At 45.4% G+C, this 60,948-nt stretch overlaps 1 protein-coding gene and 1 non-coding gene across 2 annotated transcripts; both read right to left on the reverse strand.

Moving 5' to 3' along the window:
• Positions 1 to 9,148: 9,148 nt before the first annotated feature.
• Positions 9,149 to 9,220, reverse strand: TRNAC-GCA (transfer RNA cysteine (anticodon GCA)). Its single transcript has one exon. It is a non-coding gene; the product is annotated as a tRNA-Cys (tRNA).
• Positions 9,221 to 18,232: 9,012 nt separating this feature from the next.
• Positions 18,233 to 60,519, reverse strand: ZNF783 (zinc finger protein 783). The gene is made up of 7 exons (XM_064289567.1): positions 60,480 to 60,519; positions 57,762 to 58,160; positions 57,546 to 57,672; positions 57,288 to 57,407; positions 24,908 to 25,036; positions 23,799 to 23,909; positions 18,233 to 20,257 (listed from the first exon to the last, which is right to left on the reverse strand). The coding sequence occupies exons 1-7, from the start codon at positions 60,501 to 60,503 to the stop codon at positions 19,389 to 19,391; spliced, it is 1,779 nt and encodes a 592-aa protein (XP_064145637.1). The 5' UTR covers positions 60,504 to 60,519; the 3' UTR covers positions 18,233 to 19,388.
• Positions 60,520 to 60,948: the final 429 nt, after the last annotated feature.

The following is a 60,948-nucleotide window of genomic DNA, read 5'->3' on the forward strand; positions in this document are numbered from 1 at the left end:
TTATCCTATCAATGACAGAGTTGTACTTCAGGACAGATCTTGAAATGTTCTTTTTGATGATGAACGTAACACCATTCCTCTTCAATTTGTCATTCCCGGCGTAGTAAACCATATGATTGTCTGATTCAAAATGGCCAATACCAGTCCATTTCAGCTCAGTAACACCCAGGATATTGATCTTTATGTGTTTCATTTCATTTTTTATTATTTATTTTAAATTGTTTTCTTGATTTCTTATTATTGTAATGTGTTTCTAGTACTGAGAAATGCCTAATAAATAAAAAATAAAAATTTGAAAATATGATTACCACCGGCAATGTCCTTAGAGGAAATTTTAAAGTAGGAAAAGTTACTTTTATGAGTCTCCACTTCAACTCGCATAAACTCTGAAGGAACAATTTTTACTTTTTTTAATTTCATTTTTGATGGCTTCCAATTTTCCTAGATGGATACTTTGTAGATTCCACATTCCAATTATTAATGGATGTTTGCAGCTGTTTCTTTCGTTGAGTTGTGCCACATCAGGAAATGAAGGTCCCAAAAACTTGACACCATCCACGTCGTTAAGATCCACTCTATTTTAAGGAGGCAGCTCTTCCCCAGTCATATTTTGAGTACCTTCCAACCTGAGGGGCTCATTTTCCCATACTATATCAATGTTCCACAACTATTCACAACATTTCCACTGGTCATTTTTTTCAGAAGTAGATTGTCAGGTCCTTCTTTCTAGCCTGTCTTAGTCTGGGAGCTCCCCTGAAACCTGTTCACCAAGGGTGACCCTGCTGGTATTTGAAATACTTGTGGCAAAGTTTTCCAGTATCACAGCAACACACAAGTCACCACAGTACAACAAGCTGAAACACATGGTGGAATGAAAAAGTAGATTTACCCAAAGTTATGTTTTTCTTTTTATGGTTTTGCCAAGCATAACAGAGTAAGGGAATGGAGGGTATATGCAAGGGTATGGTTATAATAATGTATCATGGAATATTGACAAATAAAGAAGGAGTGAGGGACAGTGAAAATTCATTAGGATTGATGGATGGAAAGTCCTTCGGGAAAATAGAGAAAGGACTGTTGTGTGCATGGTAATGGAGAGTGCTTTGGAAAGGTTGAAGATGTTTCACAGATGGAAGCTGACAGAGTCCCATGCAACTGTAATAATACCTTGCTTTCCTAGACATCCTTAACTTCATCAGTAGAAGTGACAGAGGAGCCTGAGATCCTAAGTAGTGGTCTGAAAGTGAAACATGCGAAATTTAGATTATGGAGAGGTTGTAGTTATTGGTAGTGACAGAGTCTAAAGAATTACCTACCATAGAAGGGATGACTGAAGTAAAGGATCACTGGAGGAGAGGAGTTTGAGAACCAATAGGCTGGGTCGGAAGGAGTGAAATTGTGTCATAAGCCAAGATCATCAAGAAATGGGGGGAAGTGACTGCCGGCTGGTGGTGGTGTTAGGTGCGGTCTAATCAGTTCTGACTAATAAAGAACTTAGGTACAACAGAAACACTGCCCGGTCCTGTGCTGTCCTCAAAATCATTGTTATGCTTGACTCTATTGGTGCAGCCACTGTGTCAATCCACCTTGCTGAGGGTCTTCCTCTTTTTTGTTGACCCTCTACTTTATCAAGCATGATATTCTTCTACATGGATTGGTCCTTCCTGATAACATGTCCAAAGTACATGAGACAAAATCTCTCCATCCTTGCTTCTAAGGGGCATCCTGGCTGAAATTGTTCCAAGACAGATTTGTTCATTCTTCTCGCGGTTCATGGTACATTCAATACTATTCACCAAAACTGTAATACAAAGGCGTGAATTCTTCAGTCTTATTCATTGTCCAGCTTTCACAGCATATGAGGTGACTGAAAATGCCTTATTCATTCATTGTCCAGCTTTCACAGCATATGAGGTGACTGAAAATGCCATGGTTTGGGTCAGGCACACCTTAGTCCTCAAAGTGACACCTTTGCTTTTTAACACTTCAAAGAGGTCTTCTGCAGGAGGTTAGCCCAATGTAATACATCCTTTGATTTCTTGACTGCTGCTTCCATGGGAGTTGATTGTGGATCCAAGTATAATGAAGCTCTTGACAACTGCAATCTTTTCTCTCTTTATCATGATGTTGCTTATTGGTCCAGTTGTGATGATTTTTGTTTTCTTTATGTTGAGGTACAATCCATCCTGAAGGCTGTAGTCTTTGATCTTCATCAGTAAGTGCTTCAAGCCCTCTTCACTTATGGCAAGCAAGGTTGTGTTATTTGCATAATGCAGATTGTTAATGAGTCTTCCTTCAATCCCAGTGCCCCATTCTTCTTCATACAGTACAGCTACTCGGATTATTTTTTCAGCATACAGATTGAACAATTATGGTGCAAGGATACAACCCTGACACACTCTTTTCCTTGTTTTAAACCACGAAGTATCCCCTTGTTTTGTTTGAATGACTGCCTCTTGGTTTATGTACAGGTTCTGCAGGAGCACAATTAAGTATTCTGGAATTCCCATTCTTTGCAATGTTATCCATAATTTGTTATGATCCACACAGTCAATGCCTTTTCATAGTCAATAAAACACAGGTAAACATCTTTCTGGTATTTTCTGCTTTCAGCCATGATCCATCTGTCACGAGCAATATATCCCCAATTCCACATCCTCTTCTGAATCAGGTTTGAATTCTGGCAGTTCCCTGATGATGTACTGCTGCAACCGCTTTTGAATGATCTCTAGCAAAATTTTACTTGCATGTGATATTAATAATATTATTTGATAATTTCTGCATCCTGTTGGATCACCTTTCTTTGGAATGGGCACAAATATGGATCTCCTCCAGTCAGTTGGCCAGGTAGCTGTCTTCCAAATTTCTTGACATAGATGAGTGAGCACCTCCACTGCTGCATCCGTTTGTTGAAACATCTCAATTAGTATTCTGTCAATTCCTGGAGCATTGTTTTTCTTCAATGCCTTCAGTGCAGCTTGGACCTCTTCCTTCAGTACCATCAATTCTTTATCACATATTACATCCTGAAATGGTTGAATGTCGACCAATTCTTTTCGGTACGGTGACTCTGTATTTTCTTTCCAACTTCTTTTAATACTTCCTGCATCATTCAATATTTTCCCCATAGAACCCTTCAGTATTGCAACTTGAGACTTGAATTTTTTCTTCAGTTCATTCAGCTTGAAAAATGTTCTTCGCTTTTGGTTTTCTAACCCCAGGTCTTCGTACATTTCATTATAATACTTAACTTTGTCTTCTTGAGCCACCCTTTGAAAGCTTCTGTTCAGCTCTTTTACTTCATTTCTTCCCTTTGCTTTAGCAAGGGAAGAGAAAGTTTCAAAGTCTCTTCTGACATCCATTTTTATCTTTTCTTTCTTTCCTGTCTTTTTAATGACCTTTTGTTTCTTCATGTATGATGCCCTTGATGTCCTTCCACAACTCCTCTGGTCTTCAGTCGTTAGTGTTCAACACATCATATCTATTCTCGAGATGGGCTCCAAATTGCAGTGGGATATACTCAAGGTTATATTTTGGCACTTGTGGACTTGCTCTAATTTTCTTCAGCTTCAACTTAAACTCGAATATGAGCAATTGATGATCTTTTCCTCAATTGGCCCTGGCCTTTTTCTGACTAATGATATTGAGCTTCTCCTTCATCTCTTTCCACAGATGTAGTTGGTTTGTATTCCATCTGGTGAGGTCTACATGAATAGTCGCCATTTATGTTGTTGAAAAAAAACTATTTGCTATGAATAAGTCATTAGTCTTATAAAATTCTGCCATGCAATCTCCGGTATCATTTCTGTCACCAAGGCCGTATTTTCCAACTACTGATCCTTCTTTGTTTCCAACTTTTACATTCTAATCACTAGTAATTATGAATGTGCTTGATTGCATGTTTGATCAATTTCAAACTGCAGATGTTGGTAAAAATCTTCAATTTCTTCATCTTTGACCTTAGCGGTTGGTGCATAAATTTGAATAATAGCCGTATTAACTGGTCTTCCTTGTAGGCAAATGGATATTATATCCTATCACTGACAATGTTGTAGTTCAGGATAGATCTCGAAATGGTCTTTTTAACAACGAGTGCAACATCATTCCTCTTGAGAGTGGGGCTGAGGAAATGAGACATTCAGAGAGAGAAAGTGAAGTCCTTACATGACCACCAAGGGCAAGATCACCAGGTACAGAGTGGGCTAGGTTAACTTAATGGGCCTCTTTACTGAGATATAACCCTAGTAGCTTTTATCTGGATAACTGTAGGGGTGCTCCTTGGTGGTGGTCTTGATCTAGACCCTAAGTTTTTACCACAGACAAAACACATTACTTTGATGGCCAAATGTAGGGAGAAGAAGCAGAAATTCCAGCATCTGCTTTAGTGATTTAAAAGGTTGACTAAGTAGGCGGCACTCACATTTGCCACGACTCATCTGTCAGTACCATCAAGGCTCCAGGGATGGATGGAATACCAGTTGAGATGTTTCAAAAAAATGGATACAATGCTGGAAGCACTCACTTATCAATGCCAAGAAATTTGGAAGACCGTTAACTGGCCAACCAATTGAAAGATATCCATATTTGTGCCCATTCCAAAGAAAAATGATCCAACAGAATTTGGAAATTATCAAACAATATCATGCAAGTAAAATTTTGCCAAAGATAATTTAAAAATGTTGCAGCAGTACATCGACAAAGAACTGCCAGAAATTCAGGCCAGATTCAGAAGAGGGCATGGAACGGGAGATATCATTGCTGATGTCCCATGTCCACCCTGGCTGAAAGCAGAGGACACCAGGAAGACATTTACCTGTGTTTTATTGACTATGCAAAGGCAATGGACTGTGTGGATCATAGCAAACTATGGATAACATTGGAAAGAATGGGTATAATTGTGTTAATGTGGAACCTGTACATAGACCAAGGGCACTTGTTCGAACAGAACAAGGGGATACAGTGTGGTTGAAAGTCAGGAAAGGTGTACTTCAGGGTTGTATCCTTTCACCATACTTATTTAGTCTGTATGCTGAGCAAATGATCCGAGAAGCTGGACTATATGAAGAATGGGGCATCAAGATTCGAAGAAGGCTCATTAACAAGCTGTGATATGTAGATGACACAACCTTGTTTGCCAAAAGTGAAGAGAACTTGAAGCACTTACTGATGAAGAGCAAAGACAACAGCCTTCAGTATGGATTGTACCTCAACATAAAGAAAACAAAATCCTCACAACTGGACCAATAAGCAACATCACGATAAACAGAGAAAAGGTTGAAGTTGGAAAGGATTTCATTTTACTGGGATCCATAACCAACACGCATCGAAGCAGCAGTCAAGAAATCAGAGGACGCATTGCACTGGGCAAATCTGCCGCCAAAGACCTCTTAAAAGCAAAGATGTCATTTTGCCCCTGACCTAAGCCATGGTATTTTTAATTGTCTCATATGCATGTGAAAGCTGGACAATGAATAAGGGAAACGGAAGAATTGATGCCTTTGAATTATGCTGTCGGTGAAAAATATTGACTATACCATGGACTGCTGGAAGAATGAACAAGTCTGTCTTGGAGAAAGTACAGCCAGAATCCTCCTTAGAAGCAAGGATGGCCAGACTTCTTCACACATACTTTGGACATGTTATCAGGAGGGAGAAGTCCCTGGAAAGGAAAGGACATCATGCTTGGTAATGTAGAGGGTCAGTGAAGAAGAAGAAGACTCTGAAGGAGATGGATTGACGTAGTGGCTGCAACAATGGACCCCAGCATAGCAACAATTGTGAGGATGGTGCAGGACTGGGCAGTGTTTTTTCCTTTGTAAATACGGTTGCTATGAGTTGGAACTTAACAGCAACAACTGGGTTTAAACTGGGGACCTCTTGACCTGCAGTCAAATGCTCAATCCCTTAGCTACAGCCCGCATACAAATGTCCTCTCATTAACACCCTTTCACCCAAAGCACTGTACCAGGATATCTACATATCTGTACTGTTTTTCTCCATATCCCTGGAGCTGGCAAATCGTCTCCACTGTAGCTAGCTCACCTTTCTTCCCCTCTCCAGCCTTCTACCCTCCTCTTCCTCAGGTCGTGATAAGGGCACCAGCCTCGCTAGTGGAAAGGACATTAGAGTCTCTGCTACCGCACTCCCTGAGCCTAGCAGACAGTTGTCAGGACAGGAGCTGTTAGTCCTGGGTCTTCAGTGCACACACAGCCCAGGGAGTTTCCTCTGCCCCTCTCCACGGCCTCCGGAGTTGCTCATCCTTCCCCTTGCTCATTCATTCACTGACTCCTCAAACATTTGTGGTGCATGTGTTGTGTGCCAGGCCTGTTCCTCAAAGAGTCTTTTTTTTTTTTTTTTTAAGATGCTGTAGCAGTTTAATTTTTTAAAATAATGTTTTATTGTGTTTTTGGTGAGATTTTACACAGAAAATTAGGTTATTAGATTCGCACTGAACAATTTCTATACATATTGTTCAGTGTCATTTGTTACATTTTTCACAATGTGTCAACATTCTCATTATTCCTATTCTGTTTGTTTTATTTCCAATAATCTAGCTTCCCTACCCCCCTCCTCTTACCTTCTCATCTTTGCTTTAGGGTAAATGTTGGCCATTTGTTCTTATACAGGTTTGCTTTTTTTTTTTTTTTTAAGAGCACAGTGATATTGTTTATTTTATGAACTAATCTGTTATTTAGCTGAAAGGTGACTTCCAGGAATGGTTTCAATTCCAGGGTTAAAGGGTGTCTCTGGGAGACAGTGTCAGGGGTTTATCTGGTCTCCATTGGTTCAGTAAGTCTGGCCTTTTTTAAGAAGTTGAGTTTTGTTCTACGTTTTTCTCCCATTCTGTCCAGGACCCTCTATTGTGTCCCTGGTCAGAATGGTTGGTAGTGGTAGCCGGGCATCGTCTAGTTCTTATTGTCTCAGGATAGATGAGGCCATGGGCTATTAGTCCTTCAGAGTAGATTATTCTTTGAGTCTTTGGTTTCCTTCTTTCTCTTTTGCCCCAGATGAGCAGAGATCAATAGCTGTATCTTAAATGGCTGCTTTTCAGACTCCAGATGCTACTCACCAGACTAGGATGTAGAACATAAACTTTATGAACAATGTTATGCCAATTGACCAAGTTGTCCCACAAGGCTATGGTCCTAAGCCTTCAAACCAATACCGCATGGCATTTGCCTATGTCTAGGAAGTATCAGTAACTATGACCCCTATGTGCTTTATAATATATATAAATATACATGCAGAACAGAAAACATATATACAGCTATGCCTACAGATACACCTTTATGTGCACACATACCTTCCTATACACGTATATACATACTTATCTACGTATGTAGCTAAATATATATATTTTTGGTTGATATTGCTGTTGTTGCAAAATTGCATATGTTACAGGATTTACCAAAAATGTCCCTTATTCTTGTGTACTTTTCAGTGTCATCATTTACCTTAGTCAAGTTGTGCGGACTTCACCTGCATTTGGTATTTCCTTTCCCATCACCAAAAATAAAAATTGTCTATTGTTTTAGAGAAGCAAAACCAGGATAGCATATAAATATATATAGAGAGGGATTTATATTAAGGAAATGGCTCATGAGGTTGTAGAGGCTGGAACGTCCCAAGTCCGTGGGTCAGGCTGGAGGCTTCTCCCGATTCACGTAGCCGCAGGGGCTGGCGAACTCAAGATCAGCATGTCAGCTGCTAGCTCAAGTCCCAAGAACCAGAGGTCAGATGAACAGGAGCCAGCTGCAGGATCCAGAGCAAGCAGAAGTCTGCGAACTTTGCCAGAAAGTCCACCTATATTGGATGCAGGCCACGCCCCCAAGGAAACTCCCTTTCAATTGATTGGCCACTCACAGTATATTCCATCATGGAGGTGGTCACATTATATCAAATCTCATCATGGTGGTGATCACATCATTATATGACTGATACACTACATCATAACTGCCAAACGACTGAGAATCATGGATCAGCCAAGTTGACACACAATCTTAATGATCACATTTACTGTCTAGAAAGTGATTCCCCCTCCCTTTCTCTCCCATCCCTGGCAACCACCAATGAACATTGTTTTCTGTATGTATGCCTATTTTTTTCTTTTTATAAAAGTGAGATCGTACAATATTTGTCTTTTGTGATTGACTTATCTTCACTCAGCATAATGTCCTCCAGATTCATCCATGTTATACTTTGTTTCTAGAGCTCATCATAATTCTTTGTAGATGCATAGTATTCCATTGTATGTACCACAATTTGTTTATTCATTCCCTTGTTGATGGGCACTTAGGTTGTTTTCATCTTTTTGCTATTGTGAATAATGCTGCAGCGAACATAGGTGTGCATATGTCTATCCATGCCACTGCTATTAGATCTCCAGGGCCTATATCTAGGAGTGGAATTGGTGGATCATAAGATATTTCTATTTCTAACTTTTTGAGGAAGCACCGTACCATTTTTCATAGTGATTATACCATTTTACACCTCAAAGAGTTTTAGTCCAAAGGGGAGCCCAACCCTCAAGCCAAAATATTTCCACAGAAGTGACAGGAGCCTAAGCAGAGAGCTGTGGGATCAGAGAAAAGGGGCTGCCTGGTGAGGGCACTCCTAGAGGACATGGGAAGGAGAAGTTTGCCAGACAAAGGAGCTGGGGGTAGGCCTTCAGGCCATGGGAAGAATAAGAGCAAAGACCAAAAATGGGTCAGGTATATCTGGAGCTCAGTGACAGCAAAAGTGAGCTCATCAATCCAGGAAATGGCTGGATTTCCCACAGCCATTGTCACTGGGGGAAAGCCTGTGACACACTGCATGACCAGGCATGACCTGAATGAATCCTCACAACCACCCGCTGTTGTCTAATTATAGAAAAAAAGATGAGGAAAAAGGCTGCAGAATAGAAGCCAGTCCCAGACAGACTGGAGCTGGGGTGTGACCCAGACAGCAAACTGTGCCCAGCACTGCCCACCCTGCAGGATGGGGGGAGGGGCAGTGGGGTGACAGGGGCGGGGCAGTGGGGTGACAGGGTGATGGAGAGTGACTGGGTGAGGGACAGTGAGGAACTAGCGGGAGGGACAGTGGGGATGTTGGAGGGAGGTCAGTTAACACTTCAGAGTTTTACTCTCTGGAATGTAAGAGTGTAGCGAGGGGGCATCCGGATTTGAACCGGGGACCTCTTGATCTGCAGTCAAATGCTCTACCCCTGAGCTATACCCCCAGACATGCCTTTTAAATCTGAACTGTGCAGCCAGCTCCTGGTCCTGGACTCAATCAAGCTCCCAGGAGCTGGCAGCCTTCCTCGGCCCCCATCCTTGGCAGCCCGGCCGTCAGTGCTTTGACGCACTAAAGGTTCACTTGTGGATTTAACTGCCTCACCCAAAAACTTCTGTTGAAGTCCTCACCCCTGTACCTGTAAATATGACCCTGAGAAGTAGGGTTTTCGTTTGCTATGTAAACGAGGCCCTATCAGAGTAGGGCGGGTCTTAAACTTAATTACTTCTGAGTTATAAAAAGAGCAGAACAGACACAGAGACAATGGGGGAGGATGCCACGTGAACACAGACCTACCGGGCGGATGCACCTACAAGACAAGGTACGCTGAGGATTGACGGAAGCTACTGGAAACTGAAAGAGACAAAGAAGGACCTCCCCCTAGAGCCATGCCCTGAATTTGGACCTCTAGCCCACAAACATGTGAGGAAATAAAATTCTGTTCTTTAAAGCCCCCACTTGTCGTAGGGCAGCACTAGAACACTAACACAGCCTGTAAACCCTTCTGAGGTCCTCCGCCAGCCAGGCACAGCCTCCTCCTCCTCTTCCCACTCTCCTCCCTTCCTCCCTCTGCGCGCCTCTTCGCCCGTCGCCCGCCCCCCGCCCCCCGCCCCCGTCCCCGCCCCCACCAGCCCCGCCCCACCCCGCCCACCCTGCAGTGGGACCACTGGCTTTGCTCCCTCCTCGCTGTGCACAGACCTACATCCAGAGACACGAGATGACCCCCTTTCTCTCTTCCCACCACGTGCTTCATTCAGTGCCCTACAACCCACCAAATGCACTGGAGAACTTAGGTGAATCTGCTCCAGAGTCCCTCTGCTTTTGGGGAAACACCGTGATAAAGAACAAGAGCCAGGACTTCATCCAGAGAGCAACAAGAATGGGGACGCAGCCAGGAGAGGGCAGTGCACGCCACCTCGGAATGAAGGCACTGGGAGGATACAGTCAAGACATCTCCTGCATGGGCGGAGACGCAGAAAGGGCTTTGGGGTGCAGGGTGGCCCCTCCTTGCCTTCCCAACGCCCCACTCTCCTCCCCATAAAAGCAGCCTCCAATAAGTCTATGGATTTCACAAGGGCTTTGGGCAAGTGACTATTTTGTCCAGAAATCCTGCGGGGGGCGGGTTCTAGGCTCTCTGGGCGGGCTGTGCCCAGTTTACCTAGCCCCCTGGGAGTGACTTCGTCCTTACTGTTCTTTCCTCTGTTCCACAGCCACTGGTGTGTGCCAGTGTTGACCGGAGCCTCCCCTGACTGGCCCCAGGGGGTGATACTTTTAGTTCCAGCTGACTGTAGGGGAAGGAGCTGGAACTGGCCCCAGAGCTGAGGGTCTGGGCCCCAATCTGCCCAGATGGAGCCTCTGCCTCTCAGCCAGAACCCAGTCAGCCCAGCCCTGGGACACCTTCCCCTGACAGACGCCCTACAGGGGGGCCTCTGGCTGCCTCCTGCAGCACCCTCGACCTCCTTCCTCGTCTCCATGAATCCACCCCACACAACACAGGCCGAATGATCTGGGTCCCATCTGGTAGTAAATGGGGCTGGGGGGCTGTTCTGAGTTGAATTGTGACCCTGAAAAGGATAAATTAAAGTCCTAACACCCAGTACCTGTGAAGGTGACCTTGTTTGGAAACAGGGTCTTTGCAGGTGTGATCAGTTAGGTTAACATGAGGTCCTACCTGAGTGCTGTCCTTTTTTATAAAAGAGAACAAACATACAGAGAGAGATCGAGGACAGATGGCCGTGTGAAGATGCACCTAAAGGAATACCTGGAGCTACCAGAAGCTGAGTAAGACAAGGAAGGACCATCCGGTAGAACCATTGCAGAGATCATGGCCCTGCCAACATCCTGAATGAGACCCCCAGCCTCCACAACTGTGGAAGAATACATTCCTGTTCTTATAAGCCACCCACTTTGTGGTATGTTGTTACGGCAGCCCCAGGACACTAACGCAGGGGCTGAAAGTAGACCAGGGTGTGTCCAGGCTCTGAAAGGTAGTATGTACAATATACAGACATAGAGTATGGAGAATATATGTCATATAGTACACAGAACATATAGCACATACAGTATGTAGAATATATACCACGTACAGCATGCAGAACATCATACAATATATAGGATGTACAGTATATACAATATGTAAAATATATATCACATACAGTATGTGGAATATACCTACAGTATGTAGAACATGTGTGGAAACGCTGGTGGCGTAGTGGTCAAGTGCTACAGCTGCTAACCAAAAGGAGAGCAGTTCGAACTCACCACGCACTCCTTGGAAACTCTATGGGGCACTTCTGTTCTGCCCTGTAGAGTCACTATGAGTTGGAATCAACTCGACTGCAACAGGCTTGTTTTTTCTTGTTGTTGTTTATGCAGAACATACATTACATATAGTATGTAGAACATATAGTACATATACTGTGTAGAACATATAGCACACTCAATATGTAGAATATATAGCACATACAGTATGTAGAGCATATAGCGCATACAGTATGTAGAACATACAGCACTTACAGTGTGTAGAATATACAGCACACACAGTATGTAGAACATATAGCACATACGGTATGTAGAACACATAGCACTTACGGTATGTAGACATACAGCACATACAGTGTGTAGAACATATAGCACATAGTGTGTAGAACATATAGCATTTACAGTATGTAGACATATACCACATAAGTAAGTAGAACATACAGCACATACAGTATGTAGAACATATAGCACATAAGTATGTCGAACATATAGCGCATGCAGTGTGTAGAACATATGGCACATACAGTCTGTAGAACATACAGCAATACAGTATGTAGAACATACAGCACATACAGTATGTAGAATATATGTTATGCAGTGTGTAGAACATCTAGCATATACAGTATACAGAATATATACCACATACAGTATGCAGAACATATAGCACTTACAGTACGTAGACATACAGCACATGCAGTATGCAGAACATATATATAGTACCTAAGATATATACTATGCACAGTATATAGAATATATGTTATGCAGTGTGTAGAACATCTAGCATATACACTATGTAGAATATACATCATATAGGATATATACGAGTGAGCACCTCCAGCGCTGCATCTATTTGTTAAAACATTTCAAGTGCTATTCCATCAATTCCTGGAGCCTTGTTTTTCGCCAATGCCTTCAGAGCAGCTTGGACTTCTTCCCTCAGTACCATCGGTTCTTGATCATATGCCACCTCTTGAAATGGTTGAATATCGACTAATTCTTTTTGGTATAATGACTCTGTGTATTCCTTCCATCTTCTTTTGATGCTTCCTGCATCATTTAATGTTTTCCCCGTGGAATCCTTCACTATTGCAACTCGAGGCTTGAATTTTTTCTTCAGTTCTTTCAGCTTGAGAAACGCCCAGCATGTTCTTCCCTTTTGGTTTTCCATCTCCAGCTCTTTGCACATGTCATTACAACGCTTTACTTTGTCTTCTCCAGATGCCCTTTGAAATCTTCTTTTCAGTTCTTTTACTTCATCAATTCTTCCTTTTGCTTTAGCTGCTCGATGCTCAAGAGCAAGTTTCAGAGTCTCCTCTGACATCCACCTTGATCTTTTCTTTCTTTCCTGTCTTTTCAGTGACCTCTTGCTTTCTTCATGGATCATGTCCTTGATGTCATTCCACAACTCGTCTGGTCTTCGGTCACTAGTGTTAAATGCGTCAAATCTATTCTTGAGGTGGTCTCTAAATTCAGGTGGGATATACCCAAGGTCATATTTTGACTCTTGTGGACTTGCTCTGATTTTCTTCAGTTTCAGCTTGGACTTGCATATGAGCAATTGATGGTCTGTTCCACAGTCAGCCCCTGGCCTTGTTCTGACTGATGACATTGAGCTTTGCCATCGTCTCTTCCCACAGATGTAGTCAATTTCATTTCTGTGTGTTCCATCTGGTAAGGTCCACGTGTATAGTCACTGTTTATGTTGGTGAAAGAAGGTATTTGCGATGAAGAAGTCGCTGGTCTTGCAAAATTCTATCATTCAGTCTCCGGCACTGTTTCTATCACCAAGGCCATATTTTCCAGGAATTGATGGAGTATCAATTGAGATGTTTCAACAAACAGATGCAGCACTGGAGATGCTCACTCATCTATGCCAAGAAATATGGAAGACAGCTTCCTGGCCAACTGATTGGAAGAGATCCATATTTATGCCTATTCCCAAGAAAGGAGATCCAACCAAATGTGGAAATTATAGAACAATATCATTAATATCACACGCAAGCAAAATTCTGCTGAAGATCATTCAAAAACGGCTGCAGCAGTATATCAACAGGGAACTGCCAGAAATTCTGGCTGGTTTCAGAAGAGGATGTGGAACTAGGGATATCATTGCTGACGTCAGATGGATTCTGGCTGAAAGCAGAGAATACCAGAAGGATGTTTACCTGTGTTTTATTGACTACGCAAAGGCATTTGACTGTGTGGATCATAGCAAACTATGGATAAAGCTGCGAAGAATGGGAATTCCAGAACACTTAATTGTGCTCATGAGGAACCGTCACACAGATCAAGAGGCAGTTGATTGGACAAAACAAGGGGATACTGACTGGTTTAAAGTCAAGAAAGGTGTGCGGCAGGGTTGTATTCTTTCACCATACCTATTTAATCTGTATGCTGAACAAATAATACGAGAACTTGGACTATATGAAGAAGAACGGGGCATCAAGTTTGGAGGAAGACTCATTAACGATCTGCAGATGCAGATGACACAACCTTGCTTGCTGAAAGTGAAGAGGACTTGAAACACTTACTAATGAAGATCAAAGATCACAGATCACAGCCTTCAGAATGGATTACACCTAAACATAAAGAAAACAAAAATCCTCACAACTGGACCAATGAGCAATATCATAATAAATGGAGAAAAGATTGAAGTTGTCAAGCGTTTCATTTTACTTGGATCCACAATCAACAGCAATGGAAGCAGCAGTCAAGAAATCAAAAGACGCATTGCGACTGGAAGGGCCGACTCATTAGGGGGAGAGTAAGTGGGAGTATGGAGTAAGGTGTATATGAGCTTATATGTGACAGACTGACTTGATTTGTAAACGTTCACTTAAAGCTCAATAAAAATTATTAAAACAAAACAAACAAACAAAAAGATGCATTGCATTGGGCAAATCTGCTGCAAAGGACCTCTTCAAAGTGTTGAAGAGCAAAGATGTCACCCTGAAGACTAAGGTGCACCTGACCCAAGCCATGGTATTTTCAATCGCATCATAGGCATGTGAAAGCTGGACAATGAATAAGGAAGACCGAAGAAGAATTGACGCCTTTGAATTGTGCTGTTGGCGAAGAATATTGAATATACGATGGACTGCCAAAAGAACGAACAAATCTGTCTTAGAAGAAGTACAACCAGAATGCTCCTTAGAAGCAAGGATGGTGAGACTGCATCTTACATACTTTGGACAAGTTATCAGGAGGTATCAGTCCCTGGAGAAGGACATCACGCTTGGCAGAATACCGGGTCAGCGAAAAAGAGGAAGACCCTCAACGAGGTGGATTGACACAGTGGCTGCAAACAAAGAGCTCAAGCATAACAACGATTGTAAGGATGACGCAGGACCGGGCAGTGTTTCGTTTTGTTGTGCACAGGGTCGCTATGAGTCGAACAGACTCGACAGCACCTAACAACAACAGCAGGATATATACAATACACAGTGTAGACAGGGAAGAGACGTGTCCTGTAGTCCTCAGTGTAGAATCTGGCATAGCATTGATCTCTTTGCATAGTTAGCTACTGGATGTTGGTGGCTTGGAATGTTCGCTACACTCTTATCTCTTTAACAAAGAAAGTGCCTACCCTGTACCAAGACCCGGACAGGAAGGAGGAGCAGTCATTATTCCCTCCTCTTAAGATGAGTCTTAGAGATGAGTGCAGATTGGTGAGGACACTTACTCCTGGTCACTGTATTATGTTGGATGCAAGTTTGGTTGCTGTAACAGAGACTAAGAAAAAACCCATAGCTTAGATAAGAGTGGCTTGTTTCTCCCACCACAGGACTTGTCCAGCCACTCAAGTATTGGAGGCCCAGCTCCTTCCTCTTGTTGGTCCACCTTGCCTAGGTATGACCTCGTTGCCATGGTATAGGATAGTCACTGCAGCCATGAAGAAGGAAGCAAGAAGAGGGGATGCCTTTTCCTTTTAGAGGAACACATTAATTTTTATTTAATAAACACCTATTTAGTATTTATCATGCACCTTGCAAATATTCATACATACACTTCGTTGTTACATGATCCTTTTGTTTCCTCATGCTATAAACAAACCGAGGCACAGAGAGCTTAAATAAATAGTCAACTGTCACATAGCGGTAAGAGGCAGAATCCCTCAGGTCTCACTGGTCAGCGCCCCACTCTTCAGAACCCACCGCGTGGCCACACTTACAGCGGAAGCCCGCGAGTGTGGCCTTTACTCGAGGAAGCCTCGTGTTCAGCAGAAACGCAAGTGTTCTGTTGCTGTTGAAGGTGGTGGATGGTGTTGGGGACCCCGCCTGGAAACCTGTCCACTCATCCTCAGAAATCCTGCTGCCCTGCCTCTGCTGCGGCCCACTCTGCTGGGAGTCTTTGGGGTGTCTGGTCTCAGGCTGAGATAGGGAGAGAAGTCTTCCTGGGGCTTAGGTGCCCTCAGGGCCTCCTCCTCTCTGCCTTAGGAACAGTCCAGCTTGTGCCTCCCCAGCAAGTTCTGCTCCGGATCAAGCAGCGGGCGGTGTGGGGGAGCCAGCAGGACCCACAGGAAAGGCACCTGAACACCTACGCTCAGGTAAGGATCGGATGACAGGGCTGCAGACTGAGTCCCCTGTGCATTGGCAGACCTGGGACCCCTGGAAAGGAGTGAGGGAGCAGCAGGCTGTGCCCCTGAGACCTTCAGCTCTGTGGGGAGCTGGTCTCTGGAATTAGGGTGTCCAGCCCCATCTCCACCTACAGTAAGAGCCCTCTGTCCAGATCCCAGGGTTGGAGGAGCCCGAATCTGCTCAGGCCCAGCCTCCCATTCGGCAGATAGGGATGGGCGGATTGGGACAGGTGGACAGGGACAGGCAGATAGGGACAGGCAGATAGGGACGGGCAGATAGGGACAGGCAGATAGGGACCTGCGGATAGGGACAGGCAGATAGGGCCGGGCTGATAGGGACAGGCAGATAGGGACGGGCTGATAGGGACAGGCAGATAGGGACGGGCAGATAAGGACGTGCGGATAGGGACGGGCAGATAGGGCCCTGCGGATAGGGACGGGCAGACAGGGACAGGCAGGTAGGGACGGGCCGGCAGGGACGGGCAGACCGGGACGGGCCGGCAGGGACGGGCAGACAGGGACGGGCCGGCAGGGACGGGCAGACAGGCACGGGCCGGCAGGGACGGGCAGACAGGCACGGGCCGGCAGGGACGGGCAGACAGGGACAGGCAGATAGGCACGGGCTGACAGGGACAGGCAGACAGAGACGGGCTGACAGGGACAGGCAGATAGGCACGGGCTGACAGGGACAGGCAGACAGGGACGGGCTGGCAGGGACAGGCAGACAGGGACGGGCTGGCAGGGACAGGCAGATAGGCACGGACTGACAGGGACAGGCAGACAGAGACGGGCTGACAGGGACAGGCAGATAGGCACGGACTGACAGGGACAGGCAGGTAGGGACGGGCTGGCAGGGACAGGCAGACAGGGACGGGCTGGCAGGGACAGGCAGATAGGCACGGACTGACAGGGACGGGCTGACAGGGACAGGCAGACAGAGACGGGCTGACAGGGACAGGCAGATAGGGACGGGCAGACAGGGACAGGCAGGTAGGGACGGGCTGGCAGGGACAGGCAGACGGACGGGCTGGCAGGGACAGGCAGACAGGGACGGGCTGGCAGGGACAGGCAGATAGGCACGGACTGACAGGGACAGGCAGACAGAGACGGGCTGACAGGGACAGGCAGATAGGCACGGACTGACAGGGACAGGCAGGTAGGGACGGGCTGGCAGGGACAGGCAGACGGACGGGCTGGCAGGGACAGGCAGATAGGCACGGACTGACAGGGACGGGCTGACAGGGACAGGCAGATAGGCACGGGCTGACAGGGACAGGCAGATAGGGACGGGCTGACAGGGACCAGCAGCTAGGAACCGGCGGACACGGACTTGCAGGAGGGGAGGAGGGGCTTCGTCTGTGGTCTGACGCAGGCCCCGCCCCTTCCGCCGGCTTCCTGCGCCCCCGGCACCGCCCCGCGCTAGGACCCAGCTCCCCAGGGGGAAAGCCCCGCCTCCGGCCCGCGGCCCTGCCCCCGGAGGAGTATCCCCATCGGCGGCCTGGAAAGCTCTCCGCTGCCCTCGGCCGCCCCCCACGCCCTCGCCCCCGGGCCCCTAGCAACGCCCCCACGGCCCCGAGCCCGGCTCCCCATTAGCGGCCCTGGAGGCCCCGCCCCTCATGGCCTGCCGTGCGCGCACGCGCCGACTGCCCCAGGTTTATGGAGTCCGTGCGTCTCCCTGGAGGCTGCCGAGGCCACGTGGTCCGGGCCCCGCCCCTTACGGGCTGCCGTGCACGCACGCGCAGACTGCTCCACGTTTACTTCCCGGGTCCGTCTCACTGGAGGCCGCCGAGGCCACGTGCTACGGGCCTCGCTCCTTACGGGCTGCCGTGCACGCACGCGCAGACTCCCCCACGTTTACTTCCGGGGTCCGTCTCCCTGGAGGCCGCCGAGGCCACGTGGTCCGAGCCCCCCCCCCGTCCGGAGCTGGCTCCGCGAAGAAGCGCTGCGGACGCCCCGCCGGGCGGTGGGAATGGGGGCCCGAGGGCGCAGCGTCGGCGCCCCAGGAGAGCCTGAGCGCCGTCGACAGATGGCCGGCCACCCGCAGCCCCCCGGTCGGGTGACTTAGGCAGCAGCGCTGTCCTCGAGGCTCCGGTGCAGCCGGCGCTCCTGAAGTCCCACGGCTTTGGTAAGATTGTGACCCAGGGAAATACCGGTGGGAAGGCCTCCCCTCACTCCCGAAGACCGTCTTCCCGAGGGTCTCTAACTGAGGGCCTCACTTTGTGCGCACACCCCAAGCCCACTGTGTCCCTGACCACCCTGAGAAAACCCTGAGGGGAGGTAGGAATCACTGGGACGCTTTTCCCTCGGACAGGTGAGGGGAGGCGGGGGTGAGTCGAAGATCCACGGAGATCTCCCAGCCCTAACTCCACCCAGAGCCCTCTGCCGGCAAGTTGGCCCAGAGCTGGAGCAGACACCTCCCACCACACACGCAGACACACACAGAGATACACACGGATACACACAGATACACCTGCAGACACACAGACACACACAGATACACACGCACACACAGACACGTGCACACACACAGACACACGAGACAAGGCGCACGCACACACAGACACACACACACACACCCCAGAGCCCGGTCGATTGACTAGCCTCTCCCGACCACCGGCTTCCATTCCTGGACTCCCTCCACACCCCCACTAAGGTGAGTTACCGGGTGCAGTGGACGGACTGCATTCACCCGTTAACACTGAGATCCCTGGGAGGGTCATTCATTCTGGGCTTTAGCCCCCGTCCCAACTGACAACCAGACAAACAGTGGATGGGAACACTCTTTGGGGAAAGGACTAGGATCCCCGAGAAGCGCCTTGTTTCCAGGGCCGGGCTGAGGACCCACCAGCTGTCCAGACTTGCTCCTCTCTCAGCTCCTGCCCCTCGGAGCTCCTGGGCCCCTTTGCTATACACACAGCACTTACAAAAGCACAAGAAAAGTTTTATTAAGAGGAAATAAAGTTTCCAAATAACGAAGTAGAAAAATTCAATCTCAGTGCCTTCTCTCCGGCCGTCTGTCCACTTACAGCTTCTCACGTTGGCTCATGTGCAAGACCTTTGTGCACAAAATCAAAACCGCAGGCCCCAGTGTCTCTGCCTCACGCCGGGGAGCCTCAATCTGGCCCTGGTGACCGACTGTGGTGCCTGAGCGCCCACCAAAAACCGGCCTCTCTTAAGCCTTGGGACCCTTATGCGTCAGGAATGTGGGAAGAGCAACAAAGCGTGACCAACCTAGGAAACCGAGGCATCTGGTCATACTCGCCCAGAAAAAACACTCTCACTCTCCCGAGGCCCAGGCGTCAGGCGGGGAAGGCACTGCCCTCTGCTCCTGGGGCGGGGGGCGGCCCTCCTCCCGGCGCCTGGGCCTGGGGCGGGGCGGGCCCGCCTGGTCCCGGGCGTGCGTCTGCAAGTGCACGGCCAGGTGGTGATTGCGGTTGAACGTGCGGCCGCACTGCGGGCACCGGTAGGGCCGCTCGCCCGTGTGGATGCGCTGGTGGCGGAAGAGGTCGGAGGGCCGGCGGAAGGCCTTACCGCAGTAGGAGCAGGCGGGCCAGCCCTGGCTGTCGCCCGTGTGCAGGCGCTGGTGCAGCAGCAGGCTCTTCCGCTGCTGGAAGGAGCGCAGGCACTCGCTGCAGTGGTACACCTTGGCCGCCGCGGCGCCCAGCCTCCGTCTCCCCAGGGCCCGGTCCGCCGCGTCGCGCGCCGCGGGCTCGCCGGGCAGCCAGCGGATGACCGGGCCGGGCACCACCACCTCGCCCGGCTCCAGCGCGGGCTGGGCGTCCCCCCAGCCAGGGGGCAGGCCGCCGTGGGGGACGCCGGGGTCCTCCTCCGAGTGGGTCCGCTGGTGGATGGTCAGGTTGATCTTCAAGCGGAAGCTCTGCCCGCAGTCCGGGCAGGGGAAAGCCCGCTGCTGGCGGCGAGGGAGGATGCGCAGTGGCTCCCCAGAGGCCCCAGGAGGGCCAAAGGTCCCTGGCCTCACCCTTGGCACACCCCTGCTGTGATGCCGGCTGGGGCCCCCGGCTCTGTCTCTGGGCCCTTTGGGGGCCCCACACTCGGCCTGGCCCGATGACTCGCCCAGGAAGAGCCGCTCTTGGGTCAGCTTATCCTCGGATTGGGCTTCGGTCTTGATGACTGCGCGGCCCCCACCTGGTGAAAAATGGCCACTGAGCCCACATGTATGCTGGGACCCCACCGGGCCGCCTGATCGCCTGCACCAGGCTCTCGGGGCACCCGCTCCTACTCCTGCCTCTAACTTCCTGGGGATCCCCTCCTCCAAATGCCCACTGCTCAGGGGTTGGGTCTTCCTCCTCCAAGTGCCCACGCACACGGGGTGGGGTGGGGGGGCCTGCCAACTAGGCACCAGGCCCTCTGCTGTCACCTAATCCTGCTTGTTATCCCACGGACTAACAGGCCATTCAGATGGTCTGTTCCTGAAGGCCAAGCTACAGACACTGGAGGGAGAGCAAGCTGCAAGGCCAGGAACTAGGGAGCTAAGGCCAGGTTCAGACAGCAGGAGCAGACAGAGGTGGGGGGTCATGAAAGGGGACAGAGAGGCTCAAAGGGGCCCTGGACAATGAGACACTGGCCAGCTTGATGGTTAGCTGTGATCTATGAACAGCTGTAAGCTCTGGGGGCCAGAAGCCATCCAGACTACAGAACCTCGTGGTGTGGGGACCTGCTCCACTCAAATACCTGTTGAGTACCCACTTTCTTGTGGTGGGGTGGGCCTGGGCCAGGAGAAGGCAGGCAGAGGTGGCCGGGGTGCTCACCCGAGGCCTCGGCACACAGCCACCAAGGTCCCTAAAACAAGGAAGGAAGGTCCCACCCCTGGTCCTATTTGGAATACTGGATATTCTCCCAAATCCCCAAACTGTTCTCTGGGCGTCTCCTGAAAGCCTTTCGGAGCATGTCGGCCCCTGCACCCTCCTCTCTGGTTTCCTGGCAACCCTGCACGCTCCTCCCTGCTCTCCGGGTACCCCAGCATCCTCCTCCCTGCTCTCCGGGTACCCCAGCATCCTCCTCCTCACTCTCCTGGTACCCTGCATCCTCCTCCCCGCTCTCCTGGTACCCCAGCACCCTCCTCCCTGCTCTCCTGGTACCCCAGCACCCTCCTCCCTGCTCTCCTGGTACCCCAGCACCCTCCCTGCTCTCCTGGTACCCCAGCACCCTCCTCTCTGCTTTCCTGGTACCCCAGCACCCTCCTCCCTGCACTCCTGGTACCCAAGCATCCTCCTTCCTGCTCTCTGGTACCATGCACCTTCCTCCCTGCTCTCCTGGTATGCTGAACCCTCCTCCCTGCTCTCCTGGTAACCTGCACCCTCCTCCCTGTTCTCCTGGTACCCCAGCACCCTCCTCCCTGCTCTCCTGGTAACCTGCACCCTCCTCCCTGCTCTCTTGGTACCCTGCACCTTCCTCCCTGCTCTCTGGTACCCTGAACCCTCCTCCCTGCTCTCTGGTACCCTGCACCTTCCTCTCCGCTCTCCTGGTACCTTGCACCCTCCTCTCTGCTCTCCTGGTACCCTGCACCCTCCTCCCTGCCCTCCTGGTACCCTGCACCCTCCTCTCTGCTCTCCTGGTACCCTGCACCCTCCTTCCTGCTCTCCTGGTACCCTGCACCCTCTTCTCTGCTCTCCTGGTACCCTGCACCCTCCTCCCTGCTCTCCTGGTACCCTGCACCCTCCTCCCTGCTCTCCTGGTACCCTGCACCTTCCTCCCTGCTCTCTGGTACCCTGAACCCTCCTCCCTGCTCTCTGGTACCCTGCACCCTCCTCCCTGCTCTCCTGGTACCCTGCACCCTCCTCCCTGCTCTCCTGGTACCCTGCACCCTCCTCTCTGCTCTCCTGGTACCCTGCACCCTCCTCCCTGCTCTCCTGGTACCCTGCACCCTCCTCCCTGCTCTCCTGGTACCCTGCACCCTCCTCCCTGCTCTCCTGGTAACCTGCACCCTCCTCCCTGCTCTCTTGGTACCCTGCACCTTCCTCCCTGCTCTCTGGTACCCTGAACCCTCCTCCCTGCTCTCTGGTACCCTGCACCCTCCTCCCTGCTCTCCTGGTACCCTGCACCCTCCTCCCTGCTCTCCTGGTACCCTGCACCCTCCTCCCTGCTCTCCTGGTACCCTGCACCCTCCTCCCTGCTCTCCTGGTACCCTGCACCCTCCTCCCTGCTCTCCTGGTACCCTGCACCCTCCTCCCTGCTCTCCTGGTAACCTGCACCCTCCTCCCTGCTCTCTTGGTACCCTGCACCTTCCTCCCTGCTCTCTGGTACCCTGAACCCTCCTCCCTACTCTCTGGTACCCTGCACCCTCCTCCCTGCTCTCCTGGTACTCTGCACCCTCCTCTCTGCTCTCCTGGTACTCTGCACCCTCCTCTCTGCTCTCCTGGCACCCCCACAGTCATAGATTGAATTGTGTGCCCAAAAATATCTGTCAGCTTAGCTAGGTCATGATTCCCAGTGTTGTATGATTCTCTACCATTCTGTAATCTGATGCGATTTTCCTGTGTTGTAAATCCCATCACTATGATAAGATGGATTAACAGCAGTTCTACTGATGAGATCTACAAGATTAGATAATGTCTTAAGCCAATCTCTTTTGAGATATAAAAGAGAGAAGTGAGCAGAGAGACAAGGGGACCTCATACCACCAAGAAAGCAGCGTCAGGAGCAGAGCGCGTCCTTTGGACCTGAGGTTCCTGCGCTGAGATGCTCCCAGATCAAGGGAAGACTGATGACAAGGACCTTCCTCCAGAGCTGACAGAGAGAGAAAGCCTTCCCCTGGAGCCAGCGCCCTGAATTCGGACTTCTAACCTACTAGACTGTGAGAAAATAAATTTCTCTTTGTTAAAGCCATCGACTTGTGGTATTTCTGTTACAGCAGCACTAGATAACTAAGACACCCACTTCGGCTGTTGCCCTGTGGTCTGCTCTGCAGCCAACCCCTGCCCCTTGCCCCCTGCCCTCTGCACATTTCTGATGGAATTCTCTAGCCCTCTGGGAGCAACTTCCAAGGCCCAAGCCCATGTAACTACCATCCTGCTGAAGGAGGAAGTTAAATCAGGGCCAGGGCTGCTGTGAGGAGGAGCCACTGAACTGCTGACACCCCCCACCCCTGGGCAGGTCTCCACCGCCCAGCGCCTTGGTTCTCTGATGTCTACCACTGACCCAGTGACCCTCATGCACAACTCATGATAAGAACTTCATTTCTGTTAGAAATGGCCTGACCATTTTTTAACTTATCTTGTAGCTCCAGAACCATTTGGATCTACGGGGGGTCACCTACACTTCTCGGTAACAACTGACTGCATTTCAGTGGATATAGTGGTATTCTTGAACTTTGGGGTGTATCTGAGCCCCAGACTCACCTGCCTCCACCACCCACCAAGCCCAGACAGGTAGCAGGACAGAACTAGGGTGGAAGCCCTGTCCTAAGGCCAGAATGGCAGTGATGGCTCCCTGTTCCCTGCTGATCAGGGGTGAGCCTGGTACTACCAGGGGAGCACAGGCCCCAGCCTACCACACTCGAGCTGTGAGATGCAGGGGCCTGAGACGAGGCTGGCAGCAGAGAGGGTGGGTCAATGCTGAGCCCCATCTCAGCCATCCCTACCCCCAGGCCAGTTCTGGGATCTGCCCCACCCGCCAGAGGGCTCCCAGAGCCTATGTGGCTCTGCTATGGGGCTGCCTCTCCACTCACCTGGCCCCATGTCAGGCAAGGTCTCGCTAGGAGAGGAGGTGCGCGACTCCTCACCAGAAGAGTTTTCCTCTTGTTTAATCGAGGACAAGACGTGGGTGCTGGCTGGAGGCTCTGTGGGAGAGAGTGCTGTTGGGCCTTTCCCTAGCCCTGGATAGTGCGGGGGATGGGGGTAGCACCTGCCCCTCCCTAGCAAGCCCTGGACACATGCAGGCACCTGCCAGGGAAAAACATCCCAGGGCCTGTCTAGGGGCTGCAGTGCCCACTCAGCAGCCTCCACTCAGTGGGAAGAAGGAGCTGTGAAGGCCTCACCCCACTCTGATGAAGGCAGTGTGACCATGGGCCCTCAGCACCCGACTGTCATGCTCACGGTCCCCCAGAGACAGAGGGCTGGGAGGCCTGGCTGGGCACAGTGACAAGGTCCAGAGATGGGACAGGAATGCTGCCTTCCTTCTAAGAAGGTCCCAGCACTCCTGCTCCAGGGGCATGGCCCAAACCTACACCCTGGCTGGGGAAGGAGAACCCTGTGAAGGGGGTCATATCTCCTCCACCTTAGGGAGCTCATAAACAAGTAGAGGAGGACCAGCCATGGGAAGCAGGGGACATCCGGCCAGCAGGGGACGTCAGCCGGGGACAGCAGCAGAGGCTGGGCCAGCAGGGCACGCAGGCTTGAGACAGAAAACAGACTCTTCAAACTATGTGCCCAGTGTTACGTGAAATGCCCTCTGGGCTAGGTCCCATTTTTGTAACAGAAATTGTCTTCAAATTAAGACAGAAAATACTGGAAGGAGGACGAAAGCCACAAAGTCTCTGGTAGGTCTTCAGAAAGAGTGTATTTCCTCAAGAACCGCAATGCTGGTACAATGCCAGGCATGTGACCCAGGTCACCCCATTTACTGTAACTGTCATACAACCTGAGGCACAGCCACAGCCAGACTGGGGTGCCCTGCCGCAGCCTCGCATGCCCTTCTTCAAGGCCTGCCCCAGGCCCTCCCAGGAAGCCTGGCCAGCCCAGCCCAGCTCTGTTGCCGCCCCAAGCTCTAGAGCTCTTACTCGCACCCAAGACTCCGACCAGGGATGGGATGGCTGCCACCTCTGCTGTCCTCACTCACCAGTGCTCAGCCCAAGAGGTGTCGCTCTTGCTTCCAAGGCCCACTGGTGCCCCGGTGTCTGCCCTGCTCCTGGCTCCTCCTGGGCCGGGCTGGCTGGTCCAGGCACGTGCTCTGGGTCTGGAGTGAGGCCTGGGGACAAAGACCAGGAACACTGAGGACCACACAGAGGGCTGCAGGTGGCCAGGAGATGCCCCTTGGAGTCCCCACCAGAACACCCTATGGGGTCAGCTAGAGGCAGAGACTGGGGCCCTGGGGCATGGGACCAAGCTCAGGATCTGTGGACATTACAGGCCGCTAGTGACGGGACTCTGGCCTGAGGCCTCCTGTCCAAGAGACACTAGACAGGTCATGACACAGCAGGGACACCTAGCTCAGAACAGCCAACAGTGGCTCTCAAACCCAGGCCCTCTCCTAGGCTAGCAAGGAGAACCCTCAAGATTCTGATCAGCAGTTCTAGGTGGGGCCTAAAAGTACATATTTTCATGTCAAAAGAGACAAACAGTTCACAGAGTAAGAAAAAATATCTCTTAAGTGTACAAAAAGACAGTCAACCACACTCAGGAGAGAAGCCATTAAAACTACACTGAAACACCGCTTTTCACTTCTTACACTGACAGAAGTCCTGTAAGTTGGATAGCGTTCTCTGTTGGCAACGCTGTGGGGAGGTGTTCTGTGCAGTGCTCACGGAGCACAAAATGACACCAGCCTGAGGGAGAGGAACTTGGTGCTGTCTTGCCAAATGACATATTCACATACCTGTTGATCCAGCAGTCCAACTTCTACGAATCTACCCCAAAGTGACTTAAGTACTTAGAATCTAGTGACTTAGAACCTATGATGTGACTTATGTACAAAGTAGTCATTGCAGCATTATTTATAGCAACAAAATATTGGGAATAACCTAAATGTCCACCAAGGGGGACTAGTGAAATAAACTATGGTATGTCACACCATGGAGCACTATGCACCCACAGAAAGACGTAAGGCAGGCCTCCACATACCGACAAGAAGCAATCTCCAGACAGCACTCAGTTATAGGGGTGGGGTACATAAATGTATCTGTGTGTTTACTTATATTTTCAAAAAGAAACAGCAGAAGTATAAATAAAAATGGTTATCTAGGGAGGAGGGGTTAAGGATGGTAATGAAATTTCTCTGAATATATCCTGATAAATAATTTTGACTTTGTAAACATAAAATATTTTACATATGCAAAAAGTTAAATCAGAAAGAAAAAAGAAATCTACAAAGATTTGAAAATAAACTGAAGCAAATGAACTTAACTGCATACCACACTGGTGAAAATAATTATTTCAAGTAACTTTAAAAGGCATTTTGTGTCTAAGTCCTGGGTAGAATATTAGCTCAGGGGAATAACACATTGTAATATATGCACCTAACATCAGAGCCCCCAAAGCAGAGGACAAAACGAGCTGCAAAGAGAGACCTGGGGAAGATGGTGGCATGAGCAGGTCCAGATCCTGACCCTCCTACACAAGCACTGAAAGAAGCAACTGGAAATCTGTGCCAAACCCTATAAGAACCCTGAAGGAGTCAGTGAAGGTTGCAAACAATGAGCTGCGAACAGAAGCAAGCTCAAAGCAAATTTTAAACGATAGGAAAATCTCTTTTTTCACTGTCCTGCCCTCCTCCTCCCAGTGTGGCAGCCAGATGGCTACAGTGGTGCCCCAGCTGTCCACAGCTCTCCTGTGCACAAAAAAAAAAAAGGGTCCTGATCTCAGGATTGGAAGTAAACAGGACTGATCTTACTGGCGGACTGATCAGTGTATGTGCTGCCGGAGGGGAGAGGCATGAAGGACTGAAATCTGTGTCGGCCTGAACTGGAGTTCTTACAGGGTGAGCAGGGAGCAGCGAGGCAAGACTGAAGGCTGAGCCCACCTAAGAGTTTCTTGCAGAAGTAAGTGCTTTTAAAACACCATGTTTACATGGGAATTGAGAAAGCTAACACACTAATATTCCAATGTCCAGGCTTCATCAAAAATCACAAGGGACAAAAAGAAACTGAAAAATAATAGCCCATTCAAAAGAATAAGAAAAAGCAGGTCTTCAAACTGGTCCATTTTGGTTCAAACCCTTGCTGAGATTTCATATTTCTAACAAGTTCCCTGTGAGAATTTGCATTTCTAACAAGTACCCAAGGAGTTATACATAAGAATCACCTGGAGATCTTGTTAAAATGTGGATTCTGATTCAGTATATCTGGGCTGGAAATACAGATTCTCAGCAGGGAACTTGCTAAAAATTCAAATTCTCAGCAGAGGTTTGAACCAGAACAAACCAGTTTGAAAGCCTAGACAAAAGGTGAGAAATCATTTCCATGGAAGCCTGGAAAATGGACAGATTAGAAGATTTTAAGACAACAGTATTAAACATCCTCAAAGAACTAAAGGAAAACATGTACAAAAAACTAAAAGAAACCAGGAAAACAATACATGAATAAGACAAGAATATAAATAAAGATATAGCCAAAAAAACCCAAACTCATTACTGTTGCATCGATTCTGACTCATAGCGACCCTATAGGATAGAGTAGAACTTGCTCCATAGAGTTTCCAAGGAGTGCCTGGTGGATTTGAACTGCCAACCTTTTGGCACCTTTTGGCACTTAACCAGTATGCTACCAGGGTTTCCAGTAAAGATATAAAAAAAAATAAAGATATACACACTATAAAAAGAAGGCAAACAAATACTGGAGCTGGAAGATACAATAACTGAAACGATGAATTCAACAAAAGGATTCAACAGCAGATTTGGACTGGCAGAAGAAACAACCAGTGAACTAGAGGATAAGGTCAAGCAAGTATTGAGTCTGAAGAACTGTAAGAGAGAATAATCAAGACTGCTGAGCACAGCATACTGGAAATGTGGGCCACCATCAAGCAAACTAAACTATGCACCATGGGAATCTCAGAAGGAGAGAGAGGAAAGGACAGAAGGAATATCTGAAGAAATAACGGCAGAAAACTTTCCAAAGCTGACAGAGGACATAAATCTAAAAATCCATGAAGCTGAACAAACTCCAAGCAGAATAAACCCCAAAAGATCCACATCGAAACACATTATTATCAAGTTCTCAAAAACTAGAGATAAAGAGAGAATCTTGAAAGGAGCAAGAGAGAAACAAACTGTCACATATAAAGGATTACCAATAAAATTAATTACCTCTGAAAACTTGGAGGCCACAAAGCAGTGAAAACATGTTATCTAAAGTGCTGAAAGAAAAGAATTGGCAACCAAGGATACTACATCTGATAAAGAATTTCCTTAGATTTTCTTCTAGCCCAAAAAGGAGGCATATGTGCGATAGCTCACAATTGTTGCACATGGATAAATTCCACTGGACAAGTTGAACAAGCTGTAACCAAAACCCAAGAGCAAGCACACTGGTTATACCAAGTAGAATCTCATCCCAACTGGGAATTTGATCTGTTTAGCTGGCTCCCTACTGATGTAGGGTCTTGGATGTGTTCTTTAATCCAAACAATTATAATTTTAATCATGATTGTTGTTTTCTATGGAATGATCAAATATATTACAGATTATTTTCAGGGCGTTTGTAATCAATCCACCAACATTCATTCCCTCCACAGAATAATGCTTCTAGAAGATACTTCTTTTGCCTCTGATAGCAAAAATAATCGAGCTGTGGGGCCTTGACAGCTGATGACATTTCTCAAACACACTGTTATTCCATTAGTCAGTCTGGTTAACATTGCCTGGAGCCTTAGCTATGGCATGGTGAAGACTCAGAAATTAAGAGGCCATCATCAGACACTGGTCAGCGAAAGTCCATGCAGAAGAAGGCCCATGGGAAGGCAAAATGAAGTGTCAGTAACTTGATCAAATTCTTTCTTTGAAGGTCTTGATCAAAAGGGTGAATTGTTAAAAGAAATAAAAATGGAGTCATGTGGTTGACAAAATGGCATCAGCAGTAAAGTGGACCATGACCCTAAGACTTGTCTTTATAGAAACTTAAGCCTAGCTTTCCTGTAAATCAGGCCACTTTCATTGACCAATGAGACCCTAACAGCATTTCTACCCTCCTTGACCAATGAAACCTGACAGTGCTTCAACAGTAAACTGCATAAGCCAATCAGAAATAACTTCTTTTGTTTCTGCATTTTGTGAATAAAAAGCCAGTCACTGCTGATACTGAGCAGAGTGCTTTTCCACTTTTGGTTTGGTACTGCCCAATTTGCAAACCGTCTGCTTGAATAAACTCATCTTCTAGATTTAAAAAAAGCAACACTACATCAGGCAAAAATGTCCTTCAAGAATAACAGCAAAATTAAGATATTCACAGATAAATAAAAGCTGAGGGAGTCTGTTATGAGTAGACCTGCCCTATAAAAAATGCTAAAAGGAGTCCTTCAGACGGAAAAGGAGAATACTAGATAGTAACCTGAAGTCATGCAAATATAAGGATCAGTTTTAAGATATTTTTGGTTCGTAATTCTAGTTATGTCCTACATGCTTCATAAGGACAATCACACCATTACTGAGCACGACACATACCTCTGAATAATGACGTAACAGAGGATGACAACATAAATGAGAGAAGAGAGAAGTGGTATCAATAGAGTTTTTGTATGTTACAGAAGTTAAGCGGGTATCAATTTAAACTAGGTTGTTATAAAAGTAAAATGTTAAATGTAATCCTCATGGTAGCTACAGAGAAAATGGCTTTAAAATGTACACAAAAGGAAGTGAAAAAGGAAACAAGATAATGCACTATAAGAAATCAACTAAACACAAGTGTTGGCAGTATCAGAGGAAATGAGGGACAAAGAAGGTATAAGACACACACACACGCAAATAATAAAATGGTAGAAGTAAGTCCTTCTTTATGGATAATTACCTTAAATGAAAAATAATTAAACTCTCTGTGATCATTAAGGTTGTGTATCAGCTTGGCTGGGCCATGATTCTCAGTGGTTTGGCAGTTATGATGTAGTCTGGCAGTTGTATTATGATGTAATCATCTCTATAATGAGATCTGATATGGTCACTTTCATGATGGGATCTGCTGTGAGTAGTCAATCAGTTGAAAGGGAGCTTCCCTGGGGGTGCAGCCTGCATTCAATACAGGTGGACTTTCTGGCAAAGTTCACAGACTTCTGCTTGCTCTGGATCCTGCAGCTGGCTCCTGTTCATCTGACCTCCGGTTCTTGGGACCTGAGCTAGCAGCTGACCTGCTGATCTTGGGTTCGCCAGCCCCTGCAGCTACGTGAATCAGGAGAAGCCTCCAGCCTGACCCACGGACTTGGGAGTCTCCAGCCTCTACAACCACATGATTCCTTGATATAGGTCTCTCTTCTCTCTCTCTCTGGTTTTGCTTCTCTAGAGAACCAGCCTAAGAAACTCTCAAATCAAAAGGCAGAGAGTAGCACGATGGATAAAAAACCATGATTCATCTACATTCTGTGTACAAGAAACACATCTCAGGCACACAGACACAAATAGGATGAAAGTGAAAGGATGGAAAAAAATATTCCATGCAAATAATAACCAAAAGATATCTGGGGTGGCTATGTTAATATCAGACAAAATAGACTTTAAAGTAAAAATCTGTTATAAGAGGCAAAGAAGGACATTATATAATAATAAAAGGATCGATTCATCAAGATCTAACCATTACCTTGTACATTGCTGGTGGGGATGCAAATGGGACAGCTGTTTTGGAAAACATTGTGGCAGTTCCTAAAGAAAACTAAAAATAGAACTATAATATGACCAGCAATTCCACTCCTAAGCTGTCATGGATTGAATTGTGTCCCCCTCAAAATATCTGTCAACTTGGCTAGATCATGATTCCCTTGTATGACTGCATGATTGTCCACCATTTTATGTGATTTTTCATATGTTGTAAGTCCTAACACTATGATATGATAAGATGGATTAGCGGCAGTTATGTCGATAAGGTCTACAAGACTAAACAGTGTCTTAAGCCAATCTCTTTTGAGGTATAAAAGACAGAAACGAGCAGAGAGACACGGGGACCTCATGCCACCAAGAAAGCCGCATTGGGAGCAGAGCGCATCCTTTGGACCTGAGGTTCCTATGCTGAGATGCTCCCAGACCAAGGGAAGACTGATGACAAAGACCTTCCTCCAGAGCCAGGGCCCTGAATTCAGACTTCTAGCCTACTGGACTGTGAGAGAACAAACTTCTCTTTGCTAAAGCCATCCACTTGTGGTATGTCTGTTATAGCAGCACTAGATGACTAAGACATAAGTATATACCCAAAAGACTTGAAAGCAGAGACTCAGAGACTTGTATACCAACGTTCAGTGTAGCACTATTCACAATAGCCAAAAGGTGGAAACAACCTAAATGCCCATCAAAAGATGAATGAATAAACTAAATGTGGTACATACATACAATGGAATACTACTCAGCAACTAGGAGAAATGAAATCTTCATATATGCTACAGTATAAATGGAGATTGAAGACATTATGTTGAACAAAATAAGTCAGTCACAAAAGGAGAAATATTATATGACCTCGCCTATAATACAGGGAGGGGAAAGGGACGGTTAATGGTGATAGAAAAAACACATTGATTAAGGGTAGGGCTGCACAGCCAATTACTGTAATTGCTGTCAGCAAGTTGTAGATATGTAAAAAGTTGAACTGGCAAACGTTGTATGATAGATATATTTACAACAACAACAAAGAAAAAAGAGTAGCTGCTGAAGTTGCTTATGTACAACTAAAAACCTCACAGGATTTGGTTCCTTGGTTTGGAGGTTTAGGATTATAGTTTCATGGGACATTCCAGTTAACTGGCCTAATGTGTTTAACGCTTCTGTTCTTCCTCCTAGTTCACTGTGTGGTGCCTGGGGTCTTAAAAGCTTGCAAGAGGCCCTCCAAGGCAGGACAATTGGAAGAAGGAGAGTCAGGAACAGGAGTAGAATATGGAATATGTGTTTAGTTGCCTCCATGAACAACTGTCTCCTTTGCTGTGAGACCAGAAAAACTGAATGGTGCCCAGCTACCACTACTGAACATTTTGACCAAGATTCTACAGAAGAATCCTGATCAAAAAGGGTAAAGTGCAGAAAAGAATTTTAAATTCTCATGCACTCCAGACTTTCTGGAGCCAAGGGGGCTGGATGAACTTCTGAAACTACTGCCTTGGGATAATCTTTAAAACTTAAACCAAAAAAATTCCCTGAAGTCTTCTTAAAACCAAACAATAAAAACAATAGTTTAGCTTAACTAGTAAAAAATGTCTGCCTTGAGCATTATGCTCTTTAAGAACTATCTATATGGGGTCAAAGTGACAACAGCACCTCAAAAGATCATACAGGAACTTTAGAGGGCAGTGAGTTTGTTAATGGAGGAGGAACAACTCAGAAAATGAAAGTGAGAATGGCTGCACAACTCGAAGCATGTAATCAATATCCCTGAATGGCACATGCATAAACGGTTGAATTGGTTTATGTTTTGCTGTGTATATCTCAAAAACAACAAAATAAAAAAATTTAAAAAGATCTATCCGTTATAAATATATATGCACCTAACACCAGAACCCCCAAAGCATATGGAGCAAACACCAATAGAATTACACAAAGAAATAGATAATTTTACAATAATAGTTAAAGACTTCAATATGCCACTTTTAGTAATACACAGAACATCTAGAAAGAAGATAAATAAAGAAATATGAACCATGTTTCATACCAACTAGAGTCCCTGGGTGGTGCAAATGGTTAACGCAGTCAGCTGCTAACCAAAAGGTTGCAGGTTTGAGTGTACTGAAAGGCCTCGTGATCTACTTCTGAAAAATCAGCCACTGAAAACTTTATGGAGCACAGTTCTACTCTGACACACACAGATTTGCCATGAGCCAGAATCTACTTGACGGCACCTGGTGGTTGGTGATGGTGGTATAAACGAACTAGACCTAACGGACATGCGTAGAACACTCCACCCAACAAGAGCACAATACACATTCTTCTCTAGTGCACATGGATCATTCTCCAGGAAAGACCACATATTAGGCCACAAAACAATTCTCAATAAATTAAAAAAAAAGTTGAAATCAGAGAAAGTATCTTCTCCAACCACAATGGAAAGAAACTAGAAATTAACAACAGGAGGAAAACTGGAAAATATACAAATAGGTGGAAATTAAACAACACAGTATTAAACAACCAATGGGTCAAGGGAGAAATCAGAAAATACCTAGAGTCAAATGAAAATGAAAACATAGCATATCAAAATTTATGGGATGCAGAAAAGGTAGACACTATCCAAAGCAGTCTACAGACTCAATGAAATTCCCATCAAAATTCCAACAGCTTCTTTGAAAGAAATGGAAAAGCCAACCCTCAAATTTATATGGAATTGCAAGGGTTCCAACATAGCCAAAACAGTCTTGAAAAAGAAGAACAATGTAGGAAGACTCAAACTTTCCAACTTCAAAACAAAGTATAAAGCTACAGAAATCCAAAGAGTCTGGTACCCGTATAATGACAGATATAGAGATCAGTGGAATAGAATTTACAATCCAGAAATAAACCCTATATCTATGATCAATTTACTTTCAACAAAGATGCTAAGTTCATTCAGTGAGTAAGGAATAAATAGGCTCTTCAATAAATGATGCTGGGACAACTGGATTCTCACATAAAAAGAATGAACCTGGAGGGGATTCTGGGAAGCTGGTAGCATAACAAGCCATCATTCTAACCCTCCCCCACAAATAAAACAAGAAATACAAGGAAACGGTGTTCAGCTTTGAGGGGCTCTGAATAGAGGAGCAGAGGAAAGCAGTGGGGCAGGGTGGACAGCCAAGAATCAATGAGTCACGTAGGGTTGGGAAATCACTTCTCCCCCTGCCCCTGCTCCTCCCCCAGCCACGTGGGCCACCAGCTGCTGTGAACTGGAGTAGTGGCCCCAGAAAAATAGCCTGCTTCCCTAACCAACACAGCCCTGGCCTGTACAAAGGGACAAGACCCCAAGCTTCTCCCCAGGGGTTCATTTGGAGTGTGCCAGCACCTCCCCCACCCAATGTCAGTTGCAGACCTACTGTGAATTGCTACAGAAGGTCAGTGCAGTGGAGTGTGCCCTCAGAGTCAACACTCCACCTACCTCCCTGCGCACTCCATAGCTCAGGACTCTGAAACCAACAGGACAAACCTACTGGAGAGTCAGTTCTGGTCTGTCTGGTCCCTCTTTCAGTTGGTGGCAAGGACTGCTGACTGGGGCTGCTGTGTGCTAGGAAGCAGGCATCTTTTGTGGAGGATACACCCACAGTCAACATACTCTGGGGCAGGGAGAGCTCTGATAGCAACAAGGCAGGCCCCCCAGGGGTCTTTTTGGAGTGTGCCAGTACCTCCCCCACCCAGACACTGTCACTGTAAGCCTGCTGTGAACTGCTACAAAAGGGCCCTGCAGTGGGGTCTGCTCCCACAGTCAGCACTCTGCCTGCCTCCCTGTGGACCCCATAGCTCAGGCCTCTGAAACCGACAGGACAGATCTCTGTGGGGAACAGTTCGGATCTGTCTGCTCCCCCTTGCAGCTGGCGCAGAGGACTGCTGGCCACGGCTGCTGTGCTAGGAAGCAGGCATCTTGAGTGGAGGCTACACCCACAGCTAACACACTATGAGGTGAGCTCTGATAGCAACAACGGAGACCCCCCTGGTAATCCATATGGAACGTGACTACTCCTCCCCCAACCCGTAACTGTTGGCTGCTGGGCTGATATGAACTAGAGAAGGTTCCCTACAGTGCAGTCAGGAGGTGGGTCACCTAAGTGGAGACTGCTCTCCCAACCACCACAGGGCCATGGGGGCTCTGAAATCAACACAGATCTATTGGAAGTCCTTCTGGGGAGTGCCAGCCCCTCCTCCTCCTGAAATGGAGAAAAATCTGCCTTTGCATTCCCTGAATGCCAGCTGAGATATAAGCAGCCCCCACAGAGCAGGGAAGGAAACCTTGGGCAAAGCCGGAGGGCAACACCCACAGTCCCTCTCTATGTGGGGGTTTTCCAACTAAAAATGTGGTTGCAGAAACAGAGAAGGAAAGGAAGTAATAACCAGAGAGAGGGGACTACACCCCCTGGTGGACAGACTGATTAGTGCATGATATCTTGCTTGAGTGGCAATGCCTGCTGATAGACCACAGTGTATCTTCTGGTGTGTTTAAACCAAATAAAAACCCACTGCTGTCGAGTCAATTCTGACTCATGGCAACCCTATAGGACAGAGTAGAACTGCCCCATAGAGTTTCCAAGGAGCGCCTGGTGGATTTGAACTGCCGACCTTTTGGTTAGCAACTGTAGCACTTAACTACTACGCCACCAGGGTTTCCCTGGTGTGTTTGGGAGAGATTGAAAGTTGAAAAATGAGGTCTGGAACTTTGGAATCCCAATTAAAACCACAGAGAGAGAAGCAGCTATCACTGTAAGTAAAGGCCGAAGGCTCTGCCTACCTCAAAGTTTCTTGCAGAAAGTAGTGTAGGCAAAAGCACCAAATACCAGGGAAAACTGAGAAGGTTAACACTCCTTGAAAATTCCAATGCCCCAACCAAAAAATCACAAGACACACAAAGACCAGAGAAATGATGGCACATCCAAATAAACATGACAAAGGGAGTGAAAGCACATGTAGGGATGACCAAACAGTTAAAACAAATGGAAGAATATAATACAACAACATTAAACATAGCTAAAGACCTAAGGAAAACAATGCAAGAACAAAATGAGGATCTGAAAAAGGAGATATCACACCTGAAAGGGACGATAACTGAAATGAGAAACACAATAGGACTTACCAACAGATTTAATCAGACAGAAGAAACAATCAGCAAATTAAAGGATAAGATAGTTAAAACTACAGATGCTGAAGAGCAATAAGAACAGAGGCTCAAGAAGGCTGAGCACAGTTTAATGGAGTTATGGGACAATGAGAGACCTAATATATGCATCATGGGAATTCCAGAAGGAGATGAAAGAAAGGGAAAGAATATTTGAAGAATATTTCCCCAATCTAACAAAAGACATGATTCTACAAATCCAAGAAGCCTAAAGAACCCCAAGCAGGATAAACCCAGAAAGATCTACACCAAGACACATCATAGCCAGGCTCTCAAAAATTAATGATAAACAGAGAATCCTGAAAGCCGTGAGAGAGAAGCAAATGGTCACATACAAAGGATCCCCAATAAGGTTTTTCCTCAGAAACACTGGAGGCCAGGAAGCAATGGAATTATATACTTAAAGTGCTGAAAGAAAAAAAAAAAAATGTCAACCAAGAATACTATACCCAGCGAAACTATCCTTCAAGAATGAGGGTGAAATTAAAGCATTCCCAGACAAACAGAAGTGAAAAGAGAGTTCATATCCACCAGACTGGCCCTACAGAAAAATACTAATGGGAGTTCTGTAGATGAAAGGGAAAATACAGTAGAATGTAATTCAAAGCAATACATAAAAAGATAGATCCCTAAAAAAGGGAAATGCATGGATGAATGTAAGGGCTAGTAATAAGGTATTCATGCTGAATAATTCTAAATGTTTTACCCTTCATGTTTTTTAATAACAAATATATAAAAGGCAAGGATAAAATTATATTACAGGACACATGAAACATAAAGATGTAATTAGTGATAACAACAAAAGTGGGGAGAGGAATGGCATAAATACAGAATTTCTTGTATATTACTGAAGTTAAATTTGTACCAGCTTACCCTAGAATGTTATAAATATAAGCTCTTAAATGTAATATTCATGTTAACCACTAAGAAAATATATAAAAAGCATATACAAAAGGAAAGGAGAAAGGAACCAAAAAGGCTCACTACAATAAACCAACAAAACACAAAAGCAAACAGTACTAAAGGACAAAGACAAAGAAGGCTTAAGACACACAGAAAACAACAAAATGGCAGAAGTCACTTCTTACCAGTAATTACAGTGAATACAAAGGGACTAAATGCTCTAATTAAAAAGCAGAGAGTGGCAAGGTGAATTAAAAAAAAAAAAAAAGATCCAACTATATGCTGTTTACAAGAGACACGCCTTAAACCAAGGACACAAATAGGTAGAAAGTGAAAGGACAGAAAAAATTTTTCCATGCAAATAATAACCAAAAGAAAGCGGGTGTGGCAATCTTAATATCAAACAAAGTAGACTTTAAGACAAAACCGAACAGTAGAGACGGATATCGCACAGCAATAAAAGGGGTCAATTAATCAAGAAGATTTCACGATCATAAATATATATGCATCCAACATCAGGGCACCTAAATACATAAAACAAACACTGATAGTATTGAAGGGAGAAATACTTTGAGGATTTTCCTAGACAGATCCAAATTCAAATAGTTTATTCTATTATCCTCAAAATTACAGTTGTACTTTTCAGATCATGTGTTCTAATCTGAGGGTTGAAAAATATACTTACCATTTACCTCAAATCCTAACATATTTTATTTCATCATTTGAAGTAGCTCTGAAACATTATGACAGGGCATAATGAAACCACTTGAAATTAATTTTAAAATATTTTCAAGCTCTATTTAAAAGTGTTTTTTTTTTTTTTCAAACGCTTTGAAGCCCAGTGTAGCAGGGGTGAGGGGTTGGGGCCATGGTTTCAGGGGATATCTAGATCAATTGGCATAATAAAATCTATTAAGAAAAGATTCTGCATCCCACTTTGGAGAGTGGCATTTGGGGTCCTAAAAGCTAGCAAGCAGCCATCTAAGATGCATCAATTGGTCTCAACCCACCTGGAGCAAAGAAGAATGAAGAACACCAAAGATACAAGGTAATTATGAGCCCAAGAGACAGAAAGGACCACATAAATCAGAGACTACATCAGCCTGAAACCAGAATTAGATGGTGCCCGGCTACAACCGATGACTGCCCTGACAGGGAACACAACAGAGAACCCCTGAGGGAGCAGGACAGCAGTGGGATGCAGACCTCAAACTCTCATAAAAAGACCAGACTTAATGGTCTGACTGAGACTAGAAGGACCCCAGAGGTCATAGTCCCCAGACCTTCTGTTAGCCCAAGACAGGAACCATTCCCAAAGCCAACTCTTCTGACAGGGATTGGACTAGACTATACGATAGAAAATGATACTGGTGAGGAGTGAGCTTCTTGGATCATGTAGACACATGAGACTATGCAGCAGCTCCTGTCTGAAGGGAAGATGAGAAGGAAGAGGGGGACAGAAGCTGGCTGAATGGACATGGAAATAGAGGGTGGAGAGGAGTGTGCTGTCTCATTAGGGGGAAAGCAACTAGGAGTATATAGCAAGGTGTATATAAATTTTTGGATGAAAGACTGACTTGATTTGTAAACTTTCACTTAAAGCACAATAAATTTTTTTTTAAGTGGTTTTTTAATGGATATCTTCTTGGACTCGCAAAGAAATGCATAGTAATATATTTTTTCTGCCTACAACGTTCTAACGCTCTTCTATGACAACAAAAACCCTACTCAGGTTTCAAGACCTATCTGAAAAGTTACCTTCTAGATAAAATTTCTCCTACCCACCCAGGGAGATTATTCACTTTCTCCTTTGTGCCCCCATAACCTTTTGTGCACACTTTTTATTATAGCACCTGTCATATGGCATTACAATATTGAAGGAAGAAACAGGAGCACAATACTAGTCGGAGACTTCAATACACCACTTTCAATATCGGACAGAACATCTAGAAAGAAAATCAACAAGGGAACAGAGGACCTGAATGACACTATAAAGCAACTAGACTTAAAATACATATATATGGAACACTCCACCAAAAAACAGCATGATATACATTCTACTCCAGTGCATGTGGATCATTCTTCAGAATAGGTCACAAAGCAAGTCTTGATAAATTTAAAAAGACTGAAATCATACAAAAAATATTTTCACTGACCACAACAGAGTGAAGCTAGAAATCAATAACAACAACAAAAACACATGGAAAATGCAAAAACATATGGAAATTAAACAACACACTATTAAACCACCAACGGGTCAAGGAAGAAATCACAAATTTCTTAGGGTCAAATGAAAGTGAAAGCACAACATATCAAAACTTATGGGATGCAGTAATGGCAGAACTCAGAGGGAAACTTACAGCAATAAATGTCTACATAAAAAAAGAAGATCTCAAATTAACAGCCTAACGTGACAACTCCAGAAACTAGACAGAGAAGCACAAACTAAGCCTAAACATATCAGAAGAAAGGAAATAACAAAGATCAGATCACAGATAAAATTGAAAACAGAAAAACAATAGTGAGAATCAATAAAATAAGCAGTTGGTTCTTTGAAAAGATTAATAAAATTGGCAAACCTTTAGCTAGACTGATAAAGAATAGGAAAAAAAAGAATGGAAAAGATATAAATAACCAAAATAAAAAATGAAAGCAGGGACACTACAACTGACCTGACAGAATTATGATAGAGTATTTATGGCAACAAACGGATAACACAGATGAAATGGACAAATTCTTAGAAGAACATAACCTAACCAAACTGACCCAAGAGGAAATAGAGAGTCTCAACAGACCCGTAACAAGTGAAACAATCAAAAACCTCCCAAAAAAAGTCCTGGACCAGACGGCTTCACGGGGGAATTCTACCAAACATTTAGAGAATCGACATCAATATGGTTTCAACTCTTACAAAAGATAGAGAAGGAATTCTCTAATTCATTCTATGACGTAAACATAACTCTGATTCCCAAATCAGACAAAGATACCACAAGAAAAGAAAACTACAGGCCAATATCTCTTAGGAATACAGATGCAAAAATCCTCAACAAAATACTAGTGAACAGAATTCAACAGCATATTAAAAGAGTCATACACCATGACCAAGTGGGATTTATTCCATAAATGCAGGGATAGTTCAACATAAGAAAATCAATTAACATAATACACCACATCAATAGAACAAAGGAAAAGAAACACATGATCATCTCTATGGATGTAGAAAAAGCATTCGATAAAATCTAACTTTTTTTTTTTAAGTTTTTTTTTTTTTAATTGTGCTTTAGGTGAAAGTTTATAGCTCTAGTTAGTTTCTCACACAAATTTATACACACATTGTCATGTGACCCTAGTTGCTATCCCTATAATGTGACAGCTCATTAGCCCATTCCTCCTTTCCACTCTGGATTTCCTGTGTCCATTCAGCCAGCTCCTATCCCTTTCTGCCTTCTCATCTCACCTCTGAACAGGAGCTGCCTATTTAGTCTCATGCATCTACTTGAACTAAGAAACACACCCTTCATGAGTATCATTTTATGTCTTACAGTCCAATCTATCCTTTGTCTGAAAAATTGGCCTTGGGAATGGTTTTAGTTCTGAGTTAACAGAGGGTCTGGGGGCCATGTCTTCTAGGGTTCCTCCAGTCTCAGTCAGACAGAATGAAACACTGCTGGTCCTGCACCATCCTCACGGTCATTGTTTTGCTTGAGCTCACTGCTGTACCCACTGTGTCAATCCATCTCATTGAGGCTCTTCCTCTTTTTTGTTGACCCTCTACTTTAACAAGCGTGATGTCCTTCTCCAGGGACTGGTTCACCCGATTGCATGTCCAAAGTATGTGAGACCAAGTCTTCCCATCCTCGCTTCCAATGAGCATTCTGGCAGTACTTCTTCCAAGAGAGATTTGTTCAGTCCATGATATATTCAACATTCTTCGCCAACACCGTCATTCAAAGGCATCAATTCTACTTCGGTCTTCTTTATTCATTACCCAGCTTTCGCATGCATATGAGGCAACTGAAAACACCATGGCTTGGGCCAGGTGCACTTTAGTCTTCAAAGTGACATCTTTGGTTTTTAACACTTTAAAGAGGTCTTTTGCAGCAGATTTGCCTTCTAGAATCCTTCAATATTTATAACTTGAGGCTTTAATTTTTTCTTCAGTTCTTTCCGCTTGAGAAATGCTGAGCATGTTCTTTCCTTCTGGTTTTCTAACTCCAGGTCTTTGCACATTTCATTATAATACTCTGTCTCCTCAAGCCACCCTTTGAAATATTCTATCCAACTCTCTTACCTCATCATTTTTTCCTTTTCCCTTTATCTATTCTACATTCAAGAGCAAGTTTCAGAGTCTCTTCTGACATCCATTTTGGTCTTTTCTTTCTTTCCTGCCTTTTTAATGACCTTTTGCTTTTTTCGTGTATAATGTCCTTGATGTCATTCCACAAGTCATCTGGTCTTCAGTCATTAGTGTTCAATGTATCAAATCTACTCTTGAGGTGGTCTCTAAATTCAGGTAGGATATACTGAAGTTTTTATTTTCACTCTCTTGGACTTGTTCTAATTTTCTTCAGCTTCAACTTGAACTTGCATATGAGCAATTGATGGTCTGTTCTGCATCCAGTCCCTGGCCTTGTTCTTACTGATGATATTGAGCTTTTCCATCGTCTCTCTCCACAGATGTAGTCAATTTGATTCCTGTGTATTCTGCCTGGTGAGGTCTACTTGTATAATCGCTGTGTATGTGCTGAAAATAAGTATTTGTAATGGAAAGTTGTTGGTCTTACAAAATTCTGTGATGTGATCTCTGGCATCGTTTTTATCACCAAAGCCATTATTTTCTAACTACCGATCCTTTTTCTTTGTTTTCAACTTTTGCATTCCAGTCTCTAGTAATTACCAATGCATCCCGAATGCAGTTTGATAAATTTCAGACTGCAGAAGTTGGTAAAAATCTTCAATTTCCTCATCTTTGGCATTAGTGGATGGTGCATAAATTTGAAATAATAGTCATATTAACTGGTCTTCCTTATAGGCAGGTGGATATTATCCTATCACTAACAGCATTGCACTTCAGGATAGATCTTGTTCTTTTTGATGATGAATGTGACATTATTCCTCTTCAATTTGTCATTCCCAGCATAGTATACCATACGATTATCTGATTCAAAATGGCCTATACCAGTCCAATTCAGCTCACTAATGCCTAAGATATCAATCTTATACATTTCATTTCATTTTCCTAGTTTCATACTTTGTACGTTCCATGTTCTGATTATTTATGGATCTTTGCAGCTGTTTCTTCTCATTTTGAGTCATGTCATCTCAGCAAATTAAAGTCCTGAAAGCTCTACTCCATTCGCATCACTAAGGTTGACTCTACTTTGAGGAGGCAGCTCTTCCCCAGTTGTATTTGAGTGCCTTCCAACCTGAGGGGCTCATCTTCTGACACTATACCTGACAATGTTCTGCTGCTATTCATAAACTTTTCACTGGCCTATTTTTTCAGTAGTAGACTGCAGATCCTTCTTCCTAGTCTCTCTTAGTCTGGCGGCTCTACTGAAGTCTGTCCATGATGGATGACCCTGTTGGTATTTGAAATACCAGAGGCAAAGCTTCCAGTATCACAGCAACATGCAAGCCACACGGTACAACAAACTGACAGACACGTGGGGGAAAACATACTGTACAGCTACAGTAATCCAAACAGCCTGGTACTGATATAACAATAAAGATATAGGCCAATGGAATAGAATTGAGAGTCCAGAAATAAACCCACACATCTATGATCAAGTGATTTTCAACAAGGGTGCTAAGTCCATTAGATGGGGAAAGAAGAGTCTCTTCAGTAAACGGTGCTGAGAAAACTGAATTTCCACATGCAGAAAAATGAAACACGATCCATGCTTCACACCATACACAAAAATAAATTCAAAATTGATTAAGGACCTAAATGTGCAAGATAAAACAATAAAATTCTTAGAGGAACAAGCAGGGGCAACGCTGTCAGGCCCAGCTTTCAACAATGGATTATCTAACACAATAACAAAAGTACAAACAGCAAAAGACAAAACAAATAGAACTTCCTAAAAATTAATAACTTTTGTTCATCAAAAGGCTTTACCAAAAACCTGAAAAGACAAGCTATCAGCTGGGAGAATATCTTCAGAGAAATCATTCTTCCAGCAAGAATCTAATAACCAAAATATATATAAAACTTCACCAACTGAACAACAAAAAGACAAATAACTCAATTATAAAATGGGCAAAAGACTTGAATAGACATTTCACCAAACAAACAAAAAAAATACCTGTTGCCATCAAGTCAATTCCGACTCAGCGACCCTAAAGAGGACATTCAGATGGCCACCAACCACATGAAAAGATGTTTTGCCTCTTTAGTCAACAGAAAAATGCAAATCAAAACCACAACAAGATACTACTTCACTCCTACTAGGATGGCTAAGACAAAAAAAAGAATGAATATTGGCAAGGATGTGGGAAAATTGGAATCCTTATTCATTGCTGGCGGGAAGGCAAAATGGGACAGCCATTGTGGAAAACAGTATGGTAGTTCCTCAAAAAAACTGAAAATAGAACTACCATAAAAAAAAAACCAAACCTGTTGCGAGTCGATTCCAACTCATAGCGACCCTACAGGACAGAGTAGAGCTGCCCCATAGAGTTGCCAAGGAGCACCTGGTGGATTCAAACTGCCGACCTTTTGGTTAGCAGCCATAACTCCTAACCAGCGTGCCACCAGGGTTTCCAGATATGACCCAGCAATTCCATTTCTAGGTATCTACTCAAAAAGACTTGAAAGCGGAGACTCAGAGACTTGTATATCAATGCTCACTGCAGCACTGTCCACAATAGCCAAAAGGTAGAAACAATCTAAATGCCCATCAACAGATAAATGGATAAACTAAATGTGGTACATACATACAATGGAATCCTACTCAGCCAGTAGGAGAAATGAAGTCTTGATACATGCTACAATATGGATGGAGCTTGAAGTCATTATGCTGAGCTAAATAAGCCAATCACAAAAGGACAAACACTGTATAACCTCACTTATATAAAAAGACAAGAAAAGGCAAATGTATAGAGACCACGGTTTATTAGTGGTTACCAGGGGTGGGAAGGAGGGGAAACAGAGGGGTTAACAGTGATGGAAAAATAGCATTGGTTAAGGGTAGGGTTGCACAGCCAATTATTGCAATTGCTGTCAATAAGCTGTACACCTCTAAAAAGTTGAACTGGCAAAAGTTGTATGATAGATATATTTACAAAAAAAAAAAAGAGTAGCTGCTGAGGCTGCTTATGTACAACCAAACAACTCACTGGATTTGGTTCCTTGGAGGTTTAGGGTCACAGTTTCATGGGACATCCCAGTTAAATGGTCTAATAACTTGTTTAGTGCTTCTGTTCTACCTCCTGGTTTGAGGCATAGTGCCTAGAGTCTTAAAAGTTTGCAAGCAGCCGTCCAAGGTACAACAAGTGGCCTCTGTTCACCTGCAGCAGAAGAGGAAGAAGGACAGTCAGGAATAGGAGGAGGATATGGAATACATGGCTAATTGTCTCCATGAACAACTGCCTCCTTTGCCATGAGACCAGAAGGACTGGGTGGTGCCCGGCTACCATTACTGAACATTTTGATCAAAGATTCCATAGGAGAATCCTAATCAAAAGGGGGAAAATGCAGATCAGACTTTAAAATTCTCACGGACTCTAGGCTTTCTGGAGCCATGGAGGGTGGATGACCCCTGAAACTACTGCTCTGAGTTAATCTTTAAACCTTAAATCAAAAATATCCTGTGACAACAGAGAATCCCTGATGGAGCAGGAGAGCAGTGGAATGCAGACCTCAAATTCTCATTAAAAGACCAGACTTACTGGTCTGACTGAGGCTAGAAGGACCTTGGAGGTCACGGTCCCCAGACCTTCTGTTAACCCAAGACTGGAACCATTCCAACGCCAACTCTTCAGACAGGGATTGGACTAGACTATAAGATAGAAAATGATATTGGTGAGGAGTGAGTGCTTCTTGGATCAAGGAGACACTGAAACTATGTGGGCAGCTTCTCTCTGGAGGGGAGATGAGAAGGCAGAGGTGGACAGAAGCTGGCTGAATGGACACAGGAATAGACGGTGGAGAGGAGTGTTCTGTCTTATTAGGGTGAAAGCAACTAGGAGTATATAGCAAGGTGTATATAAATTTTTGTATGAGAGACTGACTTGATTTGTAAACTTTCACTTAGAGCACAATAAAAATTAAAAAAAAAAAATAGCCCCTGAAGTCATCTCAAAACTGAACAATAGTTTAGTTTAACTAGTAAAAAAGGTCTGCCTTGAGCATCATGCTCTTTTAAGAACTATATATTTATGGGATCAAAGTGACTACCACATCTTGAAAGATTAGATAGGAACCTTAGGGGGCAGTGAGTTTATGTTAATGAAGGAAGAACAACTCAAGAAAAGAAGGGTAGGAGTGGTTGTAGAACTCAAAGAATGTAATCAATGTCACTAAATGCTACATGTAGAAACTGTTGAATTGATGTATGTTTTGCTCTGTATATTCTCAACAACAAAATATAAACAAAACTTGGAAAAAAAATGAACCTGGATTTATACCTCATACCATATACAAAAATTAACTGAAAAATGGATCAAGGACCTAAATGTAAGAGCTAAAACCATAAAATTCATAGAAGAAAACATAGGGGGTAATGCTTCAGAATCCAGTGTTTGACAACAGTTCTTAGATATGGCACCAAAGCATGAGCAACAAAAGACAAAACAGATAAACTAGACTTCATCAAAATTTAAAACTTTCGTTCATCAAAGGACTGCCGATAAAGTGAAGAGACAGCCTATTTAGAAGAAAATATTTAGGAACGAAACATGGGATAAGGGCTTAATATTTAGAATATATAAAGAACTCCTACAACTTAGCAACAAAAAGACAAACAACTCAATTTAAAAAAAAATAGGCAAAGGGCTTGAACAGACATTTCTCCAAAGAAGGAGGACAAATGGCCAATAAGCACAGGAAAAGATGTTCGTTAGTCATCAGGGAAATGCAAATCAAAACCACAATGAAATACCACTTCGACCCTACTAGGATCACTATGATCAGAAAAATGGAAAGCAACAAGTGTTGACAAGGATGTGGAGAAATGCGAACGCTCATCCATTGCTGATAGATGAGTGTCAAGGATGTGGAGAAATGCGAACACTCATCCATTGCTGATAGATTGTAAAATGGTGCAGCCACTTGGGAAACAGTTTGGTGGTTCCTCAAAAAGTTAAACATAGAATTACCATAAAAACCCATTGCCATCGAGTCAATCCTGACTCATAAGGACCCTACAGGACAGAGTAGAATTGCCCCATAGGGTTTCCAAGGAGTGGCGTGGATTTGAACTGCTCACCTTTTGGTTAACAGCCAAACACTTAACCACTATACCACATGACCCAGAAATTCCACTCCTCAGTGTATACCCAAAATAACCGGATGCAGGAACACAAATACTTACACACAAATGTTCACGGCAGGACAATTCACAACGGCCAAAAGGCAAAAACAACCTAAATGTCCATCAACAGATGAATGGATAAACAAAATGTGATATATACATACAATGGAATATGTGGGGTTTGGAATTTTAACTTTACCCAAAAATTTGTTTTTTGCCCTGGGTGCCTAAGAGATAATCTCTAGAACCTTGGAATTTTGATAAGGACTCCAAACCTGACAGGATATGCCAATGAGGTGACTCTGGGATGGGGGCCAAATAGGCCAGAGGAACCAATCTCATGACGATCACCTCACATGACATGGAAGATCCTGAGGAAAAGCTATAGACCCTGAATCTCCATTAGCTTCCTGGTTGGTGAAAGGCATATGCTCTCGCGAGGGTGATAACGCCCTCTGTGGGATGTGGAAGCTCTGTGTTGGGACCTTTTCAGACTTCACCCTAGGCATCTCTTCATTTATACCCTTTTTGCTGCAATAAAACTATAATCATAGGTATAGCATAGAGCGCTTTCTGTGAGTTCTGTGAATCATCCTAGTGAATTACAGATCCTGAGGAAGTAACGGAAGCCAGAAGGTCAGAAGTGAGAAGAGCCATGGGACTCCCAAGCTTGTGGCTGGCATGTGAAGCCTTGGGCCTAATCCTTTAACTTGTGAGCTCTGACCTCACTCCAGGTGGTGGGGGTGAGAGGAAGAAGTGCCACATGTGCAGCTGGTGTCAGAGCAGAAAAGTTGAGATTGTTATTTATTCTCTCTGTTGGTGTCAGAAACAGTATATCTGATTGATCCCCACAGAATATGACTTCGCCATGAAGTTCTAATACATGCTACAACATGGATGAACCTTGAAAACATTATGCTACTGAAAAAGTCAGGCATGAGAGGGCAACTATCATGTGACTCCACCTACATGACGTGTTGAGAACAAATGAACAGAGACCAGAGTGTGTCAGTGGTCAGCAAGGGTGGTGGGAGCAGTGACTGGGAGTGACTGCTTAAGGAGCACTGCATTTCCATGAAGGATGATGAAAACGTGGAAACAGTGGTAATGGTAGGACAACACGGTGAATGTAGTTAATGCCACTGAATTCTGCAATTAAAAATGGTTAAAATGGCAAATGTTTTGTTATATACGTTTTACCCCATTAAAATTTTCTAAAAAAAATTTTTTTTAACGACCTATAGGTAACTTGAAGGGGCTCCCACTAGCTAAAGGCATGAAAAGCAACAACTGCAAGGACTGGCACATAATATACTCAACAAACTGTGACCTTATCGATACTCAAAAAACAAGACAAAAATGCCAAGTCACCAGTCACCCTTGTTGGCTGTTAAGGCACCAATTCATCATTCTGAAAATGGCAAAGGGAAAGAATTAGGCATCTATCCTGTCCTTTCTGTACAGACTGTACTTCAGGGTAACACTTTTGTGTTGATCAGGGACATTAGTCCTTATAAAAGAACTCCAGCTACTGAGTAGAGAAGTAATGACAGAATCTCACTATTCTGCAACCTTTAATGAAATAATGAACCTAGGCAACAACCTACAATAACTACTAAAATCCATGAAGTGAAAAGCTGGTGGGAACTTCAAATAGGAGGATAAGGCTGATAACACCTGAACCCACCAAGCAGTCCTAGAGTCACAAAAGAAAGACAACCAGACCTTCTGTGCCTCCTGCTGTGATACAGTAGGGGGTACATAGTGCCACCTCTGAAGTAAACTGAACCCGAATCTAAACGAGCCTCTAGATCTGCCTGCCGGATCTAGATCTGCCTGCCGGATTATAGGAGATAGAGGAACAAGAAGAACGTGGTAAATGACACCAAATCCAGAATGTGGAACATGATGGCATTAAAAAAGACATGCAGATAAATGACATGAAAAATTTCAATAAATAGAGAGGCAGGGCCAAGATGGCAAAGTAGTCAGACACTTCTGGTGAACCCTCTTACAACAAAGACCCGAAAAAACAAGTGAAACGAGTATATTTATGACAAGCTAGGAGCCCTGAACATCAAAGGCAAAGTTACAAAATGGACTGAGCAGCATGGGGAGGGAGAGATGGTTCAAAAGCAGGAAGGAGTTACTGGACCTGAATCGCCTGGAGCTCTCAGGCACCATTGCTGGGAGTGGCTGCAGCGGGCTGGTGGTACCATTCGGCCACAGTTTCCCCAGGGAGAAAAGCCAGCTGTACAGCTTACTCACACCTCCGGAACCAGAGAAGAACGGCCCTCTCGGCAAAAGCTAAGTACTTGCGTATATTTTACTGCTCCCCCAGCCTCCAAGCTAGCTTCAGTGGCTGTTGATTTTCTCGGGCCTGAGATAGGTCCTGCTGTGCACCATGAGCCATTCTCCTGGCCTTGGAGAAGGAATAAATTCACAACTGGGGAAAAGATAATCTGCCACCTCCACTAACCTGGGGAGCTCAAGACAGAAGTGGCTCCTGTCCAGGCATAAACAGTCCATGGACTTTGAATATCTTTCCCCTCTGCATGGACCTGTGTGGGCCTATTTCACAAGAATAGGCACTTGTTGGCAAACTACAACTGTTTCAGCTATGCGGCAGTGAAGTGGGTGTTTGATGTTTGACACTGCTTTGCCTATTAAATAGGGTCCTCACCTACCCACATCATGGGCCTAAGGACTGCCGGCTCCACTCAGGTCACCCAGCAACCCATGACAGGAGTCCAAGGATAACTGGTACCTCCCAGTCCTTACAACCAAAATCACTGGGTGCCCATGGTCCATCTGCAGAACCCACCCACCTGCGTGCTCTAGGGAACACAGATGCGCTTTCCACATAGACACTTGGGGGATGGTTGCCAGCCCCCAGCGTTGTTCAGAGCATGGCCCCCTACTGCAACCAGATACCTGTACTTACACCAATCCCCACTGCCCCTCTAAGACTGTAGGACAGCGCCTGTACTACACACTTGATGACCAACTACCTGGACACCTAAGCTGAATCAATATAAGAAAAGTGAATGGACTCCTAGGCTCATATACCTGATAACAGCTCCAGCCATCTGGTGACAGGACATTAGAGCTTCAAAGGCAAAAATAATCAAGCTAGCTCACTCAAGCAACCTATTTGGGCATAACCAAAACAAAACAAAGCAAGAAGCTAGGATACAGTAAACAAACATAAAATAAACCAATACAATAACTTATAGATAGCTCAGAGACAACATTCAATATCAAATCACATAAAGAAGCAGACCATGATCACATCAACAGCCTCTCAAAACAAAGAATCCAGGATCTTCTGGATGAAGTTGCCTTCCTGGAATTAATGGATGCAGAATACAAGACATTAATATGCAAAACTCTTCAAGACATCAGGAAGGAGATCAGGCAATATGCAGAACAAGCCAAGGAACACATGGATAAAGCAGCTAAAGAAATTAAAAAGGTTATTCAAGAACATAATGAAAAATTTAATACGTTGCACGAATCCACAGAGAGAGAGCAATCAGAAATTCAGAAGATTAACAAATAAAATTACAGAATTAGACAACTCAGTAGAAAGAGGAGCAAAGCTGAGCAAGTGGAAGGCAGAATTGGTGAATGTGAAGATAAAGCACTTGGCACCAATAAATCTGAAGAAAAACCAGATAAAAGAATCTCTAAAAATGAAGAAACCCTAAGAATCATGTGGGACTCTCTCAAGAGAAATAACCTATGAGTGATTGGAGTATCAGAACAGCAGGGGGATAACGGAAAATACAGAGTGGGTTGTTAAACATTTGTTGGCAGAAAACTTCCCTGATATTGCAAAAGATGAGAAGATATCTATCCAAGATGCTCACTCAACTCCACATAAGGTAGATCTTAAAAGAAAGTGACCAAGACATATTATAATCAAACTTGCCAAAGCCAAAGATAAAGAGAGAATTTTAAGAGCAGCTAGGGATAAACAGAAAGTCACCTACAAAGGAGAGTCAATAACAATAAGCTCAGACTACTTGACAGAAACTATGCAGGCAAGAAGGCAATGGGATGACTTATATAAAGCACTGAAGGAAAAAAATTGTCAAGCAAGAATCATATATCCAGCAAAACTGTCTCTCAAATATGAAGGTGAAATTAGGACATTTCCAGATAAACAGAAGTTTAGGGAATTCATAAAAACAAAACCAAAACTAAAGAAATACTAAAGGGAATTCTCTGGTTAGAAAATCAACAATATCAGGTATTAACTCAAGACTAGAACACTGGGCAGAGCAATCAGATGTCAACCCAGATAGGGGAATCACAAAATTAACCAAGGTAAAAAAACGCTCAAAACAGGGAAACAGCGATGTCATTATATAAAAGATGACAACATTAAAACAATGAATAGGGACTAAGAAATGTACTCATAGATCTTTCATATGGAGAGGAAGACAAAGCAATTTAAAGAAATAAAAGTTAGGTTTAAACTTAGAAAAAAAGGGGAAATACTAAGGTAACCACAAAGGAGACTAACAATCCTACTCATCAAAATAAAATACAAGAAAAAAAGAGAGACTCAGCAGAAACAAAATCAATAACAACAAATAAGAGGAAAAGACAATACATAAACTACTAATCACAAAAAATTAAATGAGAAAAAGAAACTGTCAACAACACACAAAAAAAGACATCAAAATGACGGCACTAAACGCATATCTATCCATAATTACGCCGAATGTAAATGGACTAAATGCACCAATAAAGAGAAAGAGAGTGGCAGAATGGATTACAAAAACACGATCCATCTATATGCTGCCTACAGGAGACACACTTTAGACTTAGAGGCACAAACTCAAAGGATGGAAAAAATATATCAAGCAAACAACAAACAAAAAAGAGCAGGAGCGGCAACATCAGTTTCTGACAAAATAAACTTTAAAGTTAAATCCACCACAAAGGATAAGGAAGGACACTACATGATGATTAAAGGGACAATATGCCAGGAGGATATAATTATATTAAATATTTATGCACCCAATGGCAAGGCTGCAAGATACATAAAACAAACTCTAACAGCATTGAAAAGTGAGATAGACAGCACTACGATTATAGTAGGAGACTTCAACACACCGCTTTCAGTGAAGGACAGAAGATCCAGAAAGAAACTCAATAAAGACATGGAAGATCTAAATGCCACAATCAACCAACTTGACCTCATAGACATATACAGAACACTCCACCAACAGGAACCAAGTGTACTTTCTTTTCCAGCACACATGGGACATTCTCTAGAATAGACCACATATTAGGTCATTAAGCAAGCCTTAACAGAATCCAAAACATGGAAATATTACAAAGCATCTTCTCTGACCATAAGGCTATAAAAGTAGAAATCAATAACAGAAAAAGCAGGGAAAAGAAATCAAACACTTGGAAACTGAACAATACCCTGCTCAAAAGCGACTGGGTTATAGAATACATTAAGGATGGAATAAGGAAATCTATAGAATCCAATGAGAATGAAACACTCCCATCAGGACCTTTAGGACACAGCTAAAGCAGTGCTCAGAGGTCAATTTATAGCAATAAATGCACACATCCAAAAAGAAGAAAGGGCCATAATCAAAGAATTGTCCGTACAACTTAAACAAACAGAAAGAGAGCAACAAAAGAAACCCTCAGGCACCAGAAGAAAGCAAATAACAAAAATTAGAGCAGAATTAAATGAAATAGAGAACAGAAAAACAATTGAAAGAGTTAACAAGACCAAAAGCTGGTTCTTTCAAAAAATTAACAAAACTGATAAACCATTGGCCAAATTAACAAAAGAAAAACAGGAGAGAAAGCAAATAACCCAAATAAGAAATGAGAACGGTGATATTACAACAGTCCCAACTGAAATTAAAAGAATCATATCAGATTATTATGAAAAGTTGTACTCTAACAAATTTGAAAACCTAGAAGAAATGGACGATAATTTCTACAAACACACTTCCTACCTAAACTAACACAAACAGAGGTAGAACAACTAAACAAACCCATAACAAAAGAAGAGATTGAAAAGGTAATCAAAAAACTCCCAACAAAAAAAAAAAAGCCCTGGTCTGGATGGCTTCACTGCAGAGTTCTACCAAATTTTCAGAGAAGAGTTAACACCACTACTACTAAAGATATCTCAGAGCATAGAGAAGGACGGAATCCTACCAAACTCATTCTATGAAGCCAGCATATCCCTGATACCAAAACCAGGTAAAGACTCCAAAAAAGAAAATTACAGACTTATATCCCTTATGAACTTAGATGCAAAAATCTTCAACAAAATTCTAACCAACAGAATTCAACAACATATCCAAAAAATAATTCTCCATGACCAAGTGGGATTCATACCAGGTATGCAGGGATGGTTCAACATTAGAAAAAAACAATTAATGTAATCCATCATATAAATAAAAGACAAGAACCACATGATTTTATCAATTGATGCAGAAAAGGCATTTGACAAAGTTCAACACCCATTCATGATAAAAACTCTCAGCAAAATAGGAATAGAAGAAAAATCCCTCAACATACTAAAGGGCATTTATACAAAGCCCACAGCCAACATCATCCTAAATGGAGAGAGTCTGAAAGCATTCATCTTGAGATCGGGAACCAGACAAGGATGCCCTTTATCATCACTCTTATTCAACATTGTGCTGGAGGTCCTAGCCAGAGCAATGAGGCTAGAAAAAGAAGTAAAGGGCATCCAGATTGGTAAGGAAGAAGTAAAAGTATTTCTATTTGCAGATGACATTACCTTATACACAAAAAACCCTAAAGAATCCTCAAGAAAACTATTGAAACTAATAGAAGAGTTCAGCAGAGTATCAGGATACAAGATAAACATAGAAAGATCAGTTGGATTCCTCTACACCAACAAAAAGAACATCCAAGAAGAAATCACCGAATCATTGCCATTGACTGTAGCCCCCAAAAAGATAAAATACTTAGAAATAAATCTTACCAGAGACATAGAAGGCCTATACAAAGAAAACTACAAGACACTACTGCAAGAAACAAAAAGAGACATACGTAAGTGGAAAAACTTACCTTGCTCATGGATAGGAAGACTTAACGTTGTAAAAATGTCTATTCTACCAAAAGCCGTCTACAGATACAATGCAATTCTGATCCAAATTCAAACGACACTTTTAATGAGATGGAGAAACAAATCACCAACTTCACATGGAAGGGAAAGAGGCCCCAGATAAGTAAAGCATTACTGAAAAAGAAGAATGAAGTGGGAAGCCTCACTCTACCTTGATTTTAGAACCTATTATACTGCCAGAGTAGTCAAAACAGCCTGGTACTGGTACAACAACAGACACATAGACCAAGGGAATAGAATTGAGAATACAGATATAAATCCATGCACATACGAGCAGCTGATATTTGCCAAAGGACAAAGTCAGTTAAATGGGGAAAAGACATTCTCTTTAACAAATGGTGCTGGTGTAACTAGATCAAAATATCCATCTGCAAAAAAATGAAACAAGGCCCATACCTCACACCGTGCACAAAAACTAACTCAAAATGGATCAAAGACCTAAATATAATGTCTAAAACGATAAAGATCATAAAAGAAAAAATAGGGACAATGCTAGCAGCCCTAATACATGTCATAAACACTACAGAAAATATTAACAATGCACAAAAGTCAGAAGAGAAACTAGATTACTGGGAGCTCCTAAAAATCAAACACCTATGCTCATCCAAAGACTTCACCAAAAAAGTAAAAAGATTACCTACAGACTGGGAAAAAGTTTTTAGCTATGAGATTTCCTATCAGCGTCTGATCTCTAATATCTACATGACACTGCAAAAACTCAACTACAAAAAGACAACCCAATTAAAAAATGGGCAAAGGACGGCTACAACCAATGACTGCCCAGACAGGGAACACAACAGAGAACACCTGAGGGAGCAGGAGAGCAGTGGGATGCAGACCTCAAATTCTCCTAAAAAGACCAGACTTAATGGTCTGATTGAGACTAGAAGGACCCCAGAGGTCATGGTCCCCAGACCTTCGTTAGCCCAAGACAGGAACGAATCCCGAAGCCAACTCTTCAGGCAGGGATTGGACTGGACTATGGGACAGAAAATGATACTGGTGAAGAATGAGCTTCTTGGATCAAGTAGACACATGAGACTATGTGTGCAGCTCTTGTCTGGAGGGGAGATGAGAGGGCAGCGGGGGTCAGAAGCTGGCCGAATGGACACAAAAAGAGAGAGTGGAGGGAAGGAGTGTGCTGCCTCATTAGGGGGAGAGCAACTAGGAGTATATGGCAAGGTGCATATAAATTTTTGTATGAGAAACTGACTTGATTTGTAAATTTTCACTTAAAGCACAATAAAAATTTTCTAAAAAATGGGTAAAGGATATGAACAGGCATTCCACTAAGAAGGCATTTAGGCAACTAACAGATACATGAGGAAATGCTCATGATCATTAGCCGTTACAGAAATGCAAATCAAAACTACAACGAGATCCCATCTCACTCCAACAAGGCTGGCATTAATCCAAAAAACACAAAATAACAAATGCTGGAGAGGTTGTAGAGAGGCTGGAACACTTATACACTGCTGGTGGGAATGTAAAATGGTACAACCACTTTGGAAATTGATTTGGCACTTCCTTAAAAAACTAGGGAAACCCTGCTGGTGTAGTGGTTAAGTGCTACGGCTGCTAACCAAAGGGTTGGCAGTTTGAATCTGCCAGGCGCTCCTTGGAAACTCTATGGGGCAGTTCTATGCTGTCCTATAGGGTCGCTATGAGTCGGGATCAACTCGACGGCACTGGTCGGGTCTGGTTTTTTGGTAAAAAACTAGAAATAGAACTACCATACGACCCAGCAATCCCACTCCTTGGAATATATCCTAGAGAAATAACAGCCTTCATGTGAACAGATATATGCACACCCATGTTCATTGCAGCACTGTTCATAATAGCAAAAAGATGGAAGCAACCAAGGTGCCCATCAATGGATGAATGGATAAATAAATTATGGTATATTCACACAATGGAATACTATGCATCAATAGAAGAACAATGACGAATCTGTGAAACATTTCATAATGTGGAGGAACCTCGAAGGCATTATGCTGAGTGAAATCAGTCAGTTGCAAAACAACAAATATTGTATGAGACCACTATTATAAGAACTTGAAAAATAGTTTAAACAGAATAAGAAATTATTCTTTGATGGTTACGAGTGGGTATGGAGGGAGGGAGAAGGGTTTCACTGATTAGATAGTAGATAAGAACTCTTTTAGGTAACGGGAACAACAACACACAATACAGGCGAGGTCAGCACAACTGGACTAAACCAAAAGCAAAGAAGTTTCCTGAATAAACTGAACGCTTCGAAGGCCAGCGTAGCAGGGGTGGGGGTTTGGGGACTATGGTTTCAGGGTACATCTAAGTTAACTGGCATAATAAAATCTATTAAGAAAACATTCTGCATCCCACTTTGGAGAGTGGCGTCTGGGGTCTTAAAGGCTAGCAAGTGGCCATCTAAAATGCATCAATTGGTTTCAACCCTCCTGGAGCAAAGTAGAATGAAGAACACCAAAGACACAAGGTAATTATGACCCAAGAGACAGAAAGGGCCACATAAACCAGAGATTACATCAGCCTGAAACCAGAAGAACTAGATGGTGCCTGGCTACAACTAATGACTGCCCAAACAGGGAACACAACAGAGAACCCCTGAGGGAGCAGGACAGCAGTGGGATGCAGACCTCAAATTCTCATAAAAAGACCAGACTTAACGGTCTGACTGAGACTAGAAGGACCCCAGAGGTCATGGACTCCAGACCTTCTGTTAGCCCAAGACAGGAACCATTCCCAAAGCCAACTCTTCAGACAGGGATTGGACTGGACTACATGATAGAAAATAATACTGGTGAAGAGTGAGCTTCTTGGCTCAAGTAGACACATGATACTATGTGAGCAGCTCCTGTCTAGAAAGGAGGTGACGGGGCAGAGCGGGTCAGAAGCTGGCAGAATGGACATAAAAATAGAGCGTGGAGGGAAGGAGTGTGCTCTAGCATTAGAAGGAGAGCAACTAGGAGTATACAGCAAGGTGTATGTAAGTTTTTGTATGAGAGACTGACTTGGTTTGCAAACTTTCACTTAAAGCACAATAAAAATTAAAAAAAAAAATCCCCACCTACCGCTAAAAACTACGAAAAAAATTTTTTTCCAATAAATAAAATAAATAAATAAATGACATTAAAAAGGAGGTGGAGGGTGCAAAAGAGATGAATGGATAAACAAAATGTGGTCTATCCATAAAATGGGACATTATTCAGCCATAAGGAGAAATGAAAGACTGATACATGTTACGACATAGATGAACCTTGAAAAGATTAAGCTACGTGAAAGGTGCCAGATACAAAATGACAAATATTGTGTGATTCCATTTATATGAAATATTCACTATGGGCAAACCCATAGAGACAAAAAATAGATTAGTGGTTCCCTACGGCTGGGGGCCAGAGATAGACACGGGTGATGAAAATGGTCTAAAATTAGATTGTGGTGATTGTTGCATACATCTGTGAATACACAGAAAAATATTGAATTATATACTTTTAATGAATTATATCTCAATAAAGCTGTTAAAAAGGGGCAGCTTTGGTAAAGAGACTTAAAAGACACAAACCAACTATAATATGGGGACCCTGGTTTGTTAGAATTAGGATCCATAAAGAAAACACTTTGAGACGTGGACTAGATGTCAGATGACAGTCTGCTGGGTGTAATAATTGTATTGTGGTTTTGCTTCCAAAAAAGAAAAAACGGATGAAGTGAGTGTGGTAAAATCATGACCACTGTTACATCTGGTGATGACCATTTGGAAGTTCAGCATGTTATTCTCTCTACTTTCATGTATTTTCTACTTTGACCATCTCACTAATCCACACCAACCATGAGAGGCGAGCGTCATGACCCCCTCACCGATATAGAAACCACGCTATGAGACAAAGCCCCATGCCCGTCCTGACTGGGGTGGCCTCGGTCAGGGTGTGTCCCACCGTGGGTTGTCAGAGGGGCTTCGTGGAACACCTGGAAGCCCGGGGAGAGGGGCACCACTCTGTGTGCTCCCACACTCACCAGATTCCGTCTTCCTGGGGCACACCATTTCCTTCTTCTCTTGGCCCCACTGGTCCTCAGGACAAGGCTCCTCTCCCCTCTCTATCTGGGTGAGGATGTCAGGCTTGGAGATGGCGTAGTCTGTGTACCGAAGGGGGAAGAATCTGGGTCAGGACCAGACATCTGCCCCCCTCCTGCCCAAAGAGACGCAGAGAAGCCCCAAGTAACACAAGCAGAGAACGCAAAGGCCAAGCTGTAGACAGAGTGACCCAGCCTCACCCAGGGAGACCAGCGTCTCATAGTTGCCCCTCATCACGTGCTTGTAGAGCTCCTTCTGCCACTCGTCCAGCTTCCCCCACTCCTGCTCCGAGAAATACACGGCTACATCATCAAAGGTCACGGGCACCTGGAACCACAAGCGCCACACACGCTCACACACACACTTACAGGCTTGGCCGCTCTGGCTCCCCCACCCCAGGATGCCCACGAGCTGACCTTGGGTACCTCGCCCTTGCTGCCCGGGGGCAGCCGCAGGATCCAGAAGTTTCTGTTGCGTAGCAGGTTCTCCGTGTTCTCCAGCCGCCTCTGCAGCAGCCCGTACTCCTGCAGCAGCGTCCCCAGCATGGCCCACTTGCCCTCCAGCTGGTTCCCGAACTCCATGGCCGTCCTCTCACAGTCAGCCAGCTTCTTCTCAGCCATCCCCGTGCGCCCTTCCAGAGTCAGCAAGCGGGACAGGCAGGAGTCCACTTTCTTCTCCAAGGCCTGGATGGCGGCCACCACAGTCCAGAGTGTGATCTCAGTGGAGTACAGGTAGGAGCTCTTCTCAGCAGTCAGCTGGGGCAATGAAGGTGTCGAGGGCCTTTGGTCCCCTGTCTGCCTGTCCCTCTCTGGATCCTGTTCACAAGAAAAGACAGATGTGATTGCAACTATACCATCAAATGTCCCCCTTCAAAAGGAACCTCAGAAAGGCTTCTGGAACCCTGAGTGACACTCAGGTAGAAGGTGGGGCGGGGGCTGGAGTGAGGCCGAGCAACAGCCTGGAGTCCAGCCTCGGCAAGAGGAGATACCAGCTGGACCAAGGGGTCAGCATGTGGGAAAGAGGAGGAAACACACAATCCAAGAGAAAAGGTATGTGCCGTCTGAGACAAAGGCCTCCTTCTTTGTTCTTAGTCTCCTGTCCTGAGCATGAGACAAGGCTGACCCAGGAGGCTCTGGAGCACAGCATGGGTGCAAGGTGCAGTTTTGCTCCTCACCAGCTAGTTGATTTGGCCACGGTGTTTGATTTTTCAAGTCTTTCACCTTTCCTCCCACACCTAGACAATGAACACTGTAATAATGGAGCCTACTCAGCTTGCAGGGGGACACTGGTGGTCCCGTGGTAGAATCCTCGCCTTCCATGTGGGAGACACAGGTTTGATTCCCAGCCAACGCACCTCAGGCACTGCCACCATCTGTCTATCAGAGGAGGCTTATGTGTTGTTATGATGCTGAACAGGTTTCAGCGGAGCTTCCAGGCTGAAGGACTAGGAAGAAAAGCTTGGCGATCTACTTTCAGAAATCGGCCAGTGAAAACACTTTGGATCACTATGTGCTCTGCAACCAATCACGGGGATAGTGCAGGACCAGGCAGCACTTGTTCATGGGGTCACCATGAGTCAGGGGCCAACTCAATGGCAGCTAGCAATACATAACATGGTAGTAAGAATTAGGTGAGATGATCCTTCACAGATACCGAGAACCCAGCACGTGGCAGATCTCGGTAACTGTGCGTCCTGTGACTGACACGGCTACAGTGACGGTGGTGGTGTTGATGACAAGATGGCTCTAGTGGGGATGCAGTAGGGAACCGTTTAGGTGGCCTTCTTCCCTCCACCTCTTTCATTCCGGGGTCCCCAGTGCCTAGGAACAGAGGTAATCCAAGCTTCCCATCGTATCTCATCTCCCTCCTTACTACACTCTAGCCACATGGCCTCCTAGGCGGTCCCAGGATGTGCCCAGCTCTCCCCACTCTGCCTGCACTCTTCCCACCAATCCTGCACACCTGGCTCCTCTCAGCCTCAACGCAGCCTCTCAGGAGACTCCCCCCACACACATCCCAAGCAGGCCCTGTCTGCTCCTGTCTAGTGTGTCCCAGCACTGATCCACTGCTGTGTGTCTGTCTGCTGGTTCTGTGGTTTCTTCCCCTAGCAGGGTCTGTTATTTCCTGGTGCGTTCCCAGCTTCTAAAGGAGGGCTTCCTCACTGCAGAGGCTCAGTAAGTATTTTTCCCACAAATGACCGACTGAACAGCTGAACAACAGTTCACTCAGTGCCATTTGTGAACACTGATCACAGCAAAGGTATGGTGGAGATGCAGAAAAGTTTGGAGGTGATCCGTCCCTCTCCAGGAGAAAAGCCCTGCATGGAAACATATGAAGAAGAGACCACAAGACCGGCTCACAGAGTGGAGGGCAAGATCTTGTCTGGGTAGTTTCCAGGACCCAGGCCAAAGGTTTGAGTGCGCAGGATGTCAGGAGGGGCTGTAAATGGGTCCGGGGCTCTTCCTCCCAGGGGGCGGCCAGCACAAGCCCCCACCTCTCTGCTCCTTGTGCTCCATACCCAGGAAGTACGCACCAAACTCACTACTTTAAAGGGAAGGAGGTTCCCCTTAAAGAGCATCTGGGGAAATCAGGCTTTCAAAAACTTCTTGGAGATCCATTCATCACAGCAAACTCCGCTTACTGAGCTCCTGACAAGCGCTATTGCTGTGTGTCAAAGACCAGCACAGGGTTCTCCGCTGGGAACTCGACAGGCTGCGCACTACGAAGCAACGTTCTCCAATCTGCTAACCTGGCCGTTTGCTAATACCCACCCACAATCCCATTGTAGACCGTATTTATTCATCCTCCCCTTGGGGAGACGTAAAGGGCTTTACAGGGGGTCTCGGCGGGCCAGGCACGGTGCCCCGGGCCGGTCCCCTCCGCCGGCCGAGCCGCTGTCACCTGGGCGGCACCCCCACCCCCGCCCCGGCGCCCCGGCCCGGCCCATCCCCCCGCGCGGTGGCCGCCCGCGCTTCCACGAGGCCGGCTGCAGGCCGCACGGACGCCCCGGGCCGCCGTCGGGCGCCCCGCGTCTGGGCCGCGCGGTCTGGGCCACGCGGGCGGCGAACGGGCCGGCGGGGCCCGGAGGCCACGGGCGGGGCAGGAGACGGGCCGCGGGGCCTGGGGGCGCTTACCCGGGCGGGCGCCGCGTCGGCCATGGCTGCGCGCGGGGCCGGGCGGGCGCGGGGCGGGCGCGGGGCGGGCGCGGGGCGGGCGCGGGGCGGGCGGCTCCGGGGGCGGCTCCGCGGGCGGACGGACGGACAGGCGGACGGACGGACCGACAGGAGGCCGCGGGATCCGCCGGCGGCCGCCAGCTGCGTCCCGGCCACGTGCCCCGGCCTTTTAACCGGAGCCGCGCCCGCGGCCGCGCACAGCGCCCCCTGCAGCCGGAAGGACCGCGCCGCCCGGCCGCCGGCCCCCCGGACCCTGGCCGCGCTCCTCCGCCTCGACCCGCTCCCGCCCGGCGCTGCCGAGCCACCGCGCCCGACTCGGCCAGACCCGAGACCCCCAGACTGGCCTGGAGCCGCGCGCCCGGGACCCGGCGCCTCGGACCGTCCCGGAGCCCCGCGTCCCGGCCGGGACCTGCCGCCTCCCCACCCGACT

Source organism: Loxodonta africana, chromosome 8, assembly GCF_030014295.1.
Source record: "Loxodonta africana isolate mLoxAfr1 chromosome 8, mLoxAfr1.hap2, whole genome shotgun sequence".
In the NCBI taxonomy this organism is placed as follows: domain Eukaryota; kingdom Metazoa; phylum Chordata; class Mammalia; order Proboscidea; family Elephantidae; genus Loxodonta; species Loxodonta africana.

What these genes read in the sequence shown, in the direction of transcription:
- ZNF783 (XM_064289567.1), bottom strand. Translation starts at nt 60,503, where the DNA reads ATGGCCGACGCGGCGCCCGCCCGG. An exon ending in TGAGACGCTGGTCTCCCTGG is followed by an intron (nt 57,408 to 57,545) that starts GTGAGGCTGGGT and finishes TTCGGTACACAG; the next exon opens with ACTACGCCATCTCCAAGCCT. An exon ending in CCCCAGGAAGACGGAATCTG is followed by an intron (nt 25,037 to 57,287) that starts GTGAGTGTGGGA and finishes CTTTGTCCCCAG; the next exon opens with GCCTCACTCCAGACCCAGAG.